The sequence below is a fragment of the Mesoplodon bidens genome (genome assembly GCF_964165515.1).
Source record: "Mesoplodon bidens genome assembly, chromosome: 5".
Lineage (NCBI taxonomy): Eukaryota > Metazoa > Chordata > Mammalia > Artiodactyla > Ziphiidae > Mesoplodon > Mesoplodon bidens.
The window spans coordinates 131,772,896-131,844,984 of record NC_138161.1 but is presented as its reverse complement, the minus strand read 5'-3'; the positions used below and the strand labels follow the sequence as shown (position 1 = coordinate 131,844,984).

The window sequence follows — 72,089 nt, the reverse complement described above, 5'->3', positions numbered from 1 at the left end:
AGAGTCAGTCTGCATAAAACTGGGAGCGTGAAGGACTGTGCATTCTATTCTACAAGCTCTGGTTGCCAGCCTTGGAAAGCTATAAAGAAACTGAGCAGGTACATAGGGATAAGGTTGAAAAAGAATCACCTGTAGGAAAGTAGAGCACCACGCCAGTGCCATGGGTAAGAGGGTCCTAGTCCCTGGGCATGGAAATCCCAACATGAGGAACTAATGGAACTGTTTGTCCAAATCAGGAAAACTCATAAATCCCTGGAAGAGGCAAGTACAAAATCATTCCACAGGAATGACTCCACAGAGACAATTCCAAAACCCAGGATACTGGGACTTCTGTGGTAAACAACCCCTACTGAAGAACTGCTCACAGTAAAATATTGTAAGCCCTACACAAAAGTGAGCTACACTGAAGCAGAGTGAGTACATGCAACTAATGGAATCCTCTGAACCGTAAGAACTGAAGATAATAGAGCAGTCCAAAAGAAACCTGCAAATAAATATGAAAGTAAATTTCAAATGATCAAAGAAATGAAGAACAGGATCTCAATGTCAAGAAGAGAACAGAATCTCAGTGTCAAAATTAGATGTAAAAACGTGATTTTTTTGTGTGTGTGTGTGGTATGTGGGCCTCTCACTGTTGTGGCCTCTCCCATTGTGGAGCACAGGCTCCGGACGTGCAAGCTCAGCGGCCATGGCTCACAGGCCCAGCCGCTCCACAGCATGCAGGATCTTCCCAGACCGGGGCATGAACCCGTGTCCCCTGCATCAGCAGGCAGACTCTCAACCACTGCGTCACCAGGGAAGCCCTAAAAATGTGATTTTAAAAGAAGAAATCCTATAAATAAAAATACGTGATCAATATAATTTTTAAAATTTAAATGTTTTAATTCAAAAGCCATTAAGTGGAGTTGAGTATGATGGTGTCCATGCAAGGTCAATAAATGGGGGACAAAGATGCAATGAAAAATGGGCCACATACAGGTAGGACTGATGCAATAAATATATCTAGGATAATGGAAGTCAGTTTCCTCATGTTACAGAAAGGAGTGACAAATACAAAAAGATAAAATATACAGTGGATCGGAATTGAAGGTATTAGGGGAACTCATCGGTGTCAATATAGATGGTTTGGGAAGTAAATACAGAAGTATATATGTGTTTATGTATTTATGTGTATGTATCTTGATAGATACATACAGAAAGAGAGAGAGAGAATGTGAGAGCGACTTGAGCATAACAGCAACGATTCCACCTAAAACTCAGGTCTTACTTTTGAAATAACCACTCTCCGCTATAAGGAACCACAGGGCTCCTTGGAGAAAGGCTGCTTCCTGAGCTAGGGTAAGGAAAGTATAAGGTGAGCCTGAAACACCTTTGGGCCAAAAAGTAATAAAATGCTCAGGGAATCATGGGTAAATATCAAAGACACAGGTATCAGTGAAAAGGGATTCCCAGCCAATTTTTGGAAAATTTGAGCATCAAAATGAACAATTATTTCAGTGGATTATAATCCATTGAATAAAACAGAAATTCATGAGTCCATACCAATATAAATAAATAAGTGAATATCTAAACATGGAGAAAAGAGAGCTTTTCCTTACAGCAGACTACCAGTGAATAAATGGAAACAGAATAAAGAAATCAGGAAATCACAATTTGACAACAATCAGAGAAACAATTAATTCAGCCAAGAAACACCAATGGATGCTAGAGCTACTTGGTGAAAGTTTAATGAGAAATGGGATGTATAGTTAGTTTCAAAGCACTTCTTCTCAAAATCCTTATTAATTACAAAGGCATAAAGAGCACCTTTACTGTGGAGAATGCTGACAGATACCACTTTAATCATGGTTATGATGATCAGGGATGGGACAAATCAAAACCATGTGCCACCTGATAGGATGCAATGAGAAGAATATGGTATCACTTCTGTAACATTCTTAACAAAATACACAAGCTGAATCTAACAATGAGGAGATATCAGAGCTATGAAACCTGAGGGACATTCTACAAAATGACTGGGCTGTAATCTTCCAAAGCTTCAACATGAAAGTCAACGAAGGCTGAGGAACTGTTCCAGACCAAAGGAGCCTAAAGAGACAGCTAAACACAATGCATAATTCCATGCTAAATCCTTTTATTAAAAAGGGCAATGTTGAGACAACTGGCAAAAACTAAATGGAGTCTAATTAGATGGTAATGTAATGTACCAGTGTACCAATGGTACACTGGTACATTACAATGTACCAATGTTAACTTGTGATGTACCAATGTTAACTTCCTGATTTTGATGATTGTAGTTATGTAGGAGAATTCTGTGTTTATAAGAATTACACACTAGAAGCAAGAAAAACTACAATCCTGCAGCCTGTGGAACAAAAAACACATTCACAGAAAGACAGACAAGATGAAAAGGCAGAGGGCTATGTACCAGATGAAGGAACAACATAAAACCCCAGAAAAACAACTAAATAAAGTAGACATAGGCAACCTTCGAGAAAAAGAATTCAGAATAGTGATAGTGAAGATGATCCAGGACCTCGGAAAAAGAATGGAAGAAAAGATCGAGAAGATGCAAGAAATGTTTGACAAAGGCCTAGAAGAATTAGGGAACAAACAAACAGAGATGAACAATACAATAACTGAAATGAAAACTACACTAGAAGGAATCAATAGCAGAATGACTGAGGCAGAAGAACGGATAAGTGACCTGGAAGACAGAATGGTGGAATTCACTGCTGCAGAACACAATAAAGAAAAAAGAATGAAAAGAAATGAAGACAGCCTAAGAGACCTCTGGCACAACATTAAATGCAACAACATTCACATTATAGGGGTCCCAGAAGGAGAAGAAAGAGAGAAAGGACCAGAGAAAATATTTGAAGAGATTATAGTCAAAAACTTCCCTACCATGGGAAAGGAAATAGCCACCCAAGTCCAGGAAGCGCAGAGAGTCCCACATTGGATAAACCCAAGGAGAAACATGCCAAGACACATAGTAATCAAACTGGCAAAAATTAAAGACAAAGAAAAAGTATTAAAAGCAGCAACGGAACAACGACAAATAACATACAAAGGAACTCCCATATGGTTAACAGCTGACTTCTCAGCAGAAACTCTACAAGCCAGAAGGGAGTGGCATGATATACTTAAAGTGGTGAAAAGAAAGAACCTACAATCAAGATTACTCTACCCGGCAAGGATCTCATTCAGATTCGATGGGGAAATCAAAAGCTTTACAGACAAGCAAAAGCTAAGAGAATTCAGCACCACCAAACCAGCTCTATGACAAATGCTAAAGGAACGTCTCTAAGTGGGAAACACAAGAGAAGAAAAGGACCTACAAAAACAAACCCAAAACAATTAAGAAAATGGTAATAGGAACATACATATCGATAATTACCTTAAATGTGAATGGATTAAATGCTCCAACCAAAAGACACAGGCTTGCTGAATGGATACAAAAACAAAACCCATATATATGCTGTCTACAAGAGACCCACTTCAAACCTAGAGACACAGTCAGACTGAAAGTGAGGGGATGGAAATCAAAAAAAGCTGGAGTAGCAATACTCATATCAGATAAAATAGACTTTTAAATAAATAATGTTATGAGAGACAAGGAAGGACACTATATAATGATCAGGGAATCAATCCAAGAAGAAGATATAACAATTATAAATATATATACACCCAAAATAGGAGCACCTCAATACATAAGGCAACTGCTAACATCTATAAAAGAGAAAATCGACAGTAACACAATAATAGTGGGGGAATTTAACACCTCACTTACACCAATGGACAGATCATCCAAAATGAAACTAAATAAGGAAACAGAAGCTTTAAATGACACAATAGACCAGATAGATTTAATTGATATTTATAGGACATTCCATCCAAAAACAGCAGATTGTACCTTCTTTACAAGTGTGCATGGAATATTCTCCAGGATAGATCACACCTTGGGTCACAAATCAAGCCTCAGTAAATTTAAGAAAATTGAAATCATATCAAGCATCTTTTCTGACCACGACGCTATGAGATTAGAAATCAATTACAGGGGAAAAAATGTAAAAAACACAAACACATGGAAGCTAAACAATACGTTACTAAATAACCAAGAGATCAGTGAAGAAATCAAAGAGGAAATCCAAAACACCTAGAGACAAATGACAATGAAAACACGACGATCCAAAACCTACGGAATGCAGCAAAAGCAGTTCTAAGAGGGAAGTTTATAGCTATACAAGCCTACCTCAAGAAACAAGAAAAATCTCAAATGAACCATCTAAACTTACACCTAAAGGAACTAGAGAAAGAAGAACAAACAAAAACCAAAGGTAGCAGAAGGAAAGAAATCATAAAGATCAGAGCAGAAAAAAATGAAATAGAAACAAAGAAAACAATAGCAAAGATCAATAAAACTAAAAGTTGGTTCTTTGAGAAGATAAAAAAATTGGTAAACTATTAGCCAGACTCATGAGGAAAAAGAGAGGACTCAAATCAATAAAATTAGAAATGAAAGAGGAGAACTTACAACAGACACCGCAGAAATACAAAGCATCCTAAGAGACTAGTACAAGCAACTGTATGCCAATAAAATGGACACCTGGAAGAAATGGACAAATTCTTAGAAAGGAATAACCTTCCAAGACTGAACCAGGAAGAAATAGAAAATATGAACAGACCAATCACAAGTAATGAAATTGGAACTGTGATTTAAAATCTTCCAAAAAACTGAAGTCCAGGACCAGATGGCTTCACAGGTGAATTCTAACAAACATTTAGAGAAGAGCTAACACCCATCTTTCTCAAACTCTTCCAAACAAACTGCGGAGGAAGGAACATTCCCAAACTCATTCTATGAGGCCACCATCACCCTGATACTAAAACCAGACAAAGATACAACAAAAAAAGAAAATTACAGACCAATATCATTGATGAACATAGATGCAAAAATCCTCAGCAAAATACTAGCAAAGAGAATCCAACAGCACATTAAAAGGATCTTACACCATGAACAAGTGGGATTTATCCCAGGGATGCAAGGATTCTTCAATATACACAAATCAATCAATGTGATACACCATATTAACAAACTGAAGAATAAAAACCATATGATCATCTCAATAGATGCAGAAAAAGCTTTTGACAAAATTCAACACCCATTTATGATAAAAACTCTCCAGAAAGTGGGCATAGAGGGAACCTACCTCAACATAATAAAGGCCATATATGATAAACCCACAGCAAACATCATTCTCAATGGTGAAAACCTGAAAGCATTTCCTCTAAGATTAGGAACAAGACAAGGAAGTCCACTCTCACCACTATTATTCAACATAGTTTTGGAAGTCCTAGCCTCAGCAATCAGAGAAGAAAAAGAAATAAAAGGAATACAAATTGGAAAGGAAAAAATAAAACTGTCACTGTTTGCAGATGGCATGATACTATACATAGAGAATCCTAAAGATGTCACCAGGAAACTACTAGAGCTAATCAATGAATCTGGTAACATTGCAGGATACAAAATTAATGCACAGAAATCTCTTGCATTCCTATACACTAATGATGAAAAATCTGAAACAGAAGTTAAGGAAACACTCCAATTTACCATTGCAAAAAAAGAATAAAATACCTAGGAATAAACCTACCTAGGGAGACAAAAGACCTGTATGCAGAAAACTGTAAGATGCTGGTGAAAGAAATTAAAGTTGATACCAACAGATGGAGAGATATACCATGTTCTTGGATTGGAAGAATCAACATTGTGAAAATGACTATACTACCCAAAGCAATCTACAGATTCAATGCAATCCCTATCAAATTACCAATGGCATTTTTTAAGGAACTAGAACAAAAAATCCTAAAATTTGTAAGGAGACACGAACGACCCCAAATAGCCAAAGCAGTCTTCAGGGAAAAAAAACAGAGCTGGAGGAATCAGACTCCTGACTTCAGACTATACTATAAAGCTACAGTAATCAAGACAATATGGTACTGGCACAGAAACAGAAACATAGATCAACGGAACAAGATAGAAAGCCCAGAGATAAACCCACGCACCTGTGGTCAACTAATCTATGACAAAGGAGGCAAGGATATACAATGGAGAGAAGACAGTCTCTTCAATAATTGGTGCTTGGAAAACTGGACAGCTACATCTAAAAGAATGAAATTAGAATACTCCCTAACACCATACACAAAAATAAACAAAATGGATTCGAGACCTAAATGTAAGACCGGACACTATAAAACTCCTAGAGGAAAACATAGGAAGAACACTCTTTGACATAAACCACAGCAAGATCTTTTTTGATCCACCTCCTAGAGTAATGGAAATAAAAACAAAAATAAACAAATGGGACCTAATGAAACTTCAAAGCTTTTGCACAGCAAAGGAAACCACAAACAAGATGAAAAGACAACCATTAGAACAGGAGAAAATACTTGCAAATGAAACAACAGAGAAAGGATTAATCTCCAAAATATACAAACAGCTCATGGAGCTTAATATCAAAAAAACAGAGAATCCAATCCAAAAATGAGCAGAAGACCTAAATAGACATTTCACCGAAGAAGACATACATATGGCCAAGAAGCACATGAAAAGCTGCTCAACATAACTAATTATTAGAGAAATGCAAATCAAAACTACAATGAGTTATCACCACACACCAGTTAGAATGTGCATCATCAGAAAATCTACAAACAACAAATGCTAGAGAGGGTGTGGAGAAAAGGGAACCCTCTTGCACTGCTGGTGGGAATGTAAATTGATATAGCCACTATGGAGAACAGTATGGAGGTTCCTTAAAAAACTAAAAATAGAATTACCATATGATCCAGCAATCCCACTACTGGGCATATACCCAGAGAAAACCATAATTCTAAAAGACACATGCACCCCAATGTTCTTTGCAGCACTGTTTACAATAGCCAGGTCATGGAAGCAACCTAAATGCCCATCGACTGACGAATGGATAGAGAAGATGTGGTACATATATACAATGGAATATTAGCCATAAAAAGCAATGAAACTGGGTCATTTGTGGAGACGTGGATGGATCTAGAGACTGTCATACAGAGTGAAGTAAGTCAGAAAGAGAAAAACAGATATCGTATATTAACGCATATATGTGGAACCTAGAAAAATGGTACAGATGAACCGGTTTGCAGGGCAGAAATTGAGACACAGATGTAGAGAACAAACGTATGGTCACCAAGCGGGGAAAGCGGTGTGGTGGTGGTGGTGGTGGTGTGATGAATTGGGTGATTGGGATTGCCAGGTATACACTGATGTGTACAAAATTGATGACTAACAAGAACCTGCTGTATAAAAAAATAAATAAAATAAAATTTAAAAATTAAAAAAAAAAGAATTACACACTAGAGTAATCAGAAGTGATAGGGCATCACATCAGCCACTTACTCTTAAATATGTCAGGAAGAAAATTTCTTCATCCTATTCTTACAAGTTTTCTCTAGGTTTGAAATTATTTCAAGTTAAAAGAATAAAAATGTCAAACAGTAGAGCAGGCACAGCTAACAGTGAATTATTTGGAACCTAGAACAGAAATGATTTTAAAACAAGGGGACTGTCCAGTAGAAACTAACACAACATTGTAAAGCAACTATGCTCTGATCAAAAATAAATAAATAAAAATTTAAAAAATAAAATATGGGACAAAAACTAAGAAAATGAGTGGGAGATTTCAGAATTAAGGATTTGCAAGGGCCTTACATTGGTTCACAGGAGGATATAGATGTACTGTTTAACTTTAGAATTTAAGAAGGCACATAGAAATTTAAAGGTAACATAAGGTAGATATAGAATTAAAAACTTCCAAATTAGTAGAGAAAAATATGAGAAATAACAAAAACATGATCAATCTTATAGAAAGCTGGTTAAAGAATAAAACCATAGAAACTGAGTAAGTATGATTAAAAGAAAGTTATCAATACTATAATAAACATTCTTGGATATAACCTTCTGTATAATATATATATTTAATCATATCCTTAGAATTCCCTAGAAATGGAATCACTGTGTTAAAACTTATGTTCACAGTTTTATTATAGATGCAATAACTTTTGATACATCAACAAGTAAACTAAGGTTTTATTTTACAAACTACCAGTTTTTAATAAAAAGTTTTAACTGCATATCTCTTAAACTTCACTTTGCCATGATCCACCCTGTTGATGACATCCCAGCGACACTATTCTTCTACCTGCTCCCAGAACATGGCAAGCTCTTTCTCACCTTAGGGCCTTGCAGATGCCGTTCCCTCTGTCTGGATGGCCTCCCACTTTCCCTCACAGCCCACAATCAACATGTTCCCTTTGGTCTTCCCACCATTTCCACCTTCCCAGAGAAGTCCTCCCCTAATCCTCCTTTAGCTCTTCCTAGGAGATCATCTCCCAGGGAATCCACAGACACATTCTGCAGAAAACTTTCCACAACTTTCTCTCCTAAAACTGAGGAGTGCAGTGTCACCTTCTTATATTAATTTTTCTAGAGCAGTCTTTCTCTTTTGACACACTATATTCAATTTTTTTCTTTCATAAATCAAGCTGCTAAGTGCTAATAAACCATGTAATAAAAAGGTAAATGGCCTCTATTAATCTTAAGTACTGCCGCCTGTAATATGATTTTTAAAGCTATATTCTCAAATTATATAAACCCCGTGGGGCTGATTGTCAATGTCTTTCATACATAAGAAAGCCTCATTGTGGCTGTCATGTAACTTATGCCAAATCTGTTTTCTTCTCAAAGAAAAAAAAAAAAAAAAAAACCTTGTCATAAGAGACTTCTGTGAACTTAATGCTAGTGAAAGGAGTCACACTAACAGCTCATGACCTTGGCTAGGAGAAACACCCTCTTAGATCACTGATATCTGCACTTCAACAAATCCACAGTTTCCCTATTAACAATCATCAAATACTGGTGAAAGTTTTTGTCATTTTAATTTTTTCCATTTCCAGTAGGAAATGACTTGGACTACCACAAGGTGACTGGCTTTAAGGGTTTGGTGATGGCCGCCAAGAATGAGCTGGTGAATTATTAACATTACTAGACCTGTCTGTAGCATTTAGGATTTTCAGAGTGTTTTGTAATCCCTTTTCTTAGTCATAACTCACAGATTTGTGAAAGAGGCAGCTCCTGTCATTTTTGCTTTGCGATTTCGATGCTGATCCATGGAAAGGTTAAATACCGTTTCCAAGGTCACCAAGAGCTTTCCTGACAGAGCCTACTTAAGCATTCACTGCTGCTGACATAGGGCTCTGGGGAGAAGGAAAGAGACGAGGTGAGGAAAAGCCCTAGGCTAAGATGAGAATGCTACACCATAAGCACATCCTGGGGATAGCCTTTCTCATAAACTACTAAAGACAACTACACCAGGAAATATCCGATTTTGTCCAATTCTTGCTAATATTAAATAACGTTATCCTTAGAATTCCTGGGAACAGCAAAGCTATAACCTGAAATAGAATGGGAAGGGGATGAAAGAGAGTACGTTAACTTTTTTAACACCTCCAAGATATACTATTTATTTTCTACTTATATCATGTTGATGCTCATACATGTACACGCTAATGTCTGTCGTATGTGCTGAAAGCATTAATTTTTCTGTCTAAGTGTCACAATAGGTAGGATCTTAGTGTCAGAGGAACACTCTCATTACTGAGCATAGTACACTGTCTTCGGAAAAGTTAAGTGGCTCCTCCAACATCACACACCCTGTCCCCAAGCCATGCTATCTCCCTCTGGCCTTCCTCTGATAGACACTACTGATACCCTTAAATATGTAGAAAACAACATCCGTGAGGACATTTTAATTGGGGGGAGGCCATGAGTGGAGGGAATCAATTAGCAACAAGAGCTACTAATCAACTGGATTTGGATGAAATACCGAAAATACTCCAAAATCACATGACCTGAAGACCTTTAAGAAGAGGAGCTCACCACTGCTCTGTAATCATCAATCCTTATTTAATGCTTATCCTAAAAACACAGACAAAGAGTTGGAAACCCAGGTGAGCTCTGGAAGCAGGCTGTGCCTCCAATCCTAGGCTCTTCACCCCCATCATCACTAGTTTAATCAGACTCCCTTCTGCACATAGAAGAGTGCAGTTACGGCTATTTCTCACAGAAAGCAAAGTCATAGCATAAGAATCAAATCTCTAGTCTTTTCTCTGTTTATTCCAAATACAAATGTATTTCCATCACGCTGTGGTTCATGAATACATTTGATCATAAAATCTTGGCAGCTCTTGGGAGTTTATGCTGTCTAACCTGGAGGAGAACGGATGTCAAGGCAGGGCCTAGAGCAACTGAACAGAACTGGGCCTTCAACAAATTTCCTTCATTCACACCATCCTCTAAGCAGAGTCCAAGCACGGCCCTCTTACTCCTGCCTTCAGCAGCAAACCCAAGACTTTTCACTGTGGGATTTGGGGATTTGGTTTGTTTTCCCTTAGCCCTGTGACCATGACTTTTCTAGTATGTGAGCGAGTGCACTGTCTCTCTGTTGAGCTCCCCAATTGGTCCCCACAGAACAGACTTGGCGCCCAAGGCAACATAGCTAGGCAGACCACAGAGTCTTCAGAATGAGAAAATGTTGGAAGCTGATAATATATTCAGCGGAGCATTCTTCCTGGCAGTGTGAGCGAGAGCCTGATTTGGACCTTAAAAGCTAAGTGGCAACAACAAATGAGCACTGGCCTGGAATATCTACTTCCTTTTAGGCAAGATAAGGTAGGTAAGGGGAAAATAAGTTTAGGTATTTGCAGAATCTCCCTGCATTAAAAAAAATGTTCACAGTCAAATACAGGCTACTTTCATGGAATCATTCAGCTCTACATCCCTTGTGTGTAATCCAAACCTCTTTGCATCTCTGACTGCATCCCAGTACCTGAGGGTCAAGTATCCCGCTGAGAGCTTGGAAAGAGAAGCCAAAAAGATCTGGAGCTGATACGGGTGACTGTAGAGCACAGATGGTCAGTTACCGATGTAATCTGTGTATCTGGGAGGCATGTGCTCTAAGGAGGCAGCTGCTAAACCAAATGAATTAAGCCACAGTTTTTAAGAAGAGAGGGTGCATTGGAAAAGGATAAAAGTTTTGAATGTATGCAGCTGTGGATTTTCCCAAAGTGCAACCCTATGGAAGTCGGAGTGACAGTCCATTTTACTGTGTGGTCGGCGGAGCGGGGTAGGGGGAGGCGGGAGTAATCATTTTGCAAGCTCACCTTTAACTCTCTCGGTCCATTGTTTTCCTGGTATGCTAGAATGTGTTATATTACATTGGTTGTCTGTGTTCTGGGATAAAATAGTAGGTCCAAGTTTAAAAGAAGGTATTGGCCTGCCATTTTCCTATGGAGGGAGAGCAGGGAATGCTTTTACTCCATTTATTAGTCACTTAGACGTGTGGCTTAATCTGTACGGCTGGATAAATTCTGAATTTTCTATCCATGGTGTAACCCACAATGTTAGTGGAAAATGAGCCACCATTACTTTGTTCTGGCAATGGGAGCAGCACTGAATTCTCATTTTGTTTCTCTATCTAAGCCCCAGAATGGAAACTGCCAAGGTCAATTCATTTTGATAAATCAACTGTTTCAGATGGCCATCTACGCTGAACTACAGCTGCTGTTCTTTTTTTTTTTCCCTAACAAAATGATTATGAAGCAAGCATGTTCCAACTGTAACATTGTTTTACTGAACTAATGAATTGCTCTGGGAAGACTGTTATGAAGACTTTTGATCAATTATCATATACAAACTAGTTAAAAGGAAATACATCATAATTAGGCTAACAAAGCTGCTGTGATGCCAGCTCTCCTGACGAATGAATTCCTTTGAGACCAAGTGGGCACATAGGGGTACTTATGTGTGTTTTTTCTGTTTATGGATTTTCATACTTTATAATATGATAGATTAACCAACACTGGCTCACAACTGCTCTTTGTCCAGAGTTTAATGGAGGAAAAAAATACCTTTTGGTCTCTTTAAAAAAATCTCCTAGATGTGTGAGAGGAATAAGCATATGGTCTCCAGCAATACTACTGAGAACATGCACCTAGCTCAAAATGAGGAAACACATTTCAGCTGTCACTACCATGTCATTACAGCCCCTCCTCAACAGCATTTATGTTGCCAACACGAATCCTCACCAGATCAAAATGATTGGAATCAGGCCCAAGACAGCTGTAGCCTAGATAAAGAAAACCAAGTGATTTCCAGTCTCCTGGATACCAAGAAACAGAATATGTCATCGATGGCCAGTTACTGGTATTATTCTACACTTCAGTACTGCTCATCTGAGTGTGACACTTTCTGTATAGTCCTTGGACCATCATTGTTTATTACAGTTTAAAAAGGAAAGGATTCCATTTACTTTGAAGCCTTTTACTGCAAAGTTGGGAACTCAGCAAGTGACGCAGAGAAAACTTCAGGAGTCCATCCAATCAACTACAATGCCCTTTATTCTAATAATTTTATTTGTTCAAAAACTGAGGAAAAATTGGTATGTATACAGATTTTAGATTGGAGAGTACCAAATGACATATGGTGTGTGACTCTGGATTTATTAAAATTTGATCTTATATATTACTTAAAAGGGAGGAAATGACTACATGAAGGAAAAGTCATGTCAAACCTCTGGGCATTGAGAAGTTTGGGCACTGAGGAGAAATTAATCCTTTCATAGCTACCCATATTTAAAGACACTGTTAGCATTATGCTCTATGAGATGAAATTTAATGAATTAAAAATTTGCAGGTCAGATATGAATGTGGGCAAGATCAAAGTCATTTGAACTTTATGCCCAGACAAACAGAAGAGAGTCTCTGGAACTCAGGGGTAGTACATTTCTTAGGAAGAATCCAGGTACCATCTTCCCCTGTTCCACAAAAGAAGCCAAAAAGAGTCCCCCCCCACCTTTTTTTTTAAAGAGTTTTATTAGCAACTAATCAAGATGCTTGTTTTTTGTTTGTTTGTTTGTTTCTTTTTGCGGTACGCAGGCCTCTCACTGTTGGGGCCTCTCCCATTGCGGAGCACAGGCTCCGGACGCGCAGGCTCAGCGGCCATGGCTCACGGGCCCAGCCGCTCTGCGGCATGTGGGATCTTCCCGGACTGGGGCACAAACCCGTGTCCCCTGCATCGGCAGGCGGACTCCCAACCACTGCGCCACCAGGGAAACCCAGGAGTCCCTTTAATGGGCCTCCATTTTCCCTTGTGAGTGATCTTGCTCTTGTCTGAGGGGTTCTCCTCCACGAACTCGAGCCTCCTAGTTCATAAAGCTTCTTGTTAGTCTAAGCTCTTCTTCCCCTCTGTAATCAACCCTCACTTTCCCTGAAATAAAGATAATAACACCATGTAGGAGATAATTTGAAAAAGTGTGGTATAATTTGAAAAAGTGTAATTTGAAAAAGTGTGCTATCCTTGGAAGACTAATGTTAAAAGAGTCCAATCACTAGTAACTTAAGAGTTCTCCCCCAACTTTTCTCATATCACGGGACACATAAAGTTAACATCTGTACCGACAAGGCTGTCTGAGGTCAGGCAACCTGCCTGGTGTTGCTCCAGCTACAAACTGCAACCCTGAGGACTGAGAGCATAAATATCTCAGATATACTGTAAGCTATTCACGTGGGAAGCTTTACTGTCCAGCAGAGGATCCTAACCTTTTTTGTGCCATTGACCCCTTTAGTGTCTGGTGACGCCTATGGATCCCTTCTCAGAATAATATTTTTAAATGCATAAAATAAAATTCATAAGATTAAAAAGAAAACTGATTATACTGAAACAGTTTAAAATATTTAAAAACCAAATATAGTATATGTAGTATAGTATATGTGCTTTTTTTATTAAAGCATGAAATAAGATCTAGCGGCAAGTCCAGTAACTACCATGATTTCAAAGTAGTTGTGAGGATAGTTAATATTTCAAGATATCTGCAACAATTACACTGTAACATGAAAACATTTGTTATTTCTATTAAAGACAAAGTCATGGGTGTTGCTAATATGACAGTGGTTTGTGGCTTAAGTTCATAGTTGAGGGATATGTCAACTTTTAGTTAGAAGTGAGAGGAAATAATCATGTAATTTTTTCAAATCCCAACTCACAAACTCCCTGACTTTTCTCTATGGATCTCACGCTGAGAAGCCTGCTTTAAGAGAAGAAAGCTACAGGAAAAAGAGTCTTCTCTGCTGCTTCGTATTCCTCCCTTTCCCCAGACTTGTCCTAAATCTCTTAATCCCCTTCCTGTCCCCTTTTCCTGCAGTTTCTTGCTATTTCTTCCTGTGTCTGTCTTTCCTTCACTTTTTCCTTACTTCCTCCTCCCATTCTCTTCCTTCACCTCATTCTCTTTTCTCACTTTCCAGAATCCCCTTCTTGACACACTGAGCACATGAGCAGGCCGATCAGGACAGGCCCTTGAATTGGTCCATCCATGGCACACAGTGGAGGTTTGGGCACAGAGGGAAATGCATCATGAAGTGAGGCCAAGGTATGAGATGGATGCAGCTTGCTCCAGGCCAGGCTTCTCTGTCACAAGTGAAAGAAAGAAAGTAGTCTCCACAGCTCAAAATGAAAACGGGCAATTATTTGCTAACTTTAGTCAATATACAGTCACTAAAGTCATCCAATCTCCAAAGTAGAATATTTGACATAATTTTTATCATTTAAATATCAAGTTTTTCCTATAGAAACTAAGGTTACATTAGTTAATCCCATATTGTTACAGAAATTAGTATTAACAAAACCCTAAAAATATTTCTGGATACTCAAGGAAATTCAAGCATTTAAAATTGTTATTCACATACCTCAAATACACAGCACTCAAAAGTGTAACAATACTACACATACACACTTATCACCCTCCTCCTCAAATAATATTCTAGAAGCATCTTATATGATTATTCTCTTAGAGACCACTGAATTTTCTGGTTGGCCTTCTGGACCACGGCTGAGTAATCCAGAAGATGGTTAAATCCCCGAGTAAGTAGTTAATAAAAGATACTGAATAAATATGGAAACAACAGGAAAACAAGAGACTCATAAATAAAATTTATTTTTAAATTGTGCCAGATAGGTTAGACTTACCAGTGAGGAAAGGGAATTCATTAAATGTTAAATATTTCATTTCAGTAAAGCACATGTAACAACATTTAACATAATTTTGTGAGACCATCTGAACTAATTCTGCAACAAAAAACTCAGCCACCTGTGTAGAAAACTGTCTGAAAAAAGTGATGATAATTTATAAGAATGCCAGTTGGGAGAAAGCACTTAATACTATGTTGTCTAGCCAAAGAAAATTAGATCTATTCCAATTACTTCAATATTCTGACATGAAGTTTTTGTGTTATTTTGTTCTTAATTCACCATGGAGAAGACTCAATCAAGAGGCAGGGAGAAGCATCTGTGTGAAAGTCACACCTGTTCACACTCTTTTTTTTTTTTTTCCAGATGACTCTCCCCTTTCCAGACTTACACAGGTCTGACTTCCTGTTCTTTCAAGTACAAATAAACATAATGTCTCTGATTCAGTTCTGGGCTCCCTGACCAATCGTGTGACCTTGAACAATTACTTTTTTCTAAGTCCCAGTTTCTTCAAATATAATATAGGTGTAATTCATAGAACAAATATGAAAACCAAAATAGACAATCTATGGTAAGCTGTTAGTACTGAGCCTGGCACAGAGTAAGGTCTTCGTAAATAATACAGTGATGGTCTTTAACTGATCCATCCAACTGATCAGATAATATTTCAAACTAAGAGGAGGAAGAACAGTTGAATTTTGTATACTGTGGAATGCCTTCTACCTGTTTAGGAATCTATTTGTTCTCCTTATATTTTGTGAAACATATACCAATGGTGTGCCAACGCTGTACCATTTTTTACACACCAAAGTTGTTAGAAGTATAATTTTAACTTCAAGTGTAAGCAGCTCATATTATGCCCAGGACTAAGTCTTCTGCCTTGATACAACATAAAGAAAACTCTCATCTGCCTAGACAGAGAGAGAGGACAGCTATAGCATTGCTTCTATTCGGGAGAACAAATAAAAATTTTGTGATTTCTGTACTCTGAAATCCAAAGTACACTGGCTTAGCCTGGGGATTTCCAGAATAATAATTTTTTTTAAGTAATAATGATCTTTAAAACTAGGAAAATGATTACAAATCCATCTCCTTTATTCAGTCCATTCAAATATAATATCTATAAAAGCTTTGTGTTGTATTAATCCCTTACCATTTCCTCTCTCTGCTTGGTCTTTTCATTTATTCATTTCCCATTAATCGTAAAATTGAAATAAAAAGAGAATGAATTTTTTAAAGTCACTTTCCATTCTGGAGCTTGGCTAATTTCTTCTAAGTGCACTTTAGTGCTGTTTAATTTGTACCTAGGGGTAGCACACTGTTACTGCACTATTCGCTTATTCCTCCAGATAAAAGCAATTAGTGGGGCTAGCCAAACCCTCCACCTGGCCACCATCCGCATATGAATAACACCAGGAGAAAACAGGAGGCTGAGTGTTCCTTAGGGCATGCTTCCTTGGATAGTCAAAATCCCCACTTTCTCCTGTGGGCCTGTGGTAGTGAAGGCATATCTATGGAACTCAGATCATCTCTGATCTAATCCCGGCAGACAATAAACATAGGCTGTATTCCTATTCTGATAGTTCAAAACCAAACACAGTTTTTTTGTACTTAAAAGCTATGGCACTGGGCCTCCCTGGTGGCGCAGTGGTTGAGAGTCCGCCTGCCGATGCAGGGGATACGGGTTCGTGCCCCGGTCTGGGAGGATCCCATATGCCGCGGAGCGGCTGGGCCCGTGAGCCATGGCCGCTGGGCCTGCGCATCCGGAGCCTGTGCTCTGCAACGGGAGAGGCCACAACAGTGAGAGGCCCGCATACCGCAAAAAGAAAAAAAAAAAAAAAAAAAAAAAAAAAAAGCTATGGCACTAACAAATAGAGAATCTTAAAACTGCACTTACTAATCTGGCGCTGGTTGTGTGTGTGTGTGTGTGTGTGTGTGTGTGTGTGTGTGTGTGTGTGTGTGTGTGAGTGAGTGAGAGAGATACCACCAAGCAATTTTCTGCGACACCAGCTGGGTGTCTTACAATGTAACTCAATTCTAACACTATCTACCTGGAGATAGCATCAGATCCTACAGGTTAAGGGTTCAGACCCACAAGACTTGCTCACCCCCTCCTCCACTGCTTCAAGATGCCAATCACAAGTCCAGATTATCACCTGTGTTTCTGACCAACCAGCTGTAGACCAGTGGTTCCCACCACCCAATTAATTTGCTAGTGTGGCTCAAAGAACTCAGAGAAACACTTTATTTACTAGATTACTGCTTTATTATAAAAGGATATAGCTCAGGAACAGCCAGATGGAAGAGATGCATAGGGCAAGCTATGTGGGAAGGGGCTGGAAGCTTCCATGTTCTCTGGGTGCAGCACTCTCCCTGAATCTTCATGCTTTCACCAACCCAGAAACTCCAAACCCCATCCTTTTCAGGCACAACTGATTAAATCATTGGCCATCAGTGACTGATTCAACCTCCACTCCTCTTCCCTCCCCAATGGCAGGCAAGTGGGACTGAAAGTTCCAACCATCTAATTACACAGTTCGTTCTCCTGGCAACCAGCCCCCATACTTATGTGCTTTCCAAAAGTCACCTCATTGATATATACTCAGATGTGGTTGAAAGGGGTTTATTATGAAAATCAAGACACCTTTATGGCTCTTAGCACTTAGGAAATTCCAAGGGTTTTAGGAGCTCTGTGCTAGGAATGGGGACAAAAACCAAATATATATTTCTTACTATACATCACTATGTCGCAATACTGGAACTGAATGTTTTGTTAATGTTATATAAGAAAAGTCTAGAGAGAAACAAGAGTGACCCCGATATGACTCAACCAGTATTATGGATGTCCACACTTTGGAAAATGTAGTGTAGATGCTGGACTACAGTGAGATTGTCTTTGTAGGGTCACTGGACAACTCCATATCCCTATGAATTAGGATTTAATAAATTTGAAGTGTAACTTGATATATGCCTGTGTTGAAAATGATTTTTCTCTTAGATGACAGAATCATTAGTTCCTAGGCTTTCTTCCCAAAACTTAGGATAGCATTTTCTCTAGTTTATAAGAAGTTTCTCTCCCTAGATGTCATCTGATGCGTGCTCATTTTGATGCAGAAACGTTTGAATTTAAAAATTAAATCATGCTTCATCTGGAAATTAATCTGGGAATCTGGTACCCAAGAGAGCCGTCATTTTTAACTAAGGATCTATTGTGTCACACTCAACTGAAGCAAACATTAAGCATCTTATACAAGATCAATAGTGTAAAGAAATGTGCAAGAATTTTAGATGAATAGAACACAGCACCACATGTTTATTCTGTGTGAAATGCTTGTAATTAATCTTGCATTTTTAGTTTTGAACAATATTTAGATCTTTCTCCTTAGGTTTCAACAAGAGACACAGGGTTCAGAAGGCCTCATCTTGGAGGTCTTGGAATTTTCACTTTAGAGAATGATTCTGCTTGTCCTTGGTCATGTTTTGCGTGACCTTAGAAGTTGCTCAGTACCAAATTCATAGGTGATTGAGGAAAAATGCCGACCAAGCTATTATATCAAAGAGCTGAAGGGAAGCCCCAAGGATCTTTAAACCAAGTAACTCAAAGTTGCAAATTTCTTCTTCCAAAGAAAATTAACTTTTTTTAATTAGTTGGGAAAACCGTCTGCTAAATAGCTTCTTTCTTTACTATGTACAATTTAAACTGCTGTTCACAGTTGTAATCAGGGTGCCTAGCTCAGTGTCAAGCACGGGGAAGATGCTACATAAATACCTGTAGAAATAATAAAAGTCTAGTTTAATGAATAGATGACTCAATGAATGAATGAATGACCATATTATAAGTCTTATTCTACCACTACCAACTTAGCTGAAATGTCCTGAGAAGTGTTATTGTTAACATTACTTTAACATTCATCATCATCACATTTTCCCTATGCACACTGTCAAAAATATGCAAATGTAGAATTGGACTCTAGATTGCTCTGCAGTTGTAAGGAGCCAGGGAACAGAGCAAATCAAGATGGGGGAAATTTTCTAACCTCTTAACTTCTCTGGCAAATTAATAAACTATCTTGCATGTTGTTCTGGATTGAAAAGGTTTTAAAACAAAAAACATTTTCTCTCATAGTCCCTTTAAGAATCAATCTAAATCCCAGTTGTCAAATGTAAAATGTCCTTCAAACATAAAGCGACAAAAAAGGGAGGAGATGAAATGATACATTCAAGGACACAGGTTTAAAGAATTAGATTGCTACATTGCCTCAGAGCAGTCTGGAAATGAAAATTGCTAGGCTTTTTGGTGGTATTAGCAGAGCAGTAAATATAATGTATGTCATTTTTATTCCAGACAGGAAGACTGGAGGTAGTTACTAGTGAATGACAGTAAATTGTACCAGATGCCAAGTAAATTTTAACAGCCTTTTAGCTGCACTTCTCATATTCACATACTCATTAGTATTTTAATTTTTAGGTATATAACTCAAGATTTCAATACAACCCCATGTAAAAATGAAAATTGCAAAGATGTCTATAGAACATCCTGCTCTTGAGACAAGAACACATAGTTTGATCAAGAAATTACTCTGTATCTACCCAAGAGAAATGAAAACATATATCCACACAAAGACTTATATGTGAATGTTCTTATTATTATTCATAATAACAAAAACACCCATGAACTGGTAAATGGATAAAAAAAAATGTGGTCCACCTAGACAATGAAATATTATTCAGCAATAAACGGAATGAACTACTGATAAATACTACAACATGGATGAACCTCAAAAAACATTATGCTAAATGAAATAATCCAGGTGCAAAAGACCACTTACTATATCATTCAATTTATATGAAATGCCCAGAAAAAAATCTATGGACATAGAGAGCAAATCAGTGATTGCTTGGAACTGGGGATAGGAGCAGTGATTAACTGCACAGGGGCCTGAGAGATCTATTTGGGGTGATAGAAAGATCCTAAAATTTGGATTTTGGTGATAGTTACACAGCTGTATAAATTTACATCTTCATTGGTTTCTCATCAATCCTCAGATTACATGATCTCTCGGGAGTGTGCTTTTCCGCCTTAGAGTTGATGCTGTAAAGGACTGAGACTTGGAGGAGTGTTGGGATGGGTGAATGTATTTTGTACCTTCACCTTTCCAAAGATCCGGACAATCACTTCCAAGTGCCTACTGCACATTTCTACTTGGATAACACATTGGCAGTGTAGATTCATATATTGTATTTCATCAAATCTAAATCAACATCAGTTACAAAATAAACCATTACTTTACATACCATTAAGAAAAAAAGTCACCAATTTGATTATGATATGCTATTCATTGTAAGAATCACAGCAAATTAAGACACATTAACACGGGGAGCGTTCCCTGGTGGTCCAGTGGTTAGGATGTGGTGCTTTCAGTGCCATGGCCTGCTTTCAATCCCTGGTCAGGGAATTGAGATCCTGAAAGCTGCGTGGCTTGGCCGAAATTAAAAAAAAAAATGGGTGGGGGGGGGACACTGTGCCTTGGATTCAAAGAATTGTGGGAAGGAGGTGAAGAATTTTCTCAGCTGGGCTTCAGAAAGAAAGCTATTTCAAGCAGCTGGCAGAGCGCAGGCAAACGCATGGGTGTCTGAAAATGCCTGGTGTGTTTGGGCAACTATGGCACCTGGAAAGACCACAACTAACTTGAAACAGCCTGTTATCAAAAAGATCTGGGCAACTAAGCAGGCTTTCAACCATCACCCATAGTCCCCTACCTCTGAAATGTACTCAGCATCCACATTTAAACGCTCACGGAAGCACAATCTCACTTCAAAAGAAGATGCACCATTCATGTTTCATTCTTGAAACCACCCTCTTTTAAATCACCTAGTGAGCAGCTACACATTTTTAAGAATCCTATAACTTAGAAATCAGCAAATTACACTGGTTCTTTAGAATTCTAAATAAACAGAAAATAGCTTTAAAACATACTCCTTAAAAAATATGTGTTCAATGTAAAATTAAAAAACATAAATAAGGAAGGATGTCTGGTGCTTACACAGATTTTAACTAACAGCATTAGGTAGGCCAAAGTTCAGAATGTGCTACGGGGAAATGTCAAGGATAACAAACATCGTTTAATGGGATCATGGAGACAAGAATGAACAAGAAATGGGCCCCTCTGCTTTACTTCATTTGGGGGAGGTAGTATCATAACTAAAACAGAAAGAAATTAGAAGTACTCAGCTCCTAGTTGCCCCTGCCCCAGCCTGTCTTCACCTGGAAAGGGTAGAAGGAATCAAGCCCAAGAAATATGGGGAATAGTGAGAAAGCATCAGTCTGTTTACTGCGGTCACAGGCTCTAGGCCCAGCTGGACTGTGCACGGAACTCGAGTTCCTCTGGGGGACTGGAAGTGCTTGCAGATGTTCAGAAGAAACAAATGCCAAGGAACTCTAAAGAATTCAGGTTACCTCTAGTCAAGAAAAGCCTCCCACTCAGTAACTGCCACCCTCTTTGTAGGCAACTGCTGCTGCTTTCCAACTTGTCACATCTGAGCTTCTATTCCTCAGGCCATGTTTCAAGGCTTCTTTTGCCCTGGGTACAGTTGTTCCACTTCACCTCACAAAACCGCAGCTGCCTACAAGGCCACCAACCTCTCTGCACTGCTCAGTTCCAGAAAATAATCTATTGAAGCAAGCATCGTTTTCATGCTGGCATGTAAGTACCTCATTGTTGCTGATGTTGTCTCGTGATGTAATGCTCTAGTAGGTTCTTATGGATGATGATGGAGCCATAAAAGGCATGACTGATGTCTCATCTAAACATACTACACGTATACCTTCTTCCTGATTTGCCTCTCCATCTGGGTCTACAGTCTTACTAAAGTTCAGAAGACTTAGCTTGACTTGGAAGCAAGCTAATCCTACCAGTGGACCAGCGGTTCTCAACAGGAGAGGTTTAGCCCCGAGGGGACATTCAGCAAAGTCTGAAGACACTTTTAGTTGTCACAACTCAGAGGGCATAAGGGGGTTACTACTGGCATCTAATTGGTAGGGTCCAGGGATGCTGCTAAACAGACTAAAATGCACAGGACAACCCCTGAACAAAGAATTACCAGACCAAAATGTCTATAATGTTAAAACTAAGAAACCTTGCAGTAGCCTAACAAAATATCATTAATTCCATGACTTTAAGCTCACTTCTCATTTGTCATGTATTTTTGGAGTACAGAGTTACAGTACTTGCCTTCAAAGATTCAACTAGAATACGAAACTGTTCTGCATACCTACCATGCATACATTTAAACCATATTCAGAGATCACCAGCATCAGATAAAATAATGCATGCCAAAAACACTGTTGACTCTTTTTTTAATTTCCAAAATACATGAAGCTATTAATATGCATAAATCATTAACAATTCATTTAATAAGTGCATGAAAGAGCAAAGTCCTGACAGTTTCTATGCATAATTTTCACTTATGAACCTGTCTCTAGACTCTTTCTCATCCCCATTAAAGTCTTACCTGCCTTAAACATAATATCCCCTACCACAACCAGGAAGAATATATGGAGTCCATCTTTCATATCAGCAGAGTTGAGCCACACACCTGACCCTGCAGGGCAGGAATGTACATTATATTCTGAATCTGCCTGATGCCATTATGATACTCTCACTGAGGTATTAATATATATAAACATTCCATTTGATGGACAAAATGCTAAGCAGAAATAAGCAAATGAATGAGTTTTAAAATGGGTATGAGTTAGAGAGTAAAAAAGAAAGAAGACTGGGAACAGAAAAGGAGAGTGAGAGAAAGAGCTTTTCAAAAAAAGAGAAAGAGCTTTTCATCAAGGCTTATGCCAGAGATGTTGGGGGTAATTACTTCAGCTATGTCCTTCTCTCAGCTTCTGAAGCCCTGCCATTGTCCACAATTTGTGACTTGGTCGTGTATTATTCTTGATCAACTTGTCAGTCTGTCAGTTAGAATTTACCATCAAACTAAACTTTTACCAGCTGCTACCCTTATGCCCATTGGACTTAAACCAGCCACTCTTTCCCACATTTTATACTCTGAACTAAATTGTGTGTGAAAAGTACCTTTTATTGACTTTAGTGAGAGCCTTATACAAACAACTGAGGGCAGATATCAACTGCCCACTGCCAAAATAGCCCACTGTGCCATCTGTTGGATGCACATATCATTAAGACTTTTATTAGCCTCGGAAATGGAGAACTCATTTTATGGTGTTAGCTAAAAATCTACAAAAGTCCTTGAAAAGCAGTTCTTAATGGTCCCGGTAACCACTGCATCTGAGCAAATGCTGTTAAAGAGCCAGACTGGGAACAGATATTGAAAGATAAGAATGCCTCTAAATGGTAGCGCCAAACTGTAATTTCATGTCTATAAATTCATACTTCACAGTAAACTGCTCAAAGAAAAGGGACCTATTGTCCTTCCAAAATGGAGACTTTTTAAAGTTTAACTTTTGGAAGAAAATAAGAAAAATTCCTCAGAAACATTTGGGAAAACATAATTTCTTAAAGAAACCACTGTGAAGGAAAGACGCAGCATAAGAGTCACCATCAGAAGAAATCAAGAACTTTCTTGGAAAAGTTATAAAAGGCTTAACCATGAGGGGCCCAGGGAGAAGTAATGATCTTTTACCAGAAGAAGAGAATAAAATCATGGAAGCCTAATATGGCTTTTTACAGTTCTGCTTACAATTACACATTAAACAATTTACCCCTTGTGGATGAGTTCCTGAAGCCTGCTGAGATGTTGCACTCAGAGAAACGAGTACATGCTGTTTTTCTTCTGCTGAGGTTTATTTTTGTTAAAACAAAAAACTTACAACAACTAAAAAAAATTCATTTTTGCTGAATTTTACTCTTTCTAAGAAGACCGGCAGCATGGATGAACATTTATCCAATGTTTGTAGTAAGTCCAACAATAAAAGACAATGGCTTATACATTCATGCCCAGTCAATGTCCTATGGGCTGGAATTCATAAAATAAAGGCAGCAGATGGCATACCTACATTTAATTTGCTGTTTGACTCATCCTTGTGTTACCACTCTGAAATGCAGACACTGAATGTTTATCTAACACTGTTAGAAAACACAAGACCATGCTTTGAGCAAGTTTATCACGTAATCTGATGCTGGATCATCAATCCTGAGAATGAAAACAGTAGCCCATCCACAGAGGCACTCTCTTCAGATTGAGGGACCAATATTAAGAGTAATTAAGAGTATTATCAACAGCCAATACTCCATGTATCAGGGATGCCATTTCATACAGTCTGGAATCACTTCTCATGACAGTAAAGCAATACCAGAGACCATCAAAAAGAAGAATGTGGGGCTTCCCTGGTGGCGCAGTGGTTGAGAGTCCGCCTGCCGATGTGGGGGACGAGGGTTCGTGCCCCGGTCCAGGAGGATCCCACATGCCACGGAGCGGCTGGGCCTGTGAGCCATGGCCGCTGAGCCTGCGCGTCCGGAGCCTGTGCTCCGCAACGGGAGAGGCCGCAGTAGTGGGAGGCCTGCATACCGCAAAAAAAAAAAAAAAGAAGAATGTGCTTTGATTCTGCTGTTCTAATTTGAAATTAAAGAGGATATTTTTGTGTGTTTCAGCCTTACCTCCCAATGTTCCATTAATGTGATTGCTTTTCCTTATGGGTTCTTCTCTTGAATACTGTGCTACTGTCTTTGATTGTCCATTAGTATGTCTACATCAGACCAATATTCTAGACCACCACACTCTAAAATGAATACTTTTTGAGACTTACGTTACTGCTTCTGGCAGCTGTCAAAATAATTCCTGCTGACATCATGTTTAACAGACTTGCCTCCCAGTCAGATCAATGTTGGGAAGCAGCATGCAGTGCTACAAAATTAGGTCATTAATTGTGAAGCAAGCTCACTCCTGCTTGCATTTGGAGACCAAAAAACTCTGAAGTTAAAAAAAAAAAACGGAACAATCCAAGATTCTGGAATCTTCTTTTAAATCTCAATAAAGGTGTCAATTTAGTTATTTAATTCTCAGAGTTCTTCGGAAGAATTTTATTATTTAAAAGTATGGTGATATAATACCTAGTCCTCCAAAGGGACCTGAAAACATTCCAACATTAAAATATACACCACTCCTAAAGGGTTAAAATCCAAGTGCTAACACCCATTGTACTGACCATCTTTCTGAGCACTCAAATGTTAACTTTTTCAAATGACTACAGAAGAATCTGTTGTTAGCCTGTTACTCTCAAATGTCAACCTGAGTGGTCGTCATAGTATTTGCCTATAAAATTACCTCACACTAACATAAAAGAAACACAAGAGTCTCAATGACTTAGAACCTGGTAAGAGAAAAAAACCAATCCGGTAGTTAGAACTAGAGTGCCAAAGGACAGCATCAGCTGCATTATCTGTGTGCCTGGAGGCTTCCCTTCCAAACTAATTTTAAGAATAAATTGAAATTGAACTGCAGCCATGCAAAGCAGAACACAGACCTTTTTGAAGATTCATATCAGGTAAAGAGTAAACAGGTTGTCAGAGGATACTGACATTTTCTTTTTATAATTGATTTTATGCTTTTATTTTTCTACCCATATGGCATTTTATATTATTAACATTTATTTATTAAAACCCTGCCCTTTCCTCAAAAGGTTTTAAGGAGTCTGAATGTTCTGTTACAGCATTTTAAGATAAAAATAGCTCCCCATTATCTTACAAACTAGAATAAAACAAATATTTCTATTTGAATTAAAGGTGGAAATGTACACCTTCTTACAAGTTTGTTTCCAAAGCTGTCAAGATGGAAATACAAAAAAGGTCATTTATTAATTTAAAAATTCAAAATACCTGGAATCTTTCCCTCAAATCTATCATCTAATACACAAATCAAAGATCAAAATATTAAGATGGTCTATAAGAATTAACAAAGATAAATCTTTTGTAGATCCAGAAACAGGTTGATTTATTTGGCATCATTCCAATTTACCTCCCCACTCTTCTGTCCTGATTAATTGCCCTCAGCAAGGAGCTGTAACCTAGTTATGCTGTTTTCTTAATTCCTATTGATGGGGTGTTGATATAAGGATAAAACAAGAACCCACTGCCTTTTAACTAACCCATTCTTCATGAGTTAATCAATCATAACTTGTCCATGTTAATTATCTCCCAAATTCCTAATAGAGATATGCTTGCAGTTTCCAAATATTTGCATGATTAAAGATGTTTTCCTTGTTTCAATAAGGAACCTCAAATTGATGAGTCAGATGGCAAGATTTATGGGATGAAGTTGTCCTGTTTATCTCCCCGCTTTCAAAAATACTGGTCTGCAATTTAGTAACAAAACAACATTCCCACCAGAGATATGCAGACTATGCCCATTAATGATGATGAGCATATTTTAAAAAATATATGTATGTACCAAAAGCAGTAGATGCCAGAGAGAAAAGCCTCCAAGAAAATGTTTACTAGCCTCCCTCTTCATATCCATAAAAAGGCAGTCTATCTGAATATTAAATATAATTACACAAAGCTAACAGGCCATTGGTACACCTGGATAACATTTTCAGGTCATTTTTGCCCTCCTTGGAGCCATACCACAGATTGTGTCATCAATCAGGTATACCACTCAAATTACAGGGAAATTCTGGCTGCTTCACAAACAACTGGACAGTTCAGTTATGATAAAACGTGAGCAGAATTTTCATTGCATTGACTGACAGTCAGTTATTTTGACTGGATGCAAACAGAAATAAAAGCTAACTTTCTTCAAAAATAACTTCCCATTTAGGAACTTCCCTCTTCTATCACCTAAAATCCTATCATGTTTTAAACATCAGAATTGAAGTAATAGTGTTCCTCTTTCATAGAAAGTGGTCCAGCAACTGATGATAGAATATGATGGTGATGACGACAACAATGATGATGATACCGGGTTTCTGAGAGAATAAGTTTTATATAAAATCTTTCCTATTCAATATCCAATAGACACAAATATATGTACAAAGTAATTGAACTCCTCCAAGTCATTGGAACTGTTTTCTCTGACTTAACAGAAATTGCACATTCCCTGATTTACCTCTCTTCCCTTGAATCATCTGGTCCTTTAACAGTAAAGAGCCCTCTATTTACTTCTCACCCATCAGTTCTAGGTAGCACTCAAGTTGAGAGAATGGTTTGCCCAGAATCATCAATTGACCCAATTGTTAAACCCACACTCTATAAAAAATTAAGAAAGATGTCAAGAAAACTACTTCCTTAAAATTTGTGTCTAACCACTAATATACCTGGCACAGCAGGGTCTGAAGAGCAGAAATCAAGCCCTTTTCATCTCTGAATACTCAGAGTCACTTTGAGTCACTCCTCCCAGGAGGGGTGATCATTACTTGCCCCTCCTGAGAGGAGTGACTTACCTGCCTGGTGAAACTTGGGAGAGCCTGACATCCAGGACAACATCCCCCTGGAGGCAGGGTACTGTTTAGAAACATAGAGAGTGCAGGTCCATCTCTCCTTCTCTTGGACCTGTCTATCCTTCAGTGAAGCTTTTTTTATACAGCTCCAAAAACAAGTTATACTTCAATATCATAAATCATACAATTAAATGTAATCAAATGTAACTATATATACATTTGTATATATTCACTGAACTTCCATCTAAACAGTATAACATAATCCAAGGTGGGTGTTCAAAACATGCCAGTAAACATTCTTCTGAATATATTCTTAGTATCTTACAATCACACCGATAGCACTTAGCCCACTGACCTTAACACTGAAGTCACAATAAACTTTTTGGCCTTGAACAAAACAGACCAAGAATCCACAAGTTAATGTCATTCCCTTTGTTAACTCAGCCTAGAGTTTCCCAAAACGTGTTCCCAAAATCACTGGTCCTAAGTGATGCCTTTGAGGAAAACGTTCCACAACCAAACACAATGGTCTAGCAATAGTCCTAAACCTTCTAATTTAGCTGATCTTAACCCACCTGGCACTCTACTGTGAGATAGGTTTGGGAAATGCTGTATCAGAGCCCCTTTTTGATAATTTACAATACATATTAACAACTCTAAAAAGCCCTACACTAAATGAGTTTGTTTATTTTAGTTTAAAGCAAACACGTTTGACCTTAGAACCCTTTCCTATTTAACACCATGGAATATGCTTGGGGAAGTGCTCTTCCAGAAAATGAGAGATCACATAGGATGAATCATAACTCCATGGGGCAGTTTACAGCCTCTCCAAAATCTCATGCTGTTACATGAAACACAAACAGACACAAAGGTGCCTCTTGGCTTATTAATCACCAAAGCTGTGCATAAAGAAGAAGAATTTAAATATATAAACATGAGATGGGAAGCAGCAATTTTAATATCTATGAAAAATTATTGCAACTAACAAAAACAAATGTTAATTACTGACTGAAAATCCTAATTGCCCTCCACTTGGATTCACAAAGCACCAATTGAAATAAATTCTCTAGCATGTTTACCATCCCAAGTACAATACCACAAGTCAGCCACAAATGATTATGTCATTCTTTTTTTTAGCCATCCAGATCCGAACCCCTACTCTAAGTTGTTACACATGACAGAGTTGCTCTAGACTCCCTTCTTTCAGGCGATGGTGGAGTTTATACAATAGCTAATATTTCCTGTTGTAACTGTATTGTTGTCTCAGTGGAACAGTCAATACTGAAATTTAAGAAAAAAGCTACCTGACTTTCTAAAGTAGACACTGATGTTTTATGGAATTTCTTCAGCCGGTTAGATCTGGTACCCTAGGGAGGCATGGCTGAGGTCAATAATACAGATTAGTTTCCTCAATCTGTTGGGAGTGCTGTTAATATTAACCTTAATTAAATGCCATATTATGCAAATTGAATGGATTTGGTCCCAGTCCCTGTCAGTCAGATTAGTAAGAGTGACCAACAGAGTAGCACACTCATGGAAAAATTCACCAGGAGTCAAGAGTGTATAGAAAGAGGTAGGAACTGTTGAGACACAAGTCTTCATGGATCTCTCTGTTTCTGCCTGTATTGGGACAGCTTTTCTTTTGGACTATCTTTTCAAAGATGTTTGTACAGCAAACAACTTGAAAGACAGAAATGGCATCCCCCTCTAGGGCAAAGGAAAGTTCTGTTTGCCATTCAGGGTGTTAAAGCTAATGTCTCCGCTGGGGTAAAAGTTGGGCAGATTTGTTAGCAGCTCCCTTATAAGATTGAGAGGTTCCTAAACTTGGTATATACCTCAATTGTGACACAAACCTTTGCACCCAGCATCTACCTGGGCCCACCTCCACATCATCCTCATAGGACTGGGGAGTAAAAGGACTGAAACAAACATAAAGCTTATGCTGTCTGCTGTGCTTGCATAATAAAGTCCTTCAATTTGATCCAGGAGTTTTGTCTTCTGCCAGCATCTATGAAACTGTGGCTGGATAACGTTTTATCTTGTACGTAGGATAGTATCTCAGACCCTTCACACGTTTTGACCAAGACCCAGATTAATGTGCAGAGATAACAGGCTTCTAAGTTGAAAGACTCAAAAGTATAATTATGTCAATTCTCCCCAAATTGATCTATAGATCAGTGCAACACCAATCAAAATTCCAGCAGGAGTTTTCTATTTTCATAGAAATGGACAAGTTGACACTGAAATATATATGGAAATGTAAAGTACTTAGAGTAGCCAAAGCAATCTTGGAAAAGAACTAAGCTGAAAGATTTATATACTCTCTGACCTTAAGACTTACTATATAGTAATTAAGACATTGTGATAGTTGTATGAAATTAGAGAAACAGATCAATGGAACACAATATGAAATCCAGAAATTACCCCGCACATATACGGCCAAATGAATTTGACAGAGACACCGACTGTAATTCAATGGGGAAAGAAAAGCCTTCTCAACAAATAGTACTGGATCTACTCGATACCCATGTTTTTCTAAATGTGTTGATCCGTAACTTATACTGTGCATAATGACCTAAACTACAAAGCTCCCATAAGAAAACATAGGCAAATATGTTTGAGGCCTTGGGATAGTCAAAGACTTCTTGGGAAAAAATGTAAAAGACCCAAATTATAAAAGAAAAACAATAATAAAAAGGCAAACAATTAACTTCTTTTAAAAGGCAAAAGACTTCAATAGATGCTTCACAAAAGAGGACTTAGAAATGGTCGAAAAATTTATGACAAGATGTTTAATGTCATTGGCATCAGGGAAATATGAATTAAAACCACAATTAGACACCACTGCACACTCACTAAAATTACCAAAATTAAAGACTATAACACCAAAATGTTAGGGAGAATGCAGAGCAACTGGATACTGGGGAAGCTTAAAATGATACAACTGTGGAAAAATGTTTGGCAGAATCTTAATAGTGTGAAACCCTCCTACCTTATTATTTAGCAATTCCATTCCTATATTTACCTCCCTCCAAAATGAAAACATACATCTACAAAAGGTCTTGTATACAAGGTTTATTGCAGCTTTATTCATGATAACACAAAACTGGAAACAATACAAATATCCACCAACAGGAAAATAAACTGTGGTATACAATAGAATACCACTCGTTAATAAAAAGGAACAAACCAATAATACAAACAAGACACTAATAGATCTCAAAAATGTTATCTTGAATGAAAGAAGCCAGACACAAAGAAATATATACCATATGACCTCATTTATATAAAGTTTTAGTACAGACAAAATTAACGCATGAAGCTAGAAATGGGAATAGTGGTTGCCTGAGGGGAGTACAGAAATAGACTGGAAAGATGCTCAAAGGAACTTCTTAGGCTGATGAAAATGTTCTACATCTTGACTGGGGTGTCAAATTCTACAGACTTTGTTCTATATAATTCTCAAATCAAAAAAATGTTAAAGGCTATAAAATAGATTTTAAAACTCCTTTACCTCCAGACTATTCTAGGTCTGACATCCAAATCAGACAGGCTGAACTTCAGATTATTTGCTCTGTTTCCACAGGTGTTAAGAGAGATATACTCGAAGACTTTACACAGCTACCAGGGCAACAATGCCAGGAAAACCTTTAATCAAGACTTGATAGTGATTATTTGCAATCAGGAGAAGAAAACAAAGAACACCCCGGATTATAAAAGCAGGTGAAACCCACCAAAAGACCTAATCAGGCACAATGCTGGCGTTCTTGATTCTCGTGACTGGGACCCTAGCCTCTGCTCACCATTCTGGTGAGCATTTTGAAGGGTAAGTGACTGACACCTTAAATGAGAAGCCCTTCCTCGCTAGCCAAAAACTTTGAACACATTACCCAATGTTAAATTTTCTCTTTCTTCTGTATCTCACCATTCAGTGAGAAGGTGTTCCGTGTCAGTGTTGAAGATGAAAATGACATCAACTTACTCCGTGAGTTGGCCAGCACCAGGCAGGTAAATAACAATTCTATGCTATAGGGTTTCCTTCACACTTATTTTAAAATCTTAGATTACACTATGATTCCATCAAAGGAAGAATGACATGAAATATTAACTATAGCACTTTTGTAGCAAGAAATAAAAACTTGAAAAACATTTAGTGCCCCCATGCCTTCTTTTTCTGCCTAAATTAGATTGCCATAAGCCCTATAGTATTATAAATCCAGGGTAACTTTTTAAAGAGCTGCCAGAGCATGATAACTGAATGAGCTGAAACTGTTGCAAAGGTCATAGAACATCTAATGTACAGTAACTTCCCTTCTAAGGCAAAAGAGAAAAATGATCAGCTTGGATATTACAGAAAACTGGGCTTTTGTCCAACTTGATATTCATTTCCACATCCCATGTATCATCTGTTCTCTTTGATTTTCTTTCATTCCAAATCAAACAGCTTGAGTTTTCATGACCTTGATTCAGGCCCTCTTAATGATATGGCATGAAGGAGGTAAAGAAGGTAAAAAGCCAGGAGTGATTTTCATACTTTTACTTTCAAGAAACCAAAATCTCTAGGCTACTTTATTTTTAAAAATCCACTGTATATGGGATGAAAACTGACAGTTTTAATTATATATAGTGTGTGTGTCAGGAAGCTATTGCTGACCACAGTAGTTTACTTGATCCAATGCTGTCTTTTCATGAGTATAGAAACCAAAATATTCTACTAGCTCCTAAGTATCTATCTATCCATCCATCCATCTATCTTTCTAATAGTTATCTTTTTAGCTTTTAAGGTGTGGAGGAAAAAAGAGGGTAAAGAGTGTCATAATCTGAAACAGATTCAGAAGGTTAGAATTGAAAGAGAATATAAAGCCATCTATTGCAGCCTTCCACTCAAACTTGAACTTCCTCAGTGGAAACAGCATCCCTGGTTACTAGCCCTGATAAAAACTGTTTGAGTATTTCCAAGGATAGGAGGAATACTGCTTTTTCAAGGTAGCAAATTTGCCTTACAAATCATTTTAATCGTTATACTGAACTGAAAGCTACCTTCTCTATCTTTGACCCACTGGACCTAGTTGAGTCAAATACTGTCTCACTTCTAAGATTTATCTTTTCCAGGCCTTCCATCATTTCTCTTAGCACTGGTTTACAGACACTTGATCATTCTTGTCACCTCTGAATATACCTCAATCTTTCTGTCTATATTTCTTTTTTAAAATGTAGCTCTCAGAATTGACAATGGACCTCCAGGTGTGCTCTGATTAATACATACTGTAGGACCATTGCCTGCTTTCATTTGTAAAGCAGACACTTATTAATGGGGCCTAAGATTCTTTTTAGCATCATGAACAGTTAGAATGCTCTTAGCTTATAGTAAAGCTACTGCCGATCAAAACTATTAGGCTATTTTTTTCTCACATGAATCACCCTCAAGCAAGGTATTCTTCCTTCTATACTTGCCAAATTGATTTTTTTAACCTAAATGCAGGATTTTAGACTTACTCTGTTAAAAATTATCTTGATAGCATATTGAGACAGTTTTAAAAATTAATTCACTCATCCAAATAATTCTTCGCCCTAACTTTGTATCACCAGCAAGTTTGATAAACATGCCTTCTTGACTTTTATCTTTGTCACTGATAAAGGAAAAACATTAAGTAAGTCAGCGGTCAGCACAGAATTAGAGGCACCCTTCATGGTTCATTCATCTAATACCTATTTATCATGAGGCTCCAATATGCCAGACACAGTGTTAAGTAAGCACTGAAAGTGGTTCATTAACCAACTCTCCTTGGATGAGTTTGCTCTACTACCCAAGTTACTGTGGTGTTACCTACAGCTAACACTGTGCTTTCCAGCTTGTAAAGAAGAATATAAATGCAGAGACTTGGTCAAATGCTTTGCTAAGATCCAGATTCAGCATTCTATCAGGCTAGTGGTCTCTTTCAAGAATAACATGAAGTTAATTGGGCTTGACTTATTCTTTTTTTTTTTTCTTTTTTCTTGGCTTGACTTATTCTTGCTTTAAACCATGCTGGCTCCCAGGGATCATGGCTTCCTTTTCTGAATATTCACAGTCCATCTGCTTCCAGTTTACTTTGCCAGTATCCATGCCAGGCCCCTGGAGCTCCCGCTTCTGGGATTCACGTGTCTTCCTGTTCACGAAATCCAAGACATGCCCCCTCCACTCCTCAGTGATCCCTTCAAGCTCTGATTCCTCCAAGATTGCTGAGAAAGTTCTGCAATCACATCCTCAGTATTTTTTTAGTTACCTAAAGTTCAGCATTTCTGGTGGTCAAGAGCAGAGAATCCGGACTCAGACTTCGTGGGTTCAATTCCTGGCTCTACCACTTGCTGGCTGGACTTTGGATGCCTCTCTGGGTCTCAACTTTCTCATTTGTCAAATAAGGAGAATAAGAGCATTTACCTTACAGGATTGTTGTGAGATTTAAAGGAATTAATATAAGTAAAGCACTTAGAAAGAACTTATATAGTAAAAACTATGTAAGCGTTTGTTACCATTACTGTCATTAGATCCAGGATTTTGAATGCAATTTCCATTACCAGACTAATCCCCTCTCTACTTATCTATCCTGGGCCTCAATGTTCTCTTTCCAAAGAAGGTTCTTCTGCTAAAATCATAATATTTGAAAATTTCTTTACTTATGGTAATTTCATCTTTCAGTATAACTCCTTAGAAAAGACAAAAGCCAAACAAGAGTTCAATCTGGCTACTTCCTCTCTTCCAGCTGCAAACACTATACTTTAGCTCCAAGCAGTGAGACTGCGTGTTTCTTCTTTATTCATTTTATTTCCAACATGATTGAAAAAGATTTTTAATCGACAGATGAATGGATAAAGAAGGTGTGGCACATATATACAATGGAATATTATTCAGCCATAAAAAGAAATGAAATTGAGTTATTTGTAGTGAGGTGGATGGACTTAAGAGTCTGTCATACAGAGTGAAGTAAGTCAGAAAGAGAAAAACAAATACCATATGCTAACACATATATATGGAATCTAAAAAAAAAAAAAATGGTTCTGATGAACCTAGGGGCAGGACAGGAATAAAGACACAGAGGTAGAGAATGGACTGGAAGACACGGGAGGGTGAAGGGTAAGCTGGGAGAAGTGAGAGAGTGGCATGGACATATATACACTACCAAATGTAAAATAGCTAGCTAGTGAGAAGCAGCCGCATAGCACAGGGAGATCAGCTTGGTGCTTTGTGACCGCCTGGAGGGGTGGGATAGGGAGGGTGGGAGGGAGGGAGATGCAAGAGGGAGGACATATGGGGATATATGTATACGTACAGCTGATTCACTTTGTTATACAGCAGAAACTAACACAACATTGTAAAGCAATTATACTCCAATAAAGATGTTAAAAAAAAAAAGTTTTATTCTCCTTAGCAATCTTGCAAGTGCAGCATATTCTGGACTGTAGCCTTCCTGATAAGATCATTACAAGGGCATCTAGTCTTTGTATTCATCCTTGGCCATGTGTCCTTCCTCCCTGCTTTTGAACATGTCCTTTTAAAAGTTGAATATATTGGAGAGACCTGTGACCACAATGGACTCTAGCAGCCTCCCTCTTTCCATATGTAATTGTATAGTAAGGGTTTTATTTTATCTCCTTGTTCCTTCATTGGAGACATTCACCACAAAACCTATTTTCTTTTCTCAGTACTTTCTTGAACTCTGTTTCTGTAGTTTCAGGTACATGTCCAAGGTAACTTGGTTACAGTCTTCCAATGCTCCCATCACTTCCATTATGATTGTAAGCTTCTCCCTGCTGTCTGGAACTAGGCCTAGAGTAGAAGTCATTTCCTCTTCCAATAAGAAAGGAAAATTCCATCAAGATAAATGAAGAGTCTATCATATGCTCAACTCATAGTCAAACGTAATGTGAAGAAACAAATTTTTGTAAATATGTGAAGAACCAAAATTCCCCAACACAAATATTTATTCTTTTATGAATCCTTCTTATTCCCAAAAGAATTTAAGGTGAATACCCTACTCGCTTTTGTGCTGGTTTTGTAATATATTTTAGGAAGGACTCTTTAAGTATTAGCCAGCTGGCTGATTAAGTTGACATTCCCACAGTGGTATCACTTAAAGATATTCCTTTATCTTCCAACAAATGGTTGTCACTCAGGTTCCTGGATTTATAATTTTATAACCTCAGTTTTATAACTCCTTTACATATAATAATTCAATTCCCCATATCTCATATCACATATTTTACTCCACTTCCATATTTTAAACATAGGTCTCATTCACAAAGTGTTGGTAATTACCGAAATTTATATTTATCTCCCTGTACCAATATTTTAAGTTTATTATTTGTAACCATACTTAATGCATTGTAAACATCTATAAGGCTATAATGTTGCTCCTGATTTTTGGCTCCGTTTCTCCTAAGAACTGGGGACTAACTCCAGGCTACTAAGTCTGCAACATATTTGCAGGACTCCATAGTGTTGGATGTTGGTATGTTTGCTGACCAATTTTCTCCTTGTCAAACTGGAGTTTTAACAGGACCTCAGGTTACATCTGCAAGCCTTCTGTCAAACATGCTTATGAGATTTCTCTATCCCATTTAAATATATATATATATATATATATATATATATATATATATATATATATATATATATATATATATATATATTTCTCCCAATATTTGGCAGAGCTGGGACAAACGTTTGTACAAGAGTTTAGAAGATTAGGGAAGGCAACTTTCAACTTAATATCAGAAGGAAAACCATCCAAAAGGCAATTAGGCTGTTCTGAAGTAGTACTAGATATACTCAAGATTGTATTAGAACCATCACCAAGGATATTGTGCAGGTATTTGTTACTCTAAGTGGGAAGCTACCATCTTAATGTAGGTTCTTCCAGAGCAGACCCTTAGACAAAGATTCAAGGGCAAAGATTTCATTTGGAAAGTACAGGGAGCCTGGGTAGACAAGTGAGGAGTGATACAGAGAAGGGAGGGCAGCAAACAAAAGGGGCACTATTAAGCCAGCTACCACAGAGGATGACTAGAGCTTAATCCTACAGAGAAATTCCAGGAAAGGGTGCAAACCACATGCATCAAAATTATCCCACCTGAGAAATGAAAGAATTGGAATATTTAGACATCAACTTGCTAGGGTCATTGGTTAAGCACTTCTCTGGAAAGAGTTATTTCTTTGGCACCTCCTGCCTGCTGCGAGCCGTTAGGCTTTTTCCAGTTTGGGGGAGTTTTCAGCCACAGAGATGCAGATCTTGGCAGTGGGGAGTCTCCCGAGCACGCTAAAAGGCTCCAGTGTTAAGTATGAGTGGGGCACTGTTAAGTTGCCTACAGATGCTTGGAGGACTTTATGTGCTTTACCAATTCTAAACCTCTGTGTCTATAATAAAGATACACCTCCCTCTCCAATCCCACCATGGAATGACAGGCATTTATTAAGAACACAAATTCAGAGTTAACTTTTAAAAATATGCTTTCTCCTATAATGTGCTTGTCTTCATGGCCCTTCTCTTTACAATGCTGGCTAACTAGAATTCATTACCAGCCCTTGCTTTCTCTGTCTTTATCATGATAAGCCTTTATACTTCCTCCACTACCTTTTTTTTTTTAATATTTATCTATTTATTTGGCTATGTTGGGTCTTAGTTGCAGCACGCAGGATCTTCATTGTGCTCACGGGCTCTTCATTGCAGCGTGCAGGCTTCTCTCTAGCTGAGGCGTGCGGGCTTCTAGAGCATGCAGGCTTAGTTGCCCCTTGGCATGTGGGATCTTAGTTCCCTGACCAGGGATCGAACCCGCGTGCCCTGCATGGTAGGCGGATTCTTAACCACTGAACCACCAGGGAAGTCCCCCTCCACTATCTTTTAACCTCTCACCTTTATCCTCTCATCTTTGACTCAATAGATCACATTTTGCAGCCAATCCTTGTCAAATTATCAGTACTCTCTCTTTTCAATACCTTAGTGACAACCATACTCACACTATTTCTTCTGGAATCCCTCCTGTGAAATCCTAATGTCCCTGCCTCCCATTCTCCTGACCCTCCCTATGACCCTGACTCATGATTCAGTACCCTCTAGACATCTACAGAGGTTTAAAGATTACCAGGACAAGATATAGGCACCTGGATTCTCCACAGGTATATCTAAAATTGAGTCATCTTATTATCTTACATCATCAGTTTCTATTTAACAACCTCTAAGTCTGCCCAAACTCCCTTCTAAGTTCCAAAGCAATGGTCCTAAATACCACCACCTCTCACATCTTCACCCTGAGACTAGCGCATAAATATCTAAACAAGTATTGAGTGAGACACAGGCCAGAGAAAGATCCAATGTCAGGGTCACCTCACGTTTCTAGGCCTTTACTCAGCTCAAGCAAAGAACAGAAAAACAGAGACCTGTGAGAGGTGGAATGTCATCGGTTAATATTTTCCCAAGGAAAAAGGAGATCTGAAACCACACATCCACAAAGAAAAACATTAGAATTATCAAATATGGCATACTACTTTTGTGCACAACTTCCTCTAAACTCTCCCCATGTTTGATTTGTTCACTAGTGTATTCCTAGTCTCAGGCACAGAGCCTAGCACATAGTAGGTCCTCAGTAATGGTTGATGAATAATTGAACAAATGAAAATGTCAGCACATTATTGGATCCTCAAGAATATTTTGTTTCTGGCCATGGTTCCAACATGACCACTGTGTAAAGATACACTTTTCCTCCCTGATGGATCCTCCACAGGTCAGGGATGTTCTTGGTTCTACACATTACAATGACTTGTATAGCACTGAGTTCCAAGATAAACTTATAAAATGAGTCCATTAAAAAGTAAGAGAAAGCTCAATTTCTCACTTTTAAATTTTGTGGCTACAGTTAATTCAGCATCATTCATTCAGCACATACATCCATTACCACAAACACTGCTATCACAATAAGCAACTGTTCTAGAAAATCAATAAATAGAAGACAGCAGTTATAGAATACTGCAATTAACTAGCATTATGGGAGACAATTATATGCTCTTCATGCTTGTTCATAATCAATTAATGCTATGTATGTATGTGTAAACACATTTATTGACATCTAACTGCTTGGTCCCAACTCTTATTCATTCAAATGAGAGATTTTTAAGAAATTTCATGGATAATTTGAGTCTGAAAATAACTGAAATAACTCATTGGAGTACAGCAATAGTGTGCTTGCTGGTGATAATTCACCCATTGAATTATAGGTGACAAGTACAATACATCTTATTCCTTATTCAGATTGACTTCTGGAAACCAGATTCTGTCACACAAATCAAACCTCACAGTACAGTTGACTTCCGTATTAAAGCAGAAGATATTTTCACTGTGGAAGACTTTCTGAAGCAGAATGAACTACAATACGAGTAAGTTTATGTTTTATAGTTATGAAAATTCTCTCTCATGTATGCTCTCATCCTCATCTCCAAAAAAACCTGAGAAGATAAAAATAAGACCAAGACAATGGCTTCCCCAGGGCCCCAGAAATAGGTCATGGCAGAGCTGGCCCTGAATCCCAAGTCTTAAGATGTCAAGTCTGGTAGATTTTGTGTTTAGTTATTGCTCTAATAAAAATAGGTTTGACTCTTGAATCCCAACTCTTTAGCCAGATATTTGACCTGCTACTGGTTTACAAGTGATATATAGACCAAAGGCCAAACCAATGGATATTCTATTACCAGCCCAACACAGTTTTAGTCCCAAATTATATCAAGTCTTCTTGCCAGGTGATCACCAGACCTATTGTGAGCCATGAGGGTTCTTCATGCTCCTTTAGATTAAGGACCAGACTAGAGTCAGACTGAGTGGTCCTTCTGTCCTTTTTCCTCCCAAAGTCCCCAACTATCTCTAATGGTAGGAGAAAGCATGGAGAGAAGGGCTGAAAGAAAGGAAAGTGGTTCCCCAAAGGCCTAGAGTAGAGTTGGCTAAGCTGATCACTCCATGAATCTTCCCCAAATGCTGCACTGATCCCTTTAAGCCTTTTAAGATGAGAATGTCCTCTAAGTGGAGACAGTTGTCCATCTGTTGATCCAACAAATAGATAGTGAGCATCTACATATAACAAATGCTGAAAAAATAGATAGGGCCCATCCCCTTCAGAAGAAAATGAACAAAGAATTGCAATATGTGTACCAGATGTCAAGAAGAGTAAAGAGCTGGAATTGCAGGGGAGCGGATCAAGTCTAGGGATCACGGAGGGCCATACTAGGAAAGGAGGCTTCAGCTGAGAACTAAAAGATGAGGAGTTAGCCAAACAAAGACAATGAAAAATCATACTCTAGGCAGAGAACAGACTGTATGTTAAGGCTTAGAACTTCCCTCAATCTGCATTTGAGGGAAGGAGGAAATGAGGTCTTTAGTCTAAAGCAGAGTTTTTCCTCCAGAGAGTGGATCAGCAAGGAGCAAAGAGACAGTCTCACACTCCAGTCTTGAACATTCAAATGTTTATCCAACAATCCCCTACCATAAGCTCAAGTCTCCATTATATTTTGAGAAACTGTGACCTACATAATTTTGACAGAAATTTTCTCTTATTTTTCACATCCTAAAACTACAGAAGAGTATTTATGCTAGTAAAGCTATCAGAATTGTCACCTATAAAATCTGCATCTCCATTAGAAGAAGTGGTACAGCATAATGCAACAAGCAAATGCCTTGGAAAAAACAGACAAGGCTTAAATCCTGACTCTGCAACTTCCTGGCTGTCTGACCTTGGATAATTTGCTTAACCTTTCTGAGCTTCAGTTCCCTTGTCTTTATGAGGAAAGGATCCTTCTAACCTTATCTTCATAAAGTGAAGATATATATAATGCCACTCTCAAAGGGCTGTTGTGAAGATGAAATAAAACAATATGTAAATAAATTGCAACTGATATTTTTATTGCTGTGAATGCTGCTATAGTTTACTCCTGTACAAAGAGGTAGATTATACATCTTTTAAAGGTCAACAGAAACTGTTTTGTTTAACCCCATTATCATGCTTCACACAGCTTAGCTATCTGCTTCTGCCTGAGGGAAGTGTCAAAATGTGACCTTAAGAATTGACTGTCTTTTTAAAACAAAGATACAATACAGTAAGTTTCAAAATGTGATTAAGATTCACGTCTGTGATATTTTGCTCTTTTTATTACACTAGGAAGGACTTCTAAAATCCTAGCCTATAGGAGCCCTTAATAATATTCAAAAAGATGAGTTTCCTTATAATTCTTTAAGAAAAACAGAAGGAAGATCAGTGATCATAAGCTAACCCTAGCCACCTGAATTGACATCCTAATTCTACTCAGATCACAAAGTAGCAAAACAGCTTCTAATCAGGTAACAATCTCCTTTTACCAGGAGGAAAATTCATGTCTTTTTTTAATGTGTAAACGTTTAGGGAATTGTGTATGAATGTTGTCTCACATAGAATATAGGATGTTCCCTGAAGGCTAAGATCTTGTTAATTTTTGCTTAGCACATTTGTGGCATATAATTTCCTAAATATTAAGTAATAATAACTCCCTAGAAATCCTGGAGCAGCACACCAGCAATATCCTTGCTGGGGCTGCAAGCAGTCCCTGTGCATCCCATTATTACCTCATGTGGTAACTAATATGTATTTAGATGGTTTCCTGCTGGCAAGAATTTGCAGTTGTTTTTCTATGTAACAGGAACCATCTACTGTACACGTTCTACCAAAATAGCTTTTCAGATTTTTCAGTGGTTCCAACCCTCTTCACTAAGACTTTCATCATTTGGTAGTTTTAATCAGATTCTGAATTACCATGGGAAAAAATTAAAAATGTGTGCACCAAGAAAAATAACAGTATTTTTTTAATAGATCTTTACTGTGGAGTGTAATTGCTTCACAATACTGTGTTAGTTTCTGTTGTACAACAAAGTGAGTCAGCCATATGCATAAATATATCTCCATATGCCCTCCCTCTTGAGCCTCCCTCCCACCCTCCCTATCCCGCCCCTCTAGGTGGTCACAAAGCACAGAGCTGATCTCCCTGTGCTATGCGGCTGCTTCCCACGAGCTATCTATTTTACATTTGGTAGTGTATATATGTCCATGCCACTCTCTCACTTCGCCCCAGCTTCCCCTGCCACCCCATGTCCGCAAGCCCATTATCTAAGTCTATGTCTTTATCCTGCCCTGCCACTAGTACCATTTTCTTTTTTTATTTTTAGATTCCATATATATGTGTTAGTATATGGTATTTGTTTTTCTCTTTCTGACTTACTTCACTCTGTATGACAGACTCTAGGTCTATCCACCTCACTACAAATAACTCAGTTTCATTTCTTTTTATGGCTGAGTAATATTCCATTGTATATATGTGCCACATCTTCTTTATCCATTCATCTGTCAATGGATACTTAGGTTGCTTCTATGTCCTGGCTATTGTAAATATTACTGTAATGAACATTAGGGTCCATGTGTCTTTTTGAATTATGGTTTTCTCTGCACATATGCCCAGTAGTGGGATTCCTGGGTCATATGTTAATTCTATTTTTAGTTGTTTAAGGAACCTCCATACTGTTCTCCATAGTGGCTGTATCAATTTACATTCCCACCAACAGTGCAAGAGGGTTCCCTTTTCACCACACCCTTTCCAAAATTTATTGTTTCTAGATTTTTTTATAATGGCCATTCTGACTGCTGTGAGGTGATACCTCACTGTACTTTTGATTTGCATTTCTCTAGTAATTAGTGATGTTGAGTATCTTTTCATGTGCCTCTTGGCCATCTGTATGTCTTCTTCAGTGAAATGTCTATTTAGGTCTTCTGCCCATTTTTGGATTGGATTCTTTGTTTTTTTGATATTAAGCTCCATGAGCTGTTTGTGTATTTTGGAGATTAAACCTTTCTCTGTTGTTTCATTTGCAAGTATTTTCTCCTGTTCAGACAGTTGTCTTTTCATCTTGTTTATGGTTTCCTTTGCTGTGCAAAAGCTTTGAAGTTTCATTGGGTCCCACTTGTTTATTTTTGTTTTTATTTCCATTACTCTAGGAGGTGGGTCAAAAAAGATCTTGCTGTGGTTTATGTCAAAAAGTGTTCTGCCTATGTTTTCCTCTAAGAGTTTTATACTGTCTGGTCTTATATTTATGTCCTTAATCCATTTTGAGTTTATTTTTTTGTATGGTGTTAGGGAGTGTTCTAATTTCATTCGTTTACATGTAGCTGTCCAGTTTTCCCAGCACCACTTACTAAAGAGGCTGTCTTTTCTCCATTGTATATTCTTGCCTCCTTTGTCATAAATTAGGTTGACCATATGTGCCTGGGTTTATCTCTGGGCTTTCTATCCTGTTCCACTGATCTATATTTCTGTTTTTGTGCCAGTACCATAGTGTCTTGATTACTGTAGCTTTGTAGTATAGTATGAAGTCAGGGAACCTGATTCCTCCAGCTCTGTTTTTATCCCTCAAGACTGCTTTGGCTATTCAGGGTCTTTTGTGTTTCCACACAAATTGTAAAATTTTTTGTTCTAATTCTGTGAAGAATGCCATTGGTAGTTTGATAGGGATTGCATTGAATCTGTAGATTTCTTTGGGTACTATAGCCATTTTCACAATGTTGATTCTTCCTATCCAAGAACATGGTATATTTCTCCATCTGTTTATCTCATCTTTAATTTCTTTCATCAGTGTTTTATAGTTTTCTGAGTACAAGTCTTTTGCCTCCTTAGGTAGGTTTATTCCTAGGTATTTTATTCTTTTTGTTGCAATGGTAAATGGGATTGTTTCCCTAATTTCTCTTTCTGATTTTTTGTTGTTAGTGTATAGGAATGCCAGAGATTTCTGTGCATTAATTTTGCACCTTGCAACCTTACCAAATTCTCTGATTAGTTCTAGTTGTTTTCTGGTGGCATCTTTAGGATTTTCTATGTATAGTATTATGTCATCTGCAAACAGTGACAGTTTTACTTTTTCTTTTCCAATTTGTATCCCTTTTCTTTTTTCTTCTCTGACTGCTGTGACTAGGACTTCCAAAACTATGTTGAATAAGAGCAGCAAGAGTGGACAACCTTGTCTTCTTGCTGAGCTTAGTGGAAATGCTTTCAGTTTTTCACCACTGAGTATAGTATTTGCTGTGGTTTTGTCATATATGGCCTTTATTATATTGAGGTAGGTTCCCTCTATGACCATTTTCTGAAGAGTTTTTAACATAAATGGCTGTTGAATTTTGACAAAAGCTTTTTCTGCATCTATTGAGATGATAATATGGTTTTTATCCTTCAATTTGTTAATATGGTGTATCACATTGATTGATTTGCATATATTGAAGAATCCCTGCATCCCTGGGATAAATCCCACTTGATCATGATGTATGATCCTTTTTAATATGTTGTTGGATTCTGTTTGCTAGTATTTTGTTCAGGATTTTTGCATATATATTCATCAGTGATATTGTCCTATAGTTTTCTTTTTTTGTGATACCTTTCTGGTTTTGGTATCAGGGTGATGGTGGTTTCATAGAATGAATTTGAGAGTGTTCCTCCTTCTGCAATTTTTTGGAAGAGTTTGAGAAGGATGTGTGTTAGCTCTTCTCTAAACGTTTGATAGAATTTGCCTGTGAAGCCATCTGGTCTTGGACTTCTGTTTATTGGAAGATTTTTAATTACACTTTCAATTTCATTACTTGTGATAGGTCTGTTTATATTTTCTAATTCTTCCTGGTTCAGTCTTGGAAAATTGTACCCTTCCAAGAATTTGTCAATTTCTTCGTGGTTGTCCATTTTATTGGCATATAGTTGTTTGTAGTAGTCTCTTATAACCCTTTGTATTTCTGTGGTGTCAGTCGTGATTTTCCTTTATCATTTCTAATTTTATTGATTTGCATCCTCTCCCTTTTTTTCTTGATGAGTCTGGCTAAGGGTTTATCAATTTTGTTTATCTTCTCAAAGAACCAACTTTTAGTTTTATTGATCTTTGCTACTGTTTCCTTCGTTTCTATTTCATTTATTTCTGCTCCGATCTTTATGATTTCTTTCCTTCTATACTGACATTGCTTTTCTTTGTTCTTCTTTCCCTAGCTGCTTAAGGTATAGGGTTAGATTGTTTATTTGAGATTTTTCTTGTTTCTTGAGGTGAGATTGAATTGCTATAAACTTCCCTCTTAGAACTGCTTTTGCTGTATCCCATAGGTTTTGGGTCATTGTGTTTTTGTTGTCATTTGTTTCTATGTATTTTTTTTCTTGTTCAATTTCTTCAGTGATCTCTTGGTTATTTAGTACTGCACTGTTCAGCCTCCATGTATTTGTGGGTTTCACAGGTTTTTCCCTGTAATTGATTTCCAGTCTCATAGCATTGTGGTCAGAAAAGATGCTTGATACGATTTCAATTTTCTTAAATTTTCTGAGGCTTGATTTGTGACCCAAGATACGATCTATCCTGGAGAATGTTCCATGTGCACTTGAGAAGAAAGTGTATTCTGCCATTTTCAGGTGGAATGTTCTATAAATATGAATTAAATCTATCTGGTCTACTGTGTCATTTAAAGCTGTGTTTCCTTATTTATTTTCTATTTGGATGATCTGTCAATTGGTGTAAGTGGGGTGTTAAAGTCCCCTATTTTTATTGTGTTACTCTCGATTTCCCATTTCATGGTTGTTAGCATTTGCCTTATGTATTGAGATGCTCCTATGTTGGGTGCATAAACATTTATAATTGTTATATCTTCTTCTTGGATTGATCCCTTGATCATTATGTAGTGTCCTTCCTTATCTCTTGTAATAGCTTTCATTTTAAAGTCTATTTCATCTGATATGAGTTTGCTACTCCAGCTTTCTTTTGATTTCCATTTGCATGGAATATCTTTTTCCATCCCTTCACTTTCAGTCTGTATGTGTCTCTAGGTCTGAAGTGGGTCTCTTATAGACAGCATATATATGGGTTTTGTTTCTGTATCATTCAGACAGTCTGTGTCTTTTGGTTGGAGCATTTAATCCATTTACATTCAAGGTTATTTTTTTTTCTTTTCACACACACACACTGTATTTTTTTTACAAGAGATAAATAAACTGACACCAAGCATTGTAAATGGATGACCACAACAAAAGCAACAATGATTGCAATTACCAAACATGAAACACACTCACATTATGTCATAATATTGACATTTAGTCCTGTAATCCTCCACTGTAACAGCTCCTTTACTTTGCAGTGAAAATTGATTTGTATATTTTTTGCCTCTGAGTCCTTGTGGGATTTTTTTTTAATTCAAACAGAAAGTCACAAAAATTATAATCATCCTCATCAGTTCACTCAGTCCCATGTAATTAATTCTTTTTCATCTTGATCTTTTGTTAGCACTTTTATGAATTCATCAGTTTTCCATTAGAGTTCTGAAAATGCTTATTCATTCAGTTCAGCAGTATAGGCAGTTACCAGAAACTGTACTTGTCAGAGTCTTTTCCATGAATTCCTTGAAGATGAAACCCTTTTATAGGAACATTTTTGCAAAAGCATCAGAGTATACCCAGAACTATCTGTAAATGAGAAAAGACTTAAAAGTGACCACGGTTAAAGATTTGATGAAAGTTCATAATAATGCAATTGACAAGGAAATTTAGTTATTTCTGAGATATACATTTTAAAGTAATAACTAGAATTATGACTTATAACATTATACCAGAACATGTAAGATATTTAGAAATTTCGTGTAATGTCTGAAACATTTATATTAACTTATTTCCATACAAATAACCCAAAGAAAGTTTAGTATTAGTTGGTTTTTTGTTTCTTTGTTTATACTGTAGGTTCTTATTAGTCATCAATTTTATACATATCAATGTATACATGTCAACCCCAATTGCCCAATTCAGCACACCATCATCCCCACCCCCCCACGGCTTTCCCCCCTTGGTGTCCACACATTTGTTCTCTACATCTGTGTCTCAACTTCTGCCCTGCAAACTGGTTCATCTGTATCAAGGTTATTATCGATATGTATGTTCCTATTACCATTTTCTTAATTGTTTTGGGTTTGTTTTTGTGGGTCTTTCCTTCTCTTGTGTTTCCTGCCTAGAGAAGTTTCTTTAGCATTTGTTGTAAAGCTGGTTTGGTGGTTTGGTGGTGCTGAATTCTCTTAGCTTTTGCTTGTCTGAAAAGCTTTTGATTTCTCTGTTGAATCTGAATGAGATCCTTGCTGGGTAGAGCAATCTTGGTTGTAGGTTCTTCTCTTTCATCACTTTAAGTATATCCTGATACTCCCTTCTGGCCTGCAGAGTTTCTGCTGAAAAATCAGCTGATAACCTTATGCGGATTCCTTTGTATGTTATTTTTTGTTTTTCCTTGCTTCTTTTAATATTTTTTCTTGAATTTAATTTTTGTTAGTTTGATTAATATGTGTCTTGGTGTGTTTCTCCTAGGGTTTATCCTGTATGGGACGCTCTGTGCTTCCTGGACTTGGGTGACTATTTCCTTTCCCATGTTTGGGAAGTCTTCCACTATAATCTCTTCAAATGTTTTCTCAGACCCTTTCTTTTTCTCTTCTTCTGGGACCCCTATAATTTGAATGTTGGTGCATTTAGTGTTGTCCCAGAGGTCTCTGAGATTGTCTTCAACTCTTTTCATTCTTTTTTCTCAGCAGTTATTTCCACCATTTTGCCTTCCCACTCACTTATCCGTTCTTCTGCCTCAGTTATTCTGTTATTGATTCCTTCTAGTGTATTTTCCATTTCAGTTACTGTGTTTTTCATCTCTGTTTGTTTGTTCTTTAGTACTTCTAGATCTTTGTTAAACATTTCTTGTATTTTCTCAATCCATGCCTCCATTCTATTTCAGAGATTCTGGATCATCTTTACTATCGTTACTCTGAATTCTTTTTCAGGTAGATTGGCTACTTCCTCTTCATTTATTTGGTCTTGTAGATTTTTACCTTGCTCCTTCATCTGTGACATTTTTATTTTGCCATCTCAATTTTCTTTTCCTTTTTTTATAAATGGGATTGTTTTCCTGTCTTACTGGTTGTTGGGCCTGAGGCTTCCAACACTGGAGTTTGTAGCCTGTTGGGTAGAGCTGGGTCTTGGTGCTGAGATGAGGACCTCCAGGAGACCTCACTCCAATGAATATTCCCTGCGGTCTGAGGCTCTCTGTTAGTCCAGTGGTTCGGACTCAGCGCTCCCACCACAGGAGCTTCATCCGAACCCCTGGCTCATGAACCAAGATCCCACAAGTCGTGCCAGATGGCAAAAAAAAAAAAAAGAAGGAGAACAATAACAAAGTAAAAAATAAAATTAGACTTAGAAACTCACAGCTATGTTAGAAAACATATAAAAATAAAAATATAGACAAAACAACAACTGGAAGGTAAAACAAAACCACAGTAGTAAAAAAGAGGAGGAGGAAAAAAAAAAGGTGGAAAAGGCCTTGGCTGTGGAGGGCAGGGCCTAAGCAAGGGTGAAGCTTGGGTGGTGGGCAGGGCCTATGCTTAGGACCCACAGGGCTGGAAAAGTCTGAGGGTGGGGGGCCTTAGGCTCAACAGAAGAGGCCCAGGCATGCTTCCTGCCTCTGGTCTCAGAGGGCAGAGGACCCAACCTGGGAGCCCAGCAGGCTGCTCCTCCTGGAGGTCTCCTCTCACCTGCCTCTCCTGATCTCCCTCCTATGCCCCCAGGGCCCACATGGCCCGGAGGGGACTTTGGAGTGCAGGGGACTGGCCTGGGAGCTCAGCAGGCTCCCCCAGCCCAAGTGGGTGGGGCAAACACCCTCTGCTCCTTTCCACTCCTCTGGTCCTGGAAGGCCCCTCCCACCTGCCTCTCCTGTTCTCTCCTGGGTTCCCTCCTATGCCTCCAGGACCAACCCGGCCTGGAGGGGACCTCTGAGGGCGTAGGACCTGGCCCGAGAGCTGGGCAGACTTCCCTGGCCTATTGGGAAGAAGAAATGCTGGGCCCACTCCCCCCCTGATCTGAGTCCCCAAGGGTCCCTCCAGGGTGGGAACCCCTCCCCCCTCTCAGCCACCCCTCAGGGGCACCAGTCCTGTCCAGCCTCCGTACTCCCACGTCCTACCAGTTCACTTGGGGGTTCTTCCTGTCTCCTTGGGCATCAGTGTCCCCCACCAGCATCCGGCAGGCACCCTAGTTGTGGGGAGACGTGAACTCTGCATCTTCCCACACTGCCATCTTGACTTCACCCCCCCCAATAACTGTATTTTTAAATGCTTATGTCACACCCTAGGTACAGAAAGACTAGGAATTGGATGGTGTAAATCTCCCACTTATGGTTCTGAAGCCAAGTTGACAGAATCTTTTGGTGGGTGGGCCTTCACAGAATTCCTTCTTACAAATTTCAGTAAGGTGGTCTATGCCCTATCCAACGCAGGAAGAGACTGATTGTTGCTATCTGCCTATAACATTTTTCTGCATATTTCAGATTCGATCAGTAAAGTGTCCTTGGATAACAATGTGTACATAGTAATGTTCTTCAATAGCAATGGGTGTGTAGTCTGGGGACTGACCTAATACTCCTTTTTCAGGAATCTGAAAGGGGGAGAAAACTAACTCCTGTCTCTCCTCCTCAGACATTGTGTTTCTTGCTTTGTTGGGAGTCCCGTTATCTAATTTGTCTGCATGCTGAAAAAAAGAAGAAGAAGAAGTGGGATAGCACTATAAAAGGAACACATAAAAGTATAAAATAGTGTACATGCCTCTGTATTTTGGAGCTGTAATGCAGTCCCTATTATATTATGAGTCATTATTTTAATCTCCTAGAATAGAAGCTCATTATTTAGTAATAATATTTTGTAATGTGGCTAAAGTAGTACTTTGTCCTAAATCTAATAAAATCATAGGGCTGGAAAGGATCATTTAAGGTCAATTTCCCACCTTCAGGCAAAAGCACCACATTTCAACCTCATTCTGATACTCTTTTGCAAGTTACTAGAGGACACTTTTACTCTTGGGTGTCATCTTGAATCTAACTGGTTTTATTATGCTTCTTTGTCCTGATTATTGATGAAAATGTTTAAATATTAACATAATAATAACTCTAACAGATTGTCTCTTCTTAGTACCAAACAAAACACTAACCTCCGCATTGTCACTTATTCTCCCAGATAATGTGAATTTAAGGATTGTATGCAAAAGAAGGATATTGCAATATGTTGTGGAAGCCCTATTTCCCCCCTCTACTCAGAGCTGGTTCCTGGTAGGTCAGAGATCACTATGGTTATTGTCTTAGGGACAAATGTCTACTGAATGTCCTGAGGCTGTAGAATGCCTGGGAGCAATTAACTGATGATTTCTTTTCTCTGGGCAGCCACTAAGAAGCCATGTGACCTAGATGATTATTTTACTCGCTGTCAATGGAAAATCTTGTTAAAGGGAAAGTAGATGTCATTTATCATTTCCTCTTGGATTTTTAGTTTTGCCATTCTGTCAGAGAAGTTCATCCTTGTTAGGCAGGATTTGTTCTTTCAAACTGATAATCTTGGAATACAGTTGTTTTCTTAAAGGTTTCTGCCTGTTGATTTTCAGTTTTCAAGGTTTTTGTTTTACTTGTTTTGGTTTTGTTTTTAGTTTTTAGCTATATTTGAAAATCATTTACCTAAACTATCTCTATTCTAGATGTTTCCCTAGAGTTTATAAAGGTGGTAGCTGGCAACTTTACTGTAGTTTAATTTTTTTTCTTCATAAACCTTGGAAGACATCTACGTAAATGACCAAGGCCTAGGGATTTGAGTCAAGTCATTGCATTTTAGAACTGAAAAGGACATTGAATACCAGCTAATAAATATCCCATTACACAAATTATGAAATTAAGGCCCTGAGATTAAATGACTTTGCTGAAACCAATTTACATGTTAGGCAAAACTATGACCCTGATTTTTTGATTTCTAATTCTAGATTCTTTCTAATTCCACCCTATTCCCTAACAATCCAATTTGGGTGTTGAATATAATTATAGCACTTACTATAATCATTGTTCCTAACTATAGCAGGCAGAATGACTGTCCCTCCAAAATGTCTACATCCCAACCCCTAGAACATCTGAATATATGCTAATGGCAAAGAGAAGTTAGGATTGTAGATGGAATTAAGGTTGCTAAGCAGCTGAACTTAAAATAGGTAGATTATCCTAAATTGTCCAGAGAAGTCCAAAGTAACCACAGGGTCCTTAGAAGTGGAAGAGGGAGGCAGAAGAGGAAGTCAGAGTGATGAAACATGAGAAGGACTTGAGCTGCTGTTGCTGGCTTTGAAGATGGAGAAGGGCAAAGAGCCAGGGAATGTGGGCAGCATTTAAAGGGCAAGGAATCAGACTCTCCCCTAGAGCTTCCAGAAAGCACTTCACTGTTAACATGTTGATCTTAGCCCAGTGAGACCTGTGTTGGACTTCTAAGCTGTAAAATAATAAATTCATGTTGTTTTAAGCCACTCAGTTTGTGGTAACTTATAGCAGCCATAGAAATGAAAGCACTAACAAAGTACTGATGGCTGATTAATGGGAAATTTTCTTTCCACGGAATAAATATTAAACTCTTCTCCTTTTCCTTTTTTTTTTAATACTACCTTAAGATAGTTAAGCCCTTAAGACAGTATTTGCCTCTTGCTAGGAAACAAATATCATTTAGTATTAATTTATTGCATCTTCCATAAACCGACACAAGTTCATGCACAGTTAACCAAAAGGAGAGACCAGGAGGGAGGTTCAGAGGATGTCCCTGACATACTTCATCAGAATGCCCTTGGGGCAGCCGGAGGAGAAGTAGACTTTTGATATGCGGCTACAATTCTCTGTGTGTCAGATAAAAACATTTCAAGGCTTGACTGTGGATAATAGAAGTTTCTGTAAACTAACTACTGCCCATGATATTTACAGTCTATGATCAAGGACATTAATGCTCATAAAATTGTGTCCCTTCAGAACATACTTTCCACTCAAAAGTAGCAAAGAGAAACAAAGTCATATATACCCACACCTTCACACGTGCCTCTTATAATAAGACCTTTCACCTGAATAATCATTGGTAGAAATAAGCAAGCCTCAAAGTTTCTGTCACCAATTTTCAAATTACCTTGCTACAGAACCATTCTTACATTACTTTAAACCAGCCAAAAGAAAGGCAAGCAGAAACGAATACTTTAAACTCAGTATTCTTTGGTCTAAAAAAATCTTTAGCTTGTCAATATTTCTGAATTTCCACCCATCAAGATATTTTTCTCAAAACCTAGAGAAAGGCCTCAGGTGACTGGCTGTCCCAATCTACCTGGGATTGAGTAGGTTCCTGGGACATGGGACTTTCAGTGCTAAAACAAGGAAAATCTTGAGGAAGAAAGACCATAGATAGGGCTTAAGGGCATGCTTCTGTGTTGAGCCCAAGGCCCTGATGCAGAATGCCCCAGGTACCAGGGAAATCATTTTCCAAGTTTAAGGTCCAAGGACCCCCAAACAGGTGAAGTTTGGGCCAAAGAAGAGCCTGCCTTGCTCATAGTCTCCAGTATCCTTCTCAATGGTTTACTTACTTTGTGATGAGTAGCTCAAGTTGAAGAGCATAATCAGAGGACAGATCTGACTTCATGGAGAATGTACTGTACCATCAGCTAAAGCAGAAATTCTGGGTTTTTGCTGACTGGGAAACATGCTTATGTTCACAGGAGCGCCCCCTTTGATTTATTACAGGGTATTAATAAGCAACCTCAGATCTGTGCTGGAGGCCCAGTTTGATAGCAGGGTCCGTGCAACTGGACACAGTTACCAGAAGTACAACAACTGGGAAACGGTATGATGCGCACGTGATTTAGACAGACATTGCTTTGGGAATTGAACCAAGAATGTCACATTAATCCACAAATGGTTCCATTTGGTAGATAGAGGCTTGGACTCAACAAATCGCCAGCGAAAATCCAGACCTCATCTCTCGCAGTGCCATCGGAACTACATTTTTAGGAAACACTATATACCTCCTCAAGGTAATCCTTTTTAACCATAACCTTCCCATGTCTGAGGGCTTTAAATCAATGAATTCTAACACATTAACATCTGTTTCACAGATATATTCATCCCAAACATTGTTAAAACTCTTTCCCTGACTCAAACAGATTCCCCAGATTGTTTTATCATATGTGAACTTTTAAATCATTATTTTGATTTATTCAAAAGGAAAACTGCAATAAAATAAGAGAAGTCCTATAAATTTAACCACATTCCTGTAAGCAATGTAAATGATCATCTACCTTAATGAAACTGTCCTCTCCCAGATGTTGTTTGCAAATCCATTTGCTAAAGAGGTTCATAAACTTCATATCTATCAGACAACAGTACACAGCGTATCAACAATTTGTTTCTGTCGTCCTCTAATGCCATTTTTATCATGCAATTCTAATGAAGAAAATAAAAAGACATGGAATAAATGGGAGACAAGGAAAACTTCTTACAAGATTAGGAACAATCATGATTACTTCTAATTACTCATCCAGTTGTCTTGGTCACGTCCCCTAATAGTAGCAGCAGAAAATAACCTCCATGTGAGTACAATTAAGCAGGGTAATCAAGCATCTTCTGAAAAATATGAGCTTGTCAAGCTTAATAAAAATAATAAATAGCCATGTAAGCCTTCAGCTCAAATATTGTGAGTGTCTAGAGGCAAGAACATACCGTGCTAGTATTATGCTTTAATTTAATCACGGAATGTACCTCTTGCTGCTGTCAGGTTTCACCTGTTGAGTCCAAAGCCCAGATGCGTAGTGAATGTTAAGCCCTGAATATGATGAATCACAGTTTCCCTTTTCCTTTTGTTTGTAATAGGTTGGCAGACCTGGACCAAATAAGCCTGCCATTTTCATGGACTGCGGTTTCCATGCCAGAGAGTGGATTTCCCCTGCATTTTGCCAGTGGTTTGTGAGAGAGGTCAGTATGTAGAATGATTACTGGCAGAGGAAAGTAGAAAGTATTTTTTTTTATTTCAATCAATCCCTTGTAACCTAGCTATAATAAAAGAGAATAATAGCATAGACAAAATTCATAATTCCAAGGTCCAAGCTATAAAGGTCACCAAGAGAACTTGATAAGGCAAAATTTTTAAACAGTTAGCAAATGGTATTTATTTGTATTTCACTCATCTTAACTTTCTTACCCACCTTTGGTAGAAAGGCTAACAGGTAGTAAATATCGTGGATAGGTCATTTAAAAGTTAATGATTGTGGAAAAACCACTAACTTGATCATTATCTCCTAGATTATCTCATAGATAATAATCAATGTATACTTCAGAATAAAAGAAAACAATACATAGTGGTCCCTATTCTAAATGATACTGTTTTCCACTCCTTTATAATTCTAATGTTAAGATATATGTAAAAACCCTTTTAAATATCCATGAGTCCATAATGATATAGATGATTCAATAACTTTAAAAAAAGGAGAGAAAGAACAACTCTTTCTTATAGAAGAATTACAACTAATAGATGTACAAATGAGCAAAATAGAAAGTTACCATTAGAACACCACAGTAATAACTACTTCATGAAAATCTACAGATGGATACAAAAATTAGTGGGTAAAAGTTTAAAGAGAACTAGGTTATTTGCAGCAACAAAGTATCTCTTAAAAAATATGTATTATATTACAAAGGCAAAATTTACAGTGGAGAAGCCTAGCAGAAACTACCTTAACCAAGTGAACAAGGTTAACAACACCTGTGTCAAAGTCATAAAGGAAAGTCTGAGGAATTGTCACAGATAAGAGGAGATGTGACGACCAACTACAATGCGGGGAAGCTGGGTAAAAGGTATATGAGAACACCCTGTATCTGCAACTCTTCTATAAGTCTAAAATTATTTCAAAAGTAAAAGTTTACAATATTGAAATACTTTAAAAATATAAGACTATTATTACATACAATGTAATTTCTTTTGGGTAAAGCACTTCTGTATCTATTCATTAGGCTTTTGGTTTCTAGACATGTTATGTGACCAATTGGCACCATTTAATTTCAGTGAGTATCTCACTATCTGCCCTCTAGAAAGAAAGACTTTCATCATTACTTCGGTTACCTCTAATCACAGACCACTAACAGAACATGTTTCTATAGCTCTTCCAACATAAAAAGCACATGCTTTACCATGTGTTATTTTAATAAACATACATGTATAGAGCCATGAAGAATATATAAAAACTGTTACTATACAGAAACCTTAAATATCTTTAAAATCTCTTCAAGCAAGCCTAGGGAAGAGTTGAATGTAAATTTAATATAATCCTGAGGCTGAAAGAGAACATAATAAATGGGTATGAGGTCCTTCATTCATAGATAGGTATCCACATCACTTAGCAGGGAGAGCTAGACCCTTAACAGAGTTCCCTTCTCAAGAAAGAGGAATAAGAAGAAGACTTCCATCATTATGCAACTTGAGACTTGGTGAGAGCCTCTCCAAAATCCATCAATGTGATCTCACTTCATAGTGGGAGGCTTTTTCATTCTTCTTCCTCTACTGAGACCATCTACAGGAGGTCTCAGCAAAATTAAACAAATTTCTAGATGACAGTATTAGGAACATGTATAGCCATCCATAGACATTCCTTACTTACTAGGAATACCCTCATAGTCTACTAACTTTGAAAAAAAGTTCTTATCTTCATATCCTACTAACTTTGAAAAAAAGTTATTACAATTACTATTTCAAAGGAAATGAGTATTCACGTTCTTTAAAAGTCTTTAATTTTATTGAATTTTTGTTCATCTTTAAAGTAAATAGTTAAAATAAAAAGTAATAATTATATGAGTTATATATGGATGAAATAGAGCAGGGGTCCCCAAGGCCCGGGCTGTGGACTGGTACCTGTCCGCAGCCTGTCAGGAGCTGGGCCGCACAGCAGGAGGTGAGTGGCGGGTGAGTGAGTGAAGCTTCATCTGCCGCTCCCCATTGCTCGCATTACCACCTGAACCATCCTCCCTCCCTCCCATCCGTGGAAAAACTGTCTTCCACGAAACCGGTGCCTGGTGCCAAAAAGGTTGGAGACCACTGAAACAGAGTATCCTAGAAAAAGAGAAGAACTAGAAACTATTTTAAACAAAACTGTCAGTAATATTTTGCTATTTGCTTTTTAAATATTAATAATATCTACTTCAAAAGGGGATGCCACTTTTGTTATCAAAGTCAACATTCATCTAGTCTATGTAAATTTTAGCAGCATAATGCATTCCATTTTTCCATGAAATTCTGCTTTGTAATTTATACACAGGCTGTTCGCACCTATGGACATGAGATCCACATGACAGAATTTCTCGACAAGCTAGACTTTTATGTCTTGCCTGTGCTCAATATCGATGGCTACATCTATACCTGGACCAAGGTATATGAACCAATACTGAGAGGGGCTAATGAAATTAAAACCAACCACTTTCTACTATACTTGTCCTAACCATAAACTGCACTTTTCAGTATCGAATGTGGAGAAAGAACCGCTCCACCAACGCTGGATCCACCTGCATTGGCACAGACCTCAACAGAAATTTTGATGCTGGTTGGTGCAGTAAGTATCTGGCTGACCATTTTGCATGCATCTTTTGAAAAGCATAGGAAGAAAGTAACAGGAAAACACAATAGTGTCTAAAATAAGAAAAAAATATAAATTTTTATATTTTAGAGTTCTAACTTTCTGAAAGCACAGACAATAAACAGTTTGTTTATTCAGTCAATAAAAATGTATTGCTTATTCTATTATGTTCCCAGCTGTGCTAGATGCTGGAAACATAAGACTGAACAAACCAGACATAATCCTACTACTTGTGGAATGTAAAATCTAGATGAGACCATCATTAAATAATTATTTAAACAATTATTTAAATAAAATTGTGATATAATTACAATTTTGTGACTCAACTCTCAGTAAACGATTATACTAATATAGAAAGATCTCATGGATATTAGTTTGTCCCTACTTATTAATCTTCTTACACTATATTGATCTCATTGTTTAGCACTACACAGGGACATATTGGTGATTTCACCTGCAACTTTTTAGCCTGTTAGCTTAAAAACACCCTACTCTTGTGACTAAATATATGCATACTTTATAATGTACACATATATGAGGATGATTATAAAAACTCCTGTGAAAACAACTTATATTTTAACTCTCTAACTCTCTAATTTGAAATTTTGAAACATGACCTGTGGGAACGTCAGTAGATGACCATTTGCCATTAACAACAACAATACATTTTTCCAGGTGTCGGAGCCTCTAAAAACCCCTGTGATGAAACTTACTGTGGATCTGCTGCAGAGTCTGAAAAAGAGACCAAGGCCCTGGCTAATTTCATCCGCAAGAACCTCTCTTCCATCAAAGCATATCTAACAATCCACTCATACTCCCAGATGATGCTCTACCCTTACTCCTATGATAACAAACTCCCCGAGAACTATGCTGAGTTGGTAAGTAGCCACGGTAGTAGATATAGTATTTCACTGTTGAGATTTTTTAATTCTATTCCTGGAAAAAAACATTATACAAACAATTTCTGGAAGTTCCATTCTTGATTTTCGGTAATAGAAGCAAAAAACTTACCACCACAGATTTACAAGGCATCTGAAATTGGCTAGATAAATTGGCTAGAAGAAATGTGATTTTGATACAGGGAATGATCCCCAAAATGAGGTTAATTCACTAATCTTCAAAATGACAACAGTTCCACTTCCTCCTGCTTCACCACAATACGGACACACATGATGATTTCAGACGCATCTGGGGTAATCAACAAAGTTCCTTCACCTCATACATAATCTTAATCAGAAAGTCAATTTTATCAAGTTGCCTTGAGCTGGATTTGACATGCACAGGCAGAGTATAGCAGATGTCATTAGGAATTTGGCACATTTGGTTGATATCAGGTTAAGTGATAAGATCCTAATATTGCTTATTTCTAAACCGTTGGATTAGGTGAGACACAGATGTAAATCAATCAATGAACAAATGATGTGAATGGGTCCTTACTATATATGAGAAATAATGCAAAGAAAATGAACTATCCCTGACTCAAAAAATTAGCAATCTTGTTGGAGAATCAAGATACAACCGCATGAAAAGTTAAATAATATGAGTTTTACACTATTCACATTAACAAATATGGTACATCAATGTATAAATTTTTTTAAATAAGCAGGTTTGAATCCTTCAAACAACTTTTTTTTTTTAATTTATAAACATCTGGCTGCCAGAAGTTGGGACCAATGATCTGAAAGAACAAGTATAAGATTTAAAGCATTTGAGTCATGTCAAAAAAAAAAAAAAAGTATTCCACCTAGACAATGACATAGATATCTGGCTTACCTAAATGCATATATTCAAAGACCCAATAACTTTATCAACTGGAAATTGTTTTGTACTTTCAGATTCAGTCTTTCAGAGACCAAATAAAACATGTAATGCTGTAAATATTTTGTGAAGAGCAAAATGGAAAAATAACTCAGCTTCTTAAAAAACTGATAGCTAATAGTTAGCCAGGTCCTGTTCTTTAAAAAAAAAAAAAAAAAAAAAAAGCTATTTTTCATTTCAGGAAAACATTCTCATTTTCCCTATCTGTAGCCAAAAAACAAAAGAGGACATCATTAGTTGGAACCATTAAATATTTCAGTTTTCCAATTAGGCTCAGTCTGTAAGTGTTCCCAGCAGGGGGTGCTCACAGGCCTCCTGTCCCAGAGATGGGTGTGGCCAGCTCCTCATTTCAGTCCTAGATTTCCAGGGCCACCAGAGGAGAGGAGGTGGGGGTATGTTGTTTGCTTAATTCATGTGAATATGTTTAAGCTGTACCACATCAAAAGAGAAAAAGACAAAGCCATAAAAGCTAAGCACGAATGAGTTAGTAAGTAAAATATTAAAACTAAAATTATAAACCATATTAAATGTAACAACCAATATATCCAATTTGCTTAATAACTAGTTTTAAACATAAACACTAAAAGACTAATGCTAACAGAAAAGCTTAAAGTGTTCTTTGGAATTGAGCTGCTGCACAAAGTTTCAATACTTTTTCTTACTTGGGGAATAAGTTTAAGCCCTTTTAGTGATGAAAACTTTGTTGCCCCACTGGTTCCATACAATAACATAGTATCTGACTGCTCTAGAAGTCTACAAACTTTCCTTTAAAAAAAAAGAATCAAGTAAGTTCTACCTTTAGAATCTCATGAATAATTCTTGCTACTTCCTGTGGTTTCTCCAGGAAAAGACCCAAGACTCAAAGTGAGTTTAGTGGGCCAATTCAATATGTGCCCCAAATGGTGTGAAACGATTCCAGAGAATGTGATCCACTGATACTTTCCTCTAAGAATCACTTCTTTATTTAAAATCAAGGAAAGAGAGGTAATAGTAAAATATATATATATATGTATATTAGAAATTCCATCCTCCAAAATTGTTTTTAAATTCTAATTAACAAAGAAGTGAACCAGAACTATATCAAAGTAAAATATTCATAATCAATTCTCAACAAGCATAAACCACAAAATAATCTCACCTTGTTTAAATTTATACCCACAAATCTAATAAATTCAAGGAAAAGGACATGTTACTTCTTATGTTTTCTAGAGCATGATAAGATAGGTGAATAAAATACAAAAATTCTTTGCACTTATATCACACACATTGATTTAAAAGTTACTTTAATTTCCAATAATCTTTTCTGTGATTAAAATTTTGCCTAGTATCTTAAAAGAGATATTTAAATACTACCAGTAAAATCTAAGATGAATATTATTTGATTATTTGATTCATTTGAGATCTGAATTTAGTTTGGCACCCCAAAACAATTTAAATCATTTGAAGAGTTAACTAGAAATCCTTTCAGTCTTTTTCTTATTTTGTATAAATCCAATTCACTTACTTCCTAAGAACATTTTGCTAGAACAACTCATAACTATAGTGTTATCACAAATACATGTATAGCCAAAAGAGAATTTGAGTCTCCCAAGAAGAAAGATATTGGCTTTTCCATGGTTTTTATTTGTAATGAGGATATCACTTTAAAAAAGTAAAAATCTTGACCTAGAAAGATGAATGTTCCACCCAAATCTAGTGTCTCCATATTAATTCTCAATTAGAAAAATGTGACCCCACTGTAGAAAACAAAAGATAGTAAAAGACCAATAAGATGAATTATTGGCACCATACCACATTATAGATAACTCAGAATTTTCTTACAGGACTACAAAGCAGACTTTGTCTTCTACAGATTTTAGCATATATATATATATATATATGCGTGTATATATATATATACATACATACATATATGATTCTTATTTTTCTTTATACATATAAAACTTAGAAGATCATATTTGTAGCTAAAAAAAATGCTTCAGTGAAATAATTGGAAGGAAATTATTCTGTACAGAAACATTAGCACTCTCAGTTCAAATTTAGAACATACCGTAAGTAGCAATCCTTTGACATTTGAGTCGTGATGAAAATGTATACGGCTTCATTTCTGAAAGATCTTACATGTAGATTACCTGACAATTACTTATATCATGAGACAACCTTCAGAGGGAAGAAAGGCAGAGAAGGGAATGCAAAAGACCAATGAAGTAAAAGTACAGAAGTAATAGCCTGGATTACAAAGGCTACCAAAAATACATCTTCAGCAGATGAATAAAAAGTTTGAGGAAACATAACAGTGTCTTACATACATAATGCTTTCCTGACTGCAAACTGTTTTTACACACATACATTATTTAAAGAAAGAATACAAAACGCACTGTGAGTTTCCAATGACTTCATAAACGTCCAGTCCCTCAGTGTTGACTTCTTCAGTATAAGGCTATCACTATCTTCAAAGGAAGTTTTAAGATCCAGAAAAAGAATATCTTTACATTTCCAAAATTCTAAAGGGTAATGAAATATTGAGTTATATGACCTCTTTATCATCAGAGGAAATAAAAACTAGGAGACATAACTGAAAAGGCTCCCAAACCTATCCATATCTTTGCATTTATTGAGCATGGAAAAGCTCCTAATCTTTGGTCTACCTTCCCCCCAAAGAAGCACACATGGCACTGTTAATAATAATTATTACTATAATACTTCTTCTAAATTCAAAAGCAGAAACCCAGAATAATAACCAATCAACTAAGTATCTTCACCCATTTCCCAGACTGACCAAATGGAAAGCTGATGTATACCACACAAAGATGCCAATCCAGGGCATGCACCTATCATTACATTTCTACATTAGAAGCGCAGAATTTCACAGGTGGAAATCTGGAATTTCTCTGGTTCTGCTTTCTCATTTTCCAGCTTAGACAATGAAGGCTTGGTTAAGCCAACACCAGTAGTAGAGGCAGCCTTGGGCATGGAGCTATTAGATGCTGAAGAATTTCCTAAGCTGCCCCAACTTCCAAAGATGCACACACACATATTTGTGCGGCCGTGTTCTATGTTGGTGCTCCATGCAGCCGATTTGCAAAAGGCCATTCATTAAATAAAGTCTTTTATCTCACAAATATATCATTATTACCTCCAACCCCGGACATTGCTAAGGATTTACACTGGTCAAGTAAGATCCCTGACTTCTCAGGGCCCAGTCTTCATGATTCTGGCCAGTACTTGCATGGGTATATGTACATTAACCAGGAGAAATATGACAGTCTAAAATTTTCTGAAAAATTATTAAACTTGACCAAAAGATAGAAATCCATTTCTAAAATCTAACACCTTCTAGTCCAGAGACACCTCACTACCTCTTAATTAAAGCTTTACTTAATGAGCCACCAAGACAGAAACTCACTGCTCCACCCAAGCACGTGATCGTAAGCCAAGACTATGATTAGAGATAAACATAAAAATCAGGGGGGAAGAAATATTGTGATTAGGAGGTGGACAATTGCAGGGCCGTGTGCACATACATCACTGCTGTCACCACGTCCTTGCCTAATAACAAGAGTAACAGGGTCACAGTCCCTGTGTCAGGCAGGCTGCCAGCAGCTACGGCAGACAGGACTGGAGGCACAGAACATTTGCTTCAGGAATTTTCTCAGAATTTCTAATCTCACTTATAAGACAAAAAAATTTTCAATGACAACTGCAGAATTTCTTTGATTAGAGAAACCGGTTGCTGATTCACCATTATTATACATTTTAAGTGGCTTTTTGGCCTGTTAAAATTCTCCTGCAGGGCCTGGTCAGTACATGACTCATCAGGCAATCACCAGAAATTCCACTGAGCACCTATTAAGTGCTCAGCATAAACCATGGTTCCTGCCACGAGGAAGGGAGCAGAGAGGCTCAGCCTGTTGTGAATGTTCTCTCGAAGGAAGAGTGGGAGTGAGGTAACCAGGTTACCGAGGGACGTTAATGTCAGGATGACTCCTGTATCACAGCGGGCCCTGGAGCCAGTAACCTGGTAAACAGAATGGCCACGTCAAACACAGAACTCCCAGTTAGATCTGATTTCAGATCAACAACAAATAATTTTTAGTGTTTAAGTATGCTCCAAATATCGCATGGGACAGACTTATACGGGAAAAGCATTCATTGTTTACCTGAAGTTTAAATTTAACTGGATATCCTGTATTTTTGGCTAAATCTGGCAACCCTGCAGGTAAAGTGTGATTTTGTGATTTTGGCCGGTGTGACCTAGCAGCGGCGCTTCAGAGACACTTGTACTATCGTCAGCAGAGGAAAACGAGGCATTCAGAGCACCTTTAAAACCAGCTGTCTTCTTTTTCAGTTCTTCTCTCTAAAATACTTTCTTCTTTCACATAATTACATCTTTTATCTGCCTTTCCTTTAAGCTAATTTTGCCTCCTTCCCTTCCCCCAGAGGACATCTGTGGGGTGGGGGGGGGGGGCTTTTTGATTGTTGTCACTGTGGGAGTGCTCCCAGCATGCCTTGGGTGGAGGCCAGGGGAGACTGATAAACACCCTACAAAGCTCAGGACAAGCCTCCACAGCAAAGGATCGTCCAGCCCACGTGTCACAAGTGCCAAGGTGGAGAAACCCTGCTTTAAGCAAAGGTAAGAAAAGTCTCATTCCTGGCCAAAGGTCCCTGGCTTTCAGGATCCTACATCTCCTCACAAAGAGCTTACAATTTTCTGCACATCTCAAGTGCGGGAGAGTACATTCCCATCATACGGCATTTATTTTTTAACATTTATTTGGAAGAAGCACCACTGCCACCGGCGGGGGGAAAAAAAAAAAATTCTGGACTTTGCAACTACAGCTGACTCATGCTTCACATTTTACCTGAATTTTAAAGTATTTTAAAAATTTAAAAAATTTTAAAAATATGTATTCAAATCAGCCAAAGAAAGAATTTGGTTTCCATCAGCGAAAGCATTGCCACGCTCCCCATGGAGTCTGCCAGAATAGACAGGCCCTGCTCTCTAAAGCTGGCCTTCCCACACTCCTTGCCTTTTCTTCATCTCAAGGCTTTGCAACCAGAGCCTGCACTTGTTTACTCTCCTCCTTTTTCTCAGAAACATATTTCTTTCAAAGGCTTTCTCCTCAGTCCCTGCCTCAGTAGGCCTTGGAGGCTTCTCCTTTTGCACCCAAGTTATAAAAGTTCAATTCCCCATTGGTCCCTTGGCGTAAGCTACCCATTATCACAGGACAGAAGGAAGGAAGCTGCCGCTAAAGATCATTTTGATGCTTCCATTATCACATGTATTCACCCAGAGGGATGGTTAAACTCAGAACTTCAAGTTAGAAACAAAGTTCTGAAGAAAATTTCCTTTGAATTGATATATACCCCACCGTCAGTTTGGGGCTTTCGTTTTCTTGTACGGTAATAATGGACCAGGGGAAGATTAGAAGAGGCAAGACCCCACTGTCATGACACTTGGCTGTGTACGTAGAGGTTGCAATGAGGACCATGAGCACAGTCACGAGACGGGGCTTCCTGATCACATGTTACCTAGGAATGCAGGTCAGTGGAAAAGAACACCCTCACCTTATTCATCTCACCAGCCCCCTGGAGCTCAGAGCCTGGGGAAACGTTACACTAGTTGGTCCTTTGTCTCTTGGGCTTTGAGTTAGATGTGACATTTTAGACTCTCTCTGTCTTTTGCTCTATGACCAAGGCCTCTTTTTAAGAAAACAGGTGACAAAAGAGAACATGCATAAGACGTGGTAGGAAACTCATATCTAAGGATTAATAAAGGCTGGCCATGTTTGGCCTTGACTGAAAGCAAAGTTTTCTCTGAGGCTGATTTATATTTAGCTTCCTTCTGTTCTTTACAACTGGTAAAACCAGCTCTAGCAACACTTCTTTTGAAGTATTCCAAGGCCACAAGGAGAAGTGAAAAAGAGCACAGGATTTAAAGCAAGAAGAACCTAGCTCAAGTCAGCCACTTATGGGGCTGCATGCCCTTGGGCAAGTTCTTTTATCCTCTCTGAGTTTCAGTTCTTTTATCTGTAAAATGGGGATAAAAATATCTAGCTCTTATCAAGAGCTCTTTGTCAAAGTCTAAGGTTTTATGTAAATGTTAGTTCTTATTTTGAACCCACTGAGCGAGGACGTAAGATCTCCCTCAAATGACAGGTTATATAGAAAATGTCATTAATTAGAGTTTCAAGACATGGATCATGCTCTCTGATGTACTATTGTTTCTGCCAGTCTTTTGTCAGCTGTCTTAGTCCCTTTTTACAGAAACATACAAGGAAAAGGAGTTACCTTTCTAATAGTTTAGCAAATTCAGGAATCACCCCTCTCTCTCTACCATTTCTGGCAGGGGTCAGTCACCCAGCTTGGTTGGAACATTCCCACCAAGCGTGCTGCCCCCATGGCATTCCATTCTGCTAGAAAATTCTGTGTTGATGAAATGTGGACAGATAATGTTAGGAAGATAAATGAGCAACATTTGTAAAAGTATTTGAACTATTAAAAAAAAAAAAGAAAAGACCCACACTGATTCCAGGGATTTTTGTTACAATACTTGGAACTTAAAATATGATATTTTGGTTGATTAAAGTCTGCTCTGACTTTTTTGTCTCTTGGCCTCAGAGGGGCTGAGAGAAAGGGTCTACAGACTTCACTTTTTTTTTAATCAGAGGAAATAAGTTAAGTGCCCAGCAGAGGTCAATGTCTAAATGTAGTAACCCATCAACCATCACGACATGGTACCACCACTCTCCCCACAAGCATCCTCAATCTCCACTCAGGGGGGTCACAGTCCAGCCTTTGTAGAGCTCAGCACCCTGCACCCCCATCCAAATCTGGCTCACCTGAAGCCCTAGGAAGAGACTAAATCAACCAACCAACAATGTGCTAGGTGTTAATGCTATCTGCTGAGGATACAAAACGAATAGCCAAGAATCCTCCCCCCACAAAAAGCTCACCTAGGGGACAAATAGATGCAAGAACAAATGATTACAGCACAGAGTGACAGGAACTCTGATAGAGACATGTGAGCCCTCACAAAGAAGGGGTGCTCATTGCTCCCTAAGAGAGTTGGGGGCAGCTTTGCAAAGATGATGACATTTAGACTGAATTTGGAAGAACAATAGCAAGCCTCCTTGTGAACAATGAGGGAAAGAGAATTCCTACAAAGGGAGAAGGACACCCAACGTCATGGAGGTAAGGAGAGGCGGGGAAGGCTACAGAAAGTAGTTCAGGGAAACCTGGTTCGCAAGGAACATGGGGATGCAAGCGACGCAGCCTGAGAGAGAAGAGAGGGACAAACTCACAAAGACTCTTTATGTCAAGAAAGGAGGCCAGACTTCAACAGAAGGTGAGAGAGCCATTGAAGGATGTGATGACGAGGTGATGGTCAGAGGACAAGTGATGAGGTAGATATCAAGATGAGCGAGCAACTTAGGACAAGGAGAACCAAGGCTGAGCCACAGACTAGATGTTCCTCCAGTGGGCACCCGTGACAGGAACAAAATAACGGCCATTTTAAGTTAACATGAATCTTAGATATTGCTTCAGTGTCACAGGCAGAGCAACTGTTTCCAAAAGATGCCTCTGAAGGCTTAGAAAGCACTTGGTTATTGCTCTGAGGAAAGTCAAACTAAACATTTTTGTGTGGCCCTAAGGGTAGTTATGACTAAATGGATAAGTTGATAAATCAGAAGCAATAACAGATGACAAGTAAGCCCCTTCCATTTTGCCAGATAACTCAGTTCTTATGTTACACCAATAAAAATATTGAGAGACTTGAAGGCTGTCTGACACACAGGAGGTCAAGAGATAAAGACGATGATCTTGTCTTAAATTGTCTATAGTCATCATAACTTCTCACATTTGGAACTAATCCTGAAGAATTTCCTTTTTTTCCAGCTTTACTGGGATGCAATTGACATATAACGCTGTGTAAATTTAAGGTGTACAATGTGATGATCTGATACACGTATATACTGTAAAATGTTTACCACATTAGTTTACACACCCTCTACACCTCACATAATTGTCATTTTGTTGTTACGGTGAGAACACTAAAGCTCTATTCTCATAGCCATCTTTAAGTATACGACGCAGTATTGTTAACTACAGTCACAGTGCTGTACAGCAGCAGTCCCCAACCTTTTTGGCACCAGGGACCGGTTTCATGGAAGACAATTTTTCCATGGACTGGGGGTGGGGCAGGGGGATGGCTCAGGCGGTAATACGAGCGATGGGGAGCGGCTGTAAATACAGATGAAGCTTCGCTCACTCACCCACCACTCACCTCCTGCTGTGCGGCCCGGTTCCTAACAGGCCACGGACTAGTACTGGTCCACGGCCCAGGGGTTGGGGACCCCTGCTGTACATTACATGCCTGGAATTTATTAGAATCTTATTTCTACTAACTAAAAGTAAGAATTCAAGGTTTACGGGGGAAAAAAAGCAGAACAGAAGAAAAGCCTGAGGAAGGTAGCTAGGGAAGGAATAAGAGTTCTTTAGGATTAAAGGTTCTGCCTTACAGAAAAATAAGTAACTAGAAATTTCCTTGGATGAATCGCAAGTTAAAGAAATTGTAGAACAGTAGGAAACATGTTGTTTGCCTACCAAAAGAACAAGTACCTCACCGTGTTTCACATCTCTAAAAGATGGTTTTAAATGTATTCTGAGCATTGTGCAATGTTTACAGATTATTTCTGATTTCAACTGGCAACAGGCCTTATACTAAAGGATGGAGAGAAGACCTAACTCTAGTATGTTGGTTAGAATAAGATTAAACAACAGAAACAATACCTTTAGATCACAACAGTAAAGATTCCATACAGTATGAGAAAGCATATATTAGTTTACCAGTTTGGGAAAAAGGGAAAAGAAACCCTAAAATGTTCAAATTACTGTCCCAAAGCTCTAAGAATAATAAGTTAGTTCCAAGAAACTGATTGCATCATTTCAGGCCAGAAAGTCATGATTTAAGTTTTATAATTCCTTTTAAATTTCCAAATTTACCATTTGTTTTGATGAAGCATTGATGCTTTGGAAGCTGAAATTCTTGAAGTCTTACAGCCATGCCCTCATCAATTTGACTAAGACTTCACTGAACTGGTTTTAATATTAGAACAAGGGAAGGGAAGCTGCTATTTTGTAAAAACAGAATTATTCTGACGTCATCACCAGCTTCAACAGTTTTCCAGGCATATGTACAAGACAATTATGATGCCCAAGTAAGAAATATAGCTAGTCTCATAGCCAGAATGAGTTACGGCTAATTCTCCTATAGTAACAATCAGATTCACAAATCTGTGTTCTCCAGACAGAAAAGTAAAGCTTGCTTTCAAAGTGATTCAGTTAAGCAGACAATTTGTCAGTGGACACTGGAGAGTTTACTGTGCAGGGAGTAGTTGAGTGCACAGCCCTTCTCCCTGAGGGGCTGGGTGTAGGGGCGGGAGGGCATCGGGTCTGATGAGAAGGTGATGCTGCTTCTAATAAAAAAAAAAAAAAAAAAAAAACCATAAGTTAATACTTGCTACTTTTTTAAATTCTGGAATTCAAATGTTCTGCCTTTTGAAATAAAATAAATGTTCTCTCATTTTTCAGTCTAAAAAATCTTCCATGCTGGAACTACCACTCCTCCTTGGAATTGTCCATTCTTAAGCATTTTTACACTATCACTGAAGGTTGCACCAATTATCCAATCATTCTTTTGAGTGGTTTTTAACACTCCTACCCCAACTCACATAATTCTGTCATGACTTAATCTTCGCTTTATAACCTGCCCTATTTCCAGGTGGTTTTTGCATTGTTTTGTTTGGAATTATTTTGTACGTTTTTGATTTTTGTTTGTTTGCCTCTAATAGGTAGACAATCTCTTTGCACAACCACAAAGACCTCCTTGCCTCCTGCTTTTCTCTCACAAGCTCCAGAGACAAGATAGATTTGCCAGACTAATCCTTAGATATAACCTAATTATTCATACCCAGTGACATTTTACTATGTCAGTAAATGTGGTATCTGGGACAGTTACAAATCACTATAGCCTCATTTCTCCAGCCTGAACTAAGGGTTTAAAAGAAAATGTTTAACAAGCCTAAATAAGAATTCCAGAAAAAAAAGAGCAACTAAATTCTATGTAAATAAAAAAGAAAACAAAGTAAAAGAATAAACTCTGAATACAACAGAGTTTACAGCTAGGACCCAGATTTTACTGCAACGATCATTTAAAATAAATGTAAGGACCTAATTCTCAAATAATAGGGTAAGAAGAGTGCTAACCATCTCAGAGCTTCAACAAACAGTTACTGAGTAACCACTAAGTAACAAACCCTGGGCTAGGCCCTGGGGACACGGAGATAAAGGACAGAAAAAGTCACTGAGAACTCAGAGGGCAGCTAATGGTATTGACACAATATGACACAACTCTATGTGTGACAAAGGGAAGCTCAGAGTGAGTGCTTGAGGAGGGCATTAGGGAAGACATCCTTCCACAAGAATCACTTGGATCATATGACAAAGTTCGCTGGAAAATGGGGATGCGCACTGAGTAAGTTTAAAACACTAACCTGAACTGTGACTTAATGTCTTCAACGTCTTAAAAATCATGTACAGATGTTTGGTTTTTTGTCGGTGTGTGCTTTTATTTCTTCACTCACTTACTTCTGGCTCTTTTGCAGAACAGCATGGCTAAAGCTGCCACGAAAGAACTTGCCACACTGCACGGCACCAAGTACAAATATGGCCCAGGAGCTTCAACAATCTGTAAGTCTTGGCGTCAGAACTGTGCAAAGAATCCACGTGCTTAAAAGGCAACAAATGGTTCCGTCTTTCCTTTCTATCATTTAAAGCATGTGACTTTTGCCTGACAGTGAATTTTTTTATAAAGTATGTAATCAGTTTCCTGTTCAGAAAAAAGGGGGAGAAATATCCCTTTCAGCCCACGGAAACATTTGCTCTCCGTAGACATCTATTGAGCGTCTACCACTTGCCAGGCCCTCAACAGATGCTAGGGGAGAAAGGAGAGAAGGATGGAGAGAAGGCAAGAGGGAAGGAGGAAGGAAGGAGGAGGACTGGAGCAACCTTCAAAGAACCCACAGCAGGGAAGCGGGGAGAGTAAACATTACTTGTCATACAGGAGCTAAGCGCTGCGACAGAAGGATGTCTAAGAAAAGAGCACACCCGAAGACTAACCACCCCACTCCACAGTATCAGGAATAAGTTCCCAGGATGATGACACAGAAGCTTCATCTGGAAGGACAATTGCTGGAGGAAAGCAACAGCGGGAAGGTTTTCCTGGCTAAACAGACGGCCGTTTCGAAAGGCTACTTCAGGCTCAAGCTATATGCAAGGGATGCAAGCAAGTGGCAAAAGAGTTAGATAGGGGCTAGACCCCAGAGCCTTAGGGCTGCCGTTCGGATTTCACTGGGAAGGCTCATTCTGCAGGCCCCATTTTCAGTTTCTACATATATTTGCCTTTGCATGATTTCTTTCTGCCCCAGGTCTTAAAGGACCAGAAATACAAGCCAAAAAGGCCAGTCCCATCATCAAGGGGGCTTCAATGCAGTTGGAGAGGCTCCAATCCTGAGGGGTTTCTAAAAGCTTCATGTAGAATACAGTTTCCTGTATTCTTGTCCTTTATTAAACTTCTCTGTATCAGATGGGGTATACTATTTTCTTAAGGGGGTTCTATCAGAAATAACCCACAGTGACATTGCACCTATTCACATATTGTGAACTTCTTGTAGGTTTTCTTCAGGCAAGTTCAATGAGGTTTCTCCTTCCATTACAGTGTGAGTCCCTGGAGGGCAGGGGCCATGTCCTTCCTTTGTCCTAGCATCTCCAGAGTTGAGCACATGGCCTGCTGCTCAGTGAGAGCTGTACAACTGTTGACTGAATGAATGAATGAATGAACAAATGAGTGACTGAATAAATGAATGACATCATAACTGTCACCGAATGAATAACTGAAGGAATGCCTCATCTGTGCCAGGCCATATGCCAGACCCTGAAGAAACAAAAATGAAGGCACAGCCCTGCCCTCCAGCTGCTCCAGTTTCATCATTCACCACAGTTTCAGCAGGGTTTGGAGTCCTCTCCTCTCACCAGTCATCATGCAGTTTTCCTTATTCTTCTAGGAGATACACATCCTTTTCCCAGAAACTGCATATATTTTGTAAACAGATTATACACTACATAGCACAGTTTACCTCAGCATACAAGCACTCTGAGAAGTTTTTTATTTTTTTATTTTTTTGCGGTACGCAGGCCTCTCACTGTTGTGGCCTCTCCCGTTGCGGAGCACAGGCTCCGGACGCGCAGGCTCAGCGGCCATGGCTCACGGGCCCAGCCGCTCCACGGCATGTGGGATCTTCCTGGACCAGGGCACGAACCCGTGTCCCTTGCATTGGCAGGTGGACTCTCAACCACTGCGCCACCAGGGAAGCCCCTGAGAAGTTTATATATTACAAATTACATACTTCCTAGGGTATTAAACACATCACTCCCCCTAAGTAGACTTAGAGGTAAGATTGGACAAATTTTTAAAACAGCCCCCATAGCTTTTGTGATCCAGGTTACTAGAAAATTCGCCTACCTATACTGTTTTGTGCAGTAAAACATTCGTAATTATAAAAGAAAGCTGGTGGCGTTTTGAAATCTCCTTCCTAGATTTAAAATTTTTCTTTCTTCTGTTTGCTTATTTCAGATCCTGCTGCTGGGGGCTCTGATGACTGGGTTTATGACGAAGGAATCAAATATTCCTTCACCTTTGAACTCCGGGATACAGGCAGATATGGCTTTGCCCTCCCTGAATCCCAGATCCGGCCAACCTGTGAGGAGACGATGCTGGCGATCAAATACATTACCGGCTATGTCCTGAAACATCTGTACTAGCCCAGAGCGCTAACAGCCTTATTTCTAAATGCTCACTCTTTCTTTTCTATCCTGAATTGTGACTTTTGTTTGCCTAGTTGTTTTCCAGATCCTCCTCTTTCTTTTAAGATTCTGGGTCTATTAAACTACCTGGGTCTTTAATATTGATCATAATAAAAATGAACCATTACAACTGAAAAACCTGACAGACTGTCTACTTCTTTGGGGGAAAAAAGATGTGAACGAATGACTAAGGCAAGCCGTGCACAACCAATGATGTAGGTCAGCCGTACGGGAGTTAAAGTCCTTGGCGTGTTGTCAACCCTGGCAGATTGCAGACATGCACAGGTTACAGTGGGGTACTGATGAGGAAGAAGACATATAAGGGGAAATCCAGGACTGTAAAATGTGGTATAGGTGAAACGATCCAATCATGGTTTAGCTTTCATCTCGGCTCACTCAAGTTATTTTCTGAGCTGTTTACCACATGCCAAGCACTTTGCTAAGCAATTGAGGACACAGCAATGAAAAAGAAAGAAAACATTTCTGCCCTCAATGGTTGTATAAGCCACTTGAGAAGATGGACATGAAACAAATAATTATTTAACTAATTATGTACTAATTCGTGATTTAATTTATATTAGCTATCTGACGTGGAGGAGGAAGCTCTCTCAGGAAGTGCTAAAGCCTGAAGAATGATTCACAGTTAGCTCGAAGAAGGGAGCACCCCTTCCAGGCCCTGTAACTATGCAGAAGCTATAAGAAGAAAGCAAGAGAGGGTGGAACTCAGAGAACTGAGGGAACAGGGGCATGCGAAAGGGCTGAGGAGGGAGTTGGGGATCATATCAGGCAGGGTTAGAGGTCATGTTAAGGATTTGGAACAACTGATCTAAGAACAATGAGAAGCCTTAGGAGACAGATCCAAAAAAATATTGTTGCGATTTGTGTCAGTGTCCTGCCTATGGTTTCCTCTAGGAGTTTTATAGTATCCGGTCTTACATTTAGGTCTTTAATCCATTTCGAGTTTATTTTTCTATATGGTATTAGAGAATGTTCTAATTTCATTCTTTTACAGGTGGCTGTCCAGTTTTCCCAGCACCACTTACTGAAGAGACTGTCTTTTCCCCATTGTATATTCTTGCCTCCTTTGTCATAGATTAATAAGTAAAGGAAACCAAAGCAAAAATAAACAAATGGGACCTAATTAAATGTAAAAGCTTTTGCACAGCAAAGATAACCACTGACAAAACAAAAAGGCAACCTACTGAATGGGAGAAGATATTTGCAAATGATTTGACTGATGAGGGGTTAATACCCGACTTATATAAACAGCCCATACAACTCAACATCAAAAAAATAAACAACCGGATTAAAAA

At 38.3% G+C, this 72,089-nt stretch overlaps 1 protein-coding gene across 1 annotated transcript; it reads left to right on the top strand.

The window, feature by feature from the left end:
• Positions 1 to 31,273: 31,273 nt before the first annotated feature.
• Positions 31,274 to 70,734, top strand: CPB1 (carboxypeptidase B1; the record flags this gene model as incomplete). The annotated part of the gene is made up of 11 exons (XM_081234216.1): positions 31,274 to 31,344; positions 31,451 to 31,526; positions 38,801 to 38,925; positions 52,160 to 52,259; positions 52,348 to 52,449; positions 53,285 to 53,386; positions 55,720 to 55,830; positions 55,920 to 56,010; positions 56,710 to 56,912; positions 68,520 to 68,604; positions 70,547 to 70,734. The coding sequence occupies 11 exons, from the start codon at positions 31,274 to 31,276 to the stop codon at positions 70,732 to 70,734; spliced, it is 1,254 nt and encodes a 417-aa protein (XP_081090342.1).
• Between the last annotated feature and the right edge of the window lie 1,355 nt (positions 70,735 to 72,089).